We start from the raw sequence: 66,933 nt of genomic DNA, 5'->3' as shown, positions 1-66,933 counted from the left end.
TTGAGTTGAAGTTATACGTCGTGTAGTGTTTTCACGGGTTCTCTTCGTCACACATACAGGGGACAACATGACATGCGAGTAGTTGCAACCACCCGCTTTAATCTGACAAACGTAATACATGTCACGTGATGCGCCATAGAGCAAGCACGGAGATACTATTAGCTGTACAACTCATTATTACTAAAAATCCTCCCACAATTAGCACTGAAAATCCCAATAAGTTTTTAAATATTGAACTTGAAAATGTTAAAATCTACCACCAGTCAAATATTCAAACATGTAATAAATACTATGATTAAAACAAATAAATATACCATCAAACATATCCAACTTTCATGATTACACAAGTCACCATAAATGATAAATAATCATGATGACTTAACATAGAATGTTTAAATGTTCATTTCGTCACATAATCTTTCAGATAAATGTTAATTTCTTTACATAGTCTTTCAGATATGTGTACTTATAGAAATACTGACACTGATCACCAACTTTGCGTTGGCCACTCGTTGCAAGCCGAGGGGGTATATAAAAATAGATCTATCTATCGGACAGTGACAGCAATGTAGAGGACACGAAGACGTACGGTGACAGCGATGTAGAGGACATGAAGACGTGCCGTGACATCAGTAACATCTCCAGGTAAGAACTAGTGATAACGCTGAAATCAATGCAGAAGACATCCATTTGAAATCTAAAAGCAGAGTCGATCGTACAATTGTGATTATATCATGACTTGAAACAAATTCTGAGCTCTGAAGACGATCGGTGACATCAATAACATCTTCGGGTAAGAACTAGTGATAACGCTGATATCAATGCAGAAGACACAAAGACGTACGGTGACATCAATTACATCTTCGGGTATGTACTAGTGATAACGCTGATATCAATGCAGAAGACACAAAGACGTACGGTGACATCAATTACATCTCCGGGTAAAAACTAGTGATAACGCTGATATCAATGCAGAAGACACAAAGACGTACGGTGACAATTGTGATTAATTCATGATTTGAAACAAATTCTGATATTGTATATTCGTTTCCATATCACAATATTTGATCTCCTAGTCTCGTATTGCTGCAGAATTGCTCACACGAAAATAGACTCACTCACTCATTCACTCTTCTGGTAAAGCTCGTTTCATGGATACATTGCATGCGAATATTGTTTACAACATTTGATTTTCTATCCACGAATAGCTGCGAAATTGCTGATGTTGAGCAACTGTTACTTTCTCACTTACTCTTCGGGTAAGGCTCGTTTTCCTGGATAGATATAACCAGTTATGCATTTGAATTCGAAAGTTGTTCCTTTCGAAAAAAAACCCTTCAGGTCGTGGCACATGAAAGCAGAAAATGCAGTTGGATATCCAGGGTTTTCAGGCGTGACAAGCAAACGGTTAATTCAACTGGGCCTAGATTTTCGAAGCTCTCCTAGCGCTAAGATAGTCGTAAGTGAATGTTAATATATGGCACTTACGACTATCTTAGGGATGAGAGAGCTTCGAAAATCTAGGCCCAGGCTACCCTACCGCCCCGTTTGTCGCAAGATAGGTAAACATACGTAAGATACGTACTTGCCAAGTGCCGCAAGCAGCACTCCTACCATCGTACCAGAACGTCCGAAACTAATTTACCTTTGATCTTTACAGGGATATTATCGTCAAGATAATGGGCAGTCAAGAGAAGATAAATGCCCTTCGCCTTTCATGCAAAGTATTTTATGCCCTTGAAGAAGTATATTTACCCAAATGTGTTTTTGTAAAGGGTAATCCTGTTATGCTACTCACGAATGAGTCATCAGCAGAGGCAGGAAACACATTGATGGGTTCTGTAGTCAAGGCATAAGGTGGTCAGGACGTTCCTGTAGTAATGAAGAGTCTCAACGATGAAGAGGAATGCTGCCATGCTTTGAAGAAAGAAAACGGGTCGACTTCATCACTTCAGAACATGACTGCTGACAACGAACCTGCAACCGTTCCAAGAAAGGGAAGAAAAAGCAGCATCACATGGTCCTTTTCGACTAATGGAACATCTAGGGCACAGTCGTTTAGGCTAGATGATGGTGAAGGTTGAAAGGAGAAAAGCCATTCTAATTTCACAGACAAAACTAGAAGACGGAGGTGAAGTTTACCCGAAACTTTTAACACCCAAATATTCGAGAACACAGGGCGATCAACATATCTGAATCCTGACAGAAAACGGACAGACAACTGGAGTCACTGTAAGATGCCTAGTAAGGCGTGGCTTCTTAATCTGCTTTATACTCAAAATGAACTGACAGAGAAGACAGGACATAAGGTGCAATGACTTTAAAGTCAGTGAATATTGTTGTATTCAGCTTAAGTAATCACATGCAACGGCGGGGGACAACAGACATGGACTTCACACATTGTACCTGTAAATGACAGAAAGTCACTTATGGCCTCATGCTTGTCGTAAGAGACGACTAACGAAATCGGGTGGTCGGGCTCGTTGGCTGTGTGGACACATGGCATCGTATCCCAATCGTGGAGCTAGATACTCATGATGTTGATCACTGGATTGCCTGGTCCAGACTCAATTATTTACAGACCATTGTAATGTTGCTATAAAATTACACAGTTTAAACACAACAAATCACACGCCACAGCGTATTCGTAATTATTCAATTGTTTTCTCTCACAAAAATGTCAGGTTTTGCAATGTAAAAATATGGGTAATTAGTTTTCTCGCAGGATTGATGGTCCTGTTACGCTAACATTGTTGTAAATGACAGACAGTCACTTTTCTTTATTTAGCGGTATGCGGTTGAATAGCTTAGTTTTGAACAGGGGTGGTAACTGCGGGTGGAGAGCATAAGGCAAGAAAAGCACGCTGTATGGTGTGAGATGAAAGTGTGCACCGCTGTGGGGGAGAAAATGATGTACGGCTACTTCTGATGCATTTATTCTGCCACGAAATTTGTGAGTAATATGTTCGTATATGCATGTATGGTATATGTATTAATGAAAGTATAATTCATAAAAGTTCACTTAATAGCCCAAATCATTTGATAGTTACCACCATGGTGTTGTGACGCGTGCGTGTCATTACCGTGTCTTGAATGATAAGGAATATTAAGGTAATAAGTAAGTGAGTATTGTATAAAGCGTTATTTTGGACATCAGGGTATTTAAATAAGTTTATATTTTGTATGGTTTCAGTTTGAACCTGCTTCATGTGATAATATACTTATTGAATTGTACTACGCAACACTACGAATGTGTTTCACCAAAACTGCCACGGAAGAAAGCAGTGTGTAAGAATTTGGCAGAATCGGATATTGTTGACTTTTGAAACTGACAGTACCCATATGCATGTGGGGAATCGAACTCGCTTCTTCTACGTGACGAGCGAACGCTTCTATCAAAGCGTTTCAAAGTTCTAATCCGGATGTACAAGGGTCAATCATTATGCCACTGAACATAGTTTGGAATCAAATCAGCAAGATGATCAAGAACTTGGGGTCCGATTTGAAATCAGGATAACACCAGTGAAAGAATCACATTTCTAGACGGCCTCCGTGGTGTAGTGGTTAGAGCGTCCGCCCGGAGAACGGAAGGTCGCGGGTTCGATCCCCGACCGCGTCATACCAAAAAGACGTTAAAATATGGTACTTGTTGGGTCCCTACCTTAATGGGTACAACAAGGACTGGTCGGCTCGGAGTCAGTATAATGTGTCTGAGTGGGGTATTCATGCTTTACTGAGGCATGGTATCTTAATGGGCTAGCACTATAAAACCAGCTTAAGTCTGGGCTAGTACAAGCAGCCGCACATACACATACACATGCATGCACGTCGTCATATGAGCGAAATATTCTCAAGCACGACGTAAAACCCAATTTCACCTCACCTCACCTCACATTTCCAGATATTTCGAAAAGGCATCACTTGGAAAGACTGCAATCGTAACATCGACAAAAGGGATGACATTAAAACATTTTGTCCTGCATCAAGCAGCAGATCCTGCCGCAAAGCAGGAGGGTATTTGTACAGCTGTAAAATATATGAATGTGTCTCAGATTCCTGCAACAACACAACGTCTCACATAACGCAAACATGCCTATTCACGGAAACATGTAAATAAGCGTTTATATATTATAGAAAGAATAAATAAATTAAAGATTCGTAATTAACAACTAGAGTGCCTGCTTTTCTCTTGTTTATTTGATGTCTAACATTCGAGAAATAAAGTTCTGTCGTTGAAACACATGTTTTGAGTAACAACAGCAAGCGACGGAGAGAACGGATAATGGTTATGACTTTAATTGAGAGGAGAGAAACATACATACATACATAGACACGCTCACGCACACATACATAAATAACTAGAGTTTTATCGTGCGATCAAGTACTGTGTTGACATACGTACCTACGCACCCACCCATGCATTCATTGTCAAATGTTCATTTTTTTACTTCGGATATCTTTCACATAACTTAATTTTTCTATTGATGTCAGTTTCTAACTCTGGCTGAAAAATTTAGACGAATGAAGAGCCTCTGTGTTAAAAACGATTTAAAAGAAGATGATTGCTGCCACGCCTCTGTGTTATTATAACCACGCATTATTCGCATTCAACTCAACCAGTAACGATGATTGCTGCCACGGGCCCATTCTCCCGCCTGCTCTTCATGATATTGTCCAACCATGGTAACTCTGGCGCTTTAGAGCAAGGGAAATATAATTTCATGTTTAAACCAAACAACACTGTAACCAGTAACGTCAGACTGATCTAATCGTTTGGCGGGCATTCTAGTTCACAATTTACCTACAACAGTAATACAACATACGAATTTATATATAGCAACTTCTTGTTTACAGCATAGGCGACGTTTTAGTTTAGGTTCTCACACCGTTTTCTTGAAAGATTCTTAAAAGAACAGTTAGCCCAAGCATTGAAAACATCCAGCCAATACTTGGATGCTGTTGGTCATCATTTGAAACTTGACAAGTGACTTATTAAGAAAAGTATAATATTGATTATCCTCTGACTTAATAATAAAAAAATAATAAAATAAAATGTATATTAATGTTCTTGGGGTTATACCATTAAAATGACAAAGGTACCAGGAAGGGCATTAGGTGTGCACTCAACTGTGGACTTTGTTGTTATAAGCTGCAGGTGTTTTGGCATGTAGGCGTGTTGGGAGGACACCACCTTTTGTACCCATCTGACATTTGTAAAATGGCATGGCTCCCAAGGCTGAACCTTTGAAAACGAGTAAGTGAGTGAGTTTAGTTTTACGCCGCATTCGACAATATTCCACCTCTATGGCGGCGGTCTGTAAATAATCGAGTCTGGATCAGACAATCCATTGATCAACAAGCATGAGCATCGATCTGCGCAATCGGGAATTGATGACATGCATCAAGCAAATCAGGGAGTCTGACCACCCGATCCCGTTAGTCGCCTCCTACGTCAAGCATGGGTTACTGAAGATTAATATTCTAACCCGGACCTGCATGGGTTGCCTTAAAGACAGTGGTCAATTGTAATATAAAGTACAGATTCTACTTCTTTTAGGGTGTTGGGTCCCATCCGGGATTCGAACCTACACCTTTTCGACAGCTCTGAACTTTGTTCCACCATGAACAGACAATAACGTTGTTTCTTACGTAAATATTTATTACATTTTACCGCAACTAAAATTATTACAATTTACGTCAATTTTATTACAATTTACTCTTTTGTTACAATTTACGTCAAGGGTTATTACAATTTGCTGCAAGTATTACAATTTATGTTTTATTACAATTTACGTTGTAACACGCCCACTTTGGAATGCTTTTTTCTCCCTTAATTAATGGGTGGAAACAGATACAACTTTATTCTTGTAACGGAACAGTATATACATCATTTGTACCAAGAAGCACAGGGTACGTTTTGTCGTCGTTTTAGAGATTCATTGCTAGCTGGAGTGAGTGAGTCAGGGTTTACGCCATGTTTAGCAATATTCCAGCAATATGACGGCAGGGACACCAGGCATAGGTTCCCCATAGTGTATTCATGTGAGAAATTGAAACCTGGCCTCAGACGAGCGAATACTTTAACCACTAGGGGAAACCACCGCATCTGTAATTCTGCCCCTACATCTGCGTCCCATAAATATGTGTAAGTCACAATATGAAATGAAAAGTTGACTTTTATGATCCCTTTTACAATCTCTAATCCAAGCAGCTGATATCATGTTCGCACTAGTATTCAAATTAGGAATAACCGTACCAGATATGAGGGAATGATGTTGGCAATGAATTCCAGGGACAACAACTATCAAGGAGTCAGAGGTAAGATATGATCAATGTTTAATATCTTTGAGAATTATTATGAACTGTTGACAATATAACTTGTTCAGTCTCTGTGTAACTGTACTACATCCTGTCTCTGTATGACTGGCGAAACCTGAGGGTCAGTCAAGATTAAACATACATTACACAACAGTCTTATTTCCTGCTGACTGGGTTCAGTCCTATTGCGCAACTTAGTACAATAACCAGTCCAGAATTTTGAGACTAACTCATTCAACTGGATATATAAATATTAATCAGTATTATTTGATACAGCTAATCACTTGTATATTACAACACTACGCTCCTTCTAATCCTTGCAAACATGTCGTACAGCGTGCTCTGGCGAACGTTATTCTGGAAATCGTGGAAATCTCAAAACGAGGCTCGGCCGCTAGAAAAGTATGGCGGTCTTGTACGGAGTTGATATTAATCAATCACATTGTACGTTGCAAAAATACACTGAATAAGTGTAAAGAACACATAACAGGTGTCAGCCAGATGAATTGCGAATCTTTTTACGACCTCATCAAACAGGGGCAGTCTGTGACGTCTTAGTTAAGGTGATGCTGTATAAACCTCGCCAAAAATATAGAAATAAGACTTTTTTTAAAAGTTTAAAATTCATTTGTAAATACCATTTTCTATAAAACAAGGAATTGGAATTTGGCCTCACCATAGTTGTTTATAGTGTTTCTTTTCACTTTCACACGAGAAAATTCGGAGACTCATGTTTTGGTTTGTGTCACAACCGGAAGTGTATATGACGTGTCTATAACGGTAACTGGGGCATTATCAGTTTTAATATTGTCTTGCATCTATTTCCCAATCGGGAAGTAACGTCAATAAATCACTTCACATCTTTAAGCAGGTATTTTCCTCCAGGCCACTGATTGTGTTCCAGAAGACACATGTCCGAGGGACGCTTTGATTAATAGAAGGACCTTCTTTCAACAATAGTTTATACTGAAAGGACAGAATTGTTCCATGCAGACCCAACAGTGTTGTGTGATAAAACAAAATCATAAGTCAAGCATTTTGCGGTATCAAGGCTATCAACTTTGAAGTTTCACCAGTAGGTTTCACCATCGTCAAACGCAAAAAGTTTGACTCATGGATTACATAGACGAACTTGAAGCTCATACTACTTATACACAAATAACAATTACTATAGAGAATATTCCTAATCCTATATTTCATCATAGTTTCTTTTCTTTCTATATATTTTGTTAATTCCAATTTTATGATTTTGCGACCGTCATTGAAATGCATGACGCCTCCATTTTCACTCAGAGCCATACCGTGCACTTTATCTGATTTCGTTATTAGCTGCTGTCCCTGCCCATTATAGCTGAAGGAGTAGATATATGTAAGGTCAGCGACATACAATATATCTCGCCTTGTATCAAGACAAAGAACAATAGGTCTAATCTGACAGGTAATGTTCTTTAAATATCTCCCATCAGGTGTCATTCTAGTCAAACATGCAAACGGCCGTAGCGTAGCTAGAAACACCAGCTGTTGGACATCATCCACTGCAATTGATAGGACGTGCATTCCTCTCATCATAGAAACACTGACGTTAATTTGTAATGAGGACGCTTGAATGTTCATCGGTTTTACAGTAGCCATCAGCACTTGTCGGAGTGTTTGTACATATGCCATGGCAGTGACATATTGTAGTTTGATATGGTGGTAAGTTGTGATAGAGCTGTTTACAAGGTGGAACGATTGCAATGGCGTCTTCAATTTACTCCAAATGGGTGCAATCAAGACCCGTGTCTGTTCTGATGTGCTCACTGCAAGAAAATAGCATTTCATATATGGACAGACACCTCAGATATATTCATATATTTCAGCAAATCAAACTATAACAGACAACCAAGTATATAATCTTCGCATGATGTAAATTGGGAAATATTCCTTCAGTTATCAAGCCTTCCCCTGTCCAAGGATGTTGGCGAAGTTGATTGTGCCACCGTCATGGGGTCAAGAACAATACCTTCTCGATTACCCGATAACAACTCCTTCTTTTTTCAGCGGAAGCAATCACCATTTTACAAGGTCTTAAATATGTCAATAAACACTCCAAATGTAAAGAAACACTCCAAATGTGAAGAATACATATCATTTTCCGACCCATTTACGTACTTTCAGACCATTAAAAATACTGTCACGTAAATATCCACTTTTAGTCGAAATACTTGAATTATATTATGTCTTGCTACTGGCCAATTCGACATCGCGTTTTGTTGGTTACCCAGCCATGTTGGCCGTTGTTGTAACATAATGGCTGACTCTGCTGCTAACGTAGCACTCAACAAATCTGTGACGCCATTTCCGATAAATGTGAAATAATATAGTGAAAGAATATTTGGCAGTAAACTATCATTATTTATGTGATATATGTTTATGCACTTTATATCAAATATAGTATTCCCAGAAATTATTGACAAAGTTGTTTCGGCAAATATCTAATGCATGTATATAAACTATAGAAGTTTTACTTAAATGAATATGTTGAGATATGATTCTCTTAAAGTCTAAGTGTCTTTTCAGTGCTTTGTGAGACGTCCTTGCCCTGCATTACACGACTGAATGTGCCTTGGTACACTACTGATCAAGGTTTGTCGGAAATCGTGTGACGGCATATCGACTACTTCTTTCATCATATCTTCAATATTTGTAAGTCCTTTTTGGTTTATTTTGTCTTTCATTAGTGCCCACACATTTTCAAAAAAGTAAAGATCTGGGCTGTAGCTGGGCCAGTCTTAAACGTGAACATTTTCGTCCGACATCCACTGTTTTGTGCAGCCCGCAGTTTTGTTATCATGCTGGAAAATCCAATTATCGTCATACAATGTTAAGACCGTTGGTATGAGGTGATCATTTAAGATGCCAACGTATCGTTCCTTCACATTTCCAGTGAAAATACACAAGGGCGTCACTCCACGTGATGATATTCCACAACACATGTGAAATGTTCTGGGCGTTGGTAAATATGTTTCATCGTATCTTTTGCCCACATTTTCGCACAGTTCGGAAAAAGCCAGACAGAACTTTCATCAGAAAAGAAAACATTATCCCAATCTTGCTTTTCGTGAGCCTTACACCAGTTTAAACGTCTTTCTTTTTGTGCATCTTTCATCTATGGTGAGGGAATTCTGCGCTTTTTCGCCCAGTTTTAAAAGTCTTTGTAATTCTTGTCTAAGGGTTCCATTCCATACCTGAGGACTTCCTCTATTAATCATCTCATTTCTGATAGTCTCACCTTTTCAATTTTCCCCTACTCCCCTACTCTCACTCTCAAAGTCGCCGGCGATCCTTAGTACTGAACCTTCTTGGCCACCCTGGCCCTGTCTCGTGCTCCCAACTCCCGACTCTCTATACTGTAGACAGAGGAATGTCATGTCTACTAACTAACTCTTTTGCATTAGTCACACCTCTTTCAAAATCATCTAGAACCAGCTTTCTTTTCTCTTCTGCTGTCAAATTTGCCATGACAACAAAGGAAGCCATCTGTGACACGAGGGAGAGATAACTCTTGGTGTTGTAAGGTTCATTTTTAAGCCTACAAGAGTTGCTTCCCATATTGGGTACCTTACCACATATATGTAAAATCTATTTCAAAATTATATACGATCTGTATTAAGAAACGAAAATTTTTTCAATAATTTCTGGGAATAATGTATGTACAAGAGCAGATTATGGGCACTTACTCCGAATACATCGATAGCCATTGGATCTGGTAAGAACACTCACAGATTGTCTCTCTGCACATAGTTCCTTTCTCTGTAAAATTGACCCGGGTGTTTCCTAGGACAGAAACATCATTATATGTATTCAGAAGAATTTCTTACTAAATTATGAAGGAACCACACTATTACCGTGACCGTTCTCAAAAAGCGATTGGATGTCCAAAATATTGGTCAGTACCGTATACAGCACAAACATACTCGTGGGTCTATCATGTAGCAAGCTCAGGTACTGTAATGTCCCATGTTCCAGGTGAGGTGGCCTGGCTTTCGTAGTTTCTGGCCTGTGGTCCGTGTTTTTAACCTTGACGTATCTTTGCCCATGTTATATGCCAGAATATAGGTAGGAGCTGCATTTAGCACAGCAGGTAATATCTTCATTTATGTATATGATAAGTAATACTGGCCAACAGCTGCAGTAATAACAGTGATGAATATAAATTTATGATGCATATGAGTGAGTGAGTGAGTGAGTGAGTTTGGAGTTGGGAAATTGTGGTACAATGAGTGAATGAGTGAGTTAATATTTTAAGTAACATCGCCAATATTTCAGCCATATCGTGACTAAATCAAGTCAAAGATTTATAATAAATATATTGTAAACACCTGTCAACGAATGACAGTAAAACAATAAGACTATCGAAGATATTATTTTAATTTAGTCATTAACTCTAAAACAGTTTAACTACAGATTCAAAATAAGAACTGGCTTAAGATTGTCAACAGCCGATGGTAGATCACCATACTAGGTGCCATGGGGATTTAGAAAGTTTTGACAATCAAGCCATAACTTAAAATGACATATATACTGCAGAAAAAATGTAGTTGAAAAGTTTGAATTTACATTAAAATATTGAGACTTACGTACCCTCTCATGAAGACAATAATTTTACAATACTTCTACTCCCTTCGAGGATACAGCCACCAACAATCTCAGCTGTTAATTCAGACTACTAATCATAACATATTTTTGTCAATTTACGCAATGTTAATACAAAAATATTATCTAATAACTCTATTTCTTTTCAAAATCCAATAATTAAATGATAACTTACACAATTGAACCATACATTAAAAAAATACATATATACTACCATTATAATCACGGACAATGAAAAATACTGTGAATGAAATGGGACTTACATACCCTCTCCGGGGGACAATAATATTACGCTACTTCAACCCCCTTTGAAGGTACAGCCACTAACAATCAAAGTTATTTATTCATTCTCACAAATTAACATTCATATGCTAATTAAAATCAAAATTTATCAAGTATTTCAAAATCTTTTAAAAACTCAATGATTAAATGAACATGTACATTATTAGAAAGATCCTTCATCATTTTTACTTTGAAATACCTATCCCTTGTGACGGAAAAATCAACACAGTTACGCAGGACATGCATCGCATTTTTGATCACAAGAAATGATCCATCTTCATCCGTTTTCAGTAGATAGTCACAGGTAAATGCTAAGAATTTTTGATAAGTTGTTTCCACTTTTCATTCACGCCTTCATACCTGTTTGGAATATGTATGTTAATATGTATATCGGCCTGTGGCCTTCATACGTAATAATGGTAAAAAAGAGCTACACATTGGGCATCCGTTTGCAGCAGATAGTCATGAGTAAACTGACTGTGGTCACTACGACATCATGATGTCTTGACAGAATACCCATAGTCCAGTAAAATTAATGGAAAAAATGACTGAACCTCCCACAAATTGGTACAGAAATAGTTTTGTGTTTATATCATTTACAATAGCTATGTAAACAATACATAAAAAGTCCTCCCTTTGATGTTGATGCTAAGTGGCTTTGGGGGGCAAAAACCATGGTAATTTTCAATTATTTTTTAAAAACTGAAAACTGTACAACTGAAGTGTACAAAACAGTAGATAATGGAAATTAAAACTGAAAAGAAATTATGACATGAGGTTTGAACTTGGATTTTGGACACTCCAGCACACTGGAAACAAGTATATGAGAGTTATCTCCCCTTTGTTTACAAAAGATTGATGTAGCAGAGAATGGAAAGGAAAGGTTATATCTTTTATAAAACTCTAACTAGATGAGGTTATAGTTAGCCAAATAGATAAAGGATCAAAAAGACAGCTTAAAGCTACAATTAAAAGAGTTGAGGAGGAGGACTGAGGTGATTCTGTTCCCCTAATTAGCCACAGAACTATATGCACTGCGGTCGTGTAAGACTACGCACCTTGGTGATAAGTGGGACATTCTGTATCAAGATTTAACAGACCTTGAAGAAACATATCATGCCAGAATGATAGATTAGGAAAATATGATACCATTTATATTTTCTATGCTATTGATTTTAAAACAATTTCAAAAGGTGATTGAAGGGTAAGTTCTCTTTTAACTTTTACTGGCAACTACATATTATTATGTGAGCAGAGTGAGTGAGTATGCTTTTACGCCGCTTTTAGCAATATTCCAGCAATATCACGGCGGGGGACAATAGAAATGGGCTTCACACCTTGTACCCATGTGGGAAATAGAACCAGGGTCTTTGACATGATGAGCGAACGCATTAACCACTAGGCTACCCCACCGCCCCCCTTAAGTGAGCAGAATTGAGTGAACCCTTGCAAATATGTATAGTATAACTAGTATTTTTTTATCTGATTTGAAATCATTTAAAAAACGGACTGAAATCGTCCTGAAAAAACTTGAAACTGATTCACATAAATTAGATATATAACACATATTTTTACTGATAAACATCTTAAAATTGGAAGAATCATTAACTTAGGCTCCTTGTAGCGAGTGAGTTTAGTTTTACGCCGCACTCAGCAATATTCCAGCTATGGCGGCGGTCTGTAAATAATCAAGTCTGGACCAGACAATCCAGTGATCAACAGCATGAGCATCGATCTACGCAAATGGGATACGATGACACGTGTCAACCAAGTCAGCGAGCCTGACCACCCGATCCCGTTGGTCGCCTCTTACGACAACGAATGGGTTACTGAAGATCGATTCTAAACTGGTTCTTCACGGGTGCTGGGCTACTGGTTCAAGGCTGTAGAAAGGTTTTGAAAGCACAACCAGTATTGTCCTTTCTACTGCTAGTAAAAAATTAATAATATTGATATTTTTGAAACTGAAATATTAATGGACAAATACTTTAAGTATTTCAAGTTTTTGAAATAGTTTTGCTGTTTAATATAGGTCAAATATCGTGAAGACAGCTTTGGCCTCAGCAGTGAAAACGGAACTATTGTCGGTAATTCTGGAGGAGACACTCTTGGATCTAATGACTGTGGCACTGGCAACATTGCCATCATCCCTGGATCTGTCTATATAAAAACGGATCGATGGGTGTTATACCCAGAACGCAACTGGTTGTATTCCTTTTAAACTTCAAAGGATTTGTTTCTGACTTTTTGAGTTTGGTGAGGGTAAGATCAACCTGTGGCTTCACCATCTGACAAGCTGGGGAAGACAGAAGCCGGCAATATCACAGCGGTATACACCACAAATGGGCTTCACACATTGTGCCCATGTGGGGAATCGAACCCGGGTCTTCTGCGTGACGAGCCAACGCTTTAACCATTAGGCTACCCCACCGCCCCGAAAGTAATACGAAAGCACAAAGATGATTTTAATTCTCATTTTTCAAACGTTAAGGGTATTAAAATAGACCCCGCCCGTCCTTTTAAGATTTAGTTGCCAGAGTAGCGATTGAAAATCGTACACAATTTTGTCACCAAAGGTCTTGTGGTGAACTGTTGCCTTTCAATAGTTTGGGATTGCTTCAAACCTAATTGATCAAGTGAGGTTCCGTAGCAACGACATTGACTTGGTGGACAATGCGTACAGCGAAGATCTTGAAATCAGTACAGCATCTCTTCACCTTGCTTGACATATAGTGCTGTGACCTGGTGTTTTGTAAACAAAATGGGGTTATATGTCATTTTCAAACGCGTAGCAGCAACTTGCAATTAAAGCATTCGTCATACAGACGTCACTGTAAGACCCTGGTTCGATTCCTCGCATGGACACAACATGTGAAGCCAATTGAAATTTCACCCTTGATGATCCGGGTTAGAGTTGGTCTTCAGCAACCCATGCTTGTCGTAGTATCGGGTGATAAGGCTCACTGACTTTGACTTGACTGACACACATCGTCGTATCCCAATTGCGGAGATCGATGCTTCATCCTGTTGATCACTGGATTGTCTGGTCCAGACTCCATTATTTACAGACCCCCCACCATATAGCTGGAATATTGCTGAGTGCATCGTTAAACAAACAACTCACAAACTATATACAATATTTACAAATCGTCAACACCGTTCGAAGTTATAGCCACTAAGATTCTCAGTTAATATATTGATCCATTCAGGAAGACATACAAACTTGTTTTCAGTTGATGTATACACTCCAGTAGCATATGTTGTAAGAATAATCACAAGGGTTATTTCAATTGCTGCTGCTATCTCCCTAGACTGAAGACCCATACCATGGGACGGGGGCTGTACTTAGTGTGCACTAAACGTCACAAGATCTGTTTTATGTAAATTTATTGATCCGGGAATGCAAATGATCCTGTGGTCTCAGTCATCAGAATTTATGTTCCAGATTTTCGTCGCCTAAACGTGACAGAAACGTTTGATGTCGATTTCGAATCCAAGATTCGCCCACAATATGTTCTTTGGTATGTCAGACCCCTACACATGATTGCGGATTTTGTTTTGTTACCACGCCAATACAAGACGATCCTTATTTCCGGCTTTTCTAACCATATCAGTTTAACACACCATGCTAAACCAGACATGTTAAATTATATATATGCACAAGTTTGATTGAAAAAAGCAATAATATCAAAAAATGGTAACAGAATGAGTGAGTGAGTTAATATGTAACGTCACATAAGATAAGATAAGATATAACTTTACCCAAAATGAATGTATACAAAATTCACCAAAATATGCCCAATGATTACATTAACAAAATGAATGCTGATGATTCCATACAATTAACAACATAGGTAAAGAGGCTGAGTTAGTAGTTATCGCATGTATGATGACTATTCAAATACATTTGTTGCATTAACAACATAAATACTGGATGGTATGAAGGACTGTCGATCTCTGTTTGTTTTAAGCGAAGGTAAAAGAAAGCGGCGTCCAGATGGAAGTAGTTGAAAATGATGAGATAAAATATGTGAACTATCAATTCTAATTTTAGTTGCCTTTTTTGACAACAAGTAACAGTCATTGGTATACAAAATGAAGAGTGAGTGTGAAAGAACACATCCCTGTGGAGCTCCAGTAGAGGTTGAAAGAAAAGACGATTGATAGTCATTGACACTGACATACTGAGTTATTTGTACCATTAACTCTTTAACCCTTTTGATACTGTTGCTATTAACGCATAGATTAAACAGATTACTTATCAAAAGGTGTGGTTGGATGGTATTGAAAGTGGAAGAAAAATTAATAAAGAGGATTCTTACATAGTTGTTACAAGTCTCCAGATGAGAGTAATTATTTTGCAGTAGGGTTAATGTTGCGTCCTCCGTCCCACGGAGAAATTATGGTTGGTTCTTGGGCCCGAAGCTCACTGAAAATCACTCGGACCACTGTTTCTGAGGGTCCTTATTACTGGAGGCTTTTTCATCCCCAATATCTAAGAGTATTATTTCCATATTAAAATATAGGGTCTACACATTCTGATCAGGACCCACAACTTTTTATGGTTCTGGGTCCTTAGGGCCTGTGCAGCTGTTCAGGGTTAAGGGCAAACACTGCCCTTCCCAACCTATTTGCCAGCACCAGGTATTGCCACCATTTGATAGTGATAATAAACGCATGATCATAATACATACATATCCGGAATACAGCCAATATTTTCTGAAGATTAACCCCGATAATCAAACGAGAACCTATCTGATGAAAAACATCCTTTAAGGCAAAAACCTTGAAGATCCTTTTTGATAAAAAATTGAACACAGAACACGACATGCTTCATCGTTGTTTTATCAAACGGGATGCAGAACGAAGAATCCTCATCTTCAACAGTCATTCATGGTTATATCGTCTAAAATGAGCCCTTCAAATCCGGATTGACAACACAAGAAGGTGTTACCAAATGGTGGTTTTATTGTATCTAATATAGTGATACTAATTTGGGCGTTCCACTTATTAGATATGACATTTGTAGCATTGTTACATTAGCATGCCAGTTGTAAGAGGCGACTAACGGGATTGGGTGGTCAGACTAAACCCTACGCCAAGTAAAAAAATGTTTTTTCAGATTACACCTCTTTGACAATTTAGGGTAGGTAGGATTTGTTTGGTACATTTTTTAGAAGTAAAGTACGAACAAATAACACATTTATCAATGTGTAATTTATTCAATCTAGCTTGCGGCCATCATGTCGACTTTCTCTATCAGAATGACCGATGTCCATCAGTGCCGGGAAACAACAATGGTATCTGAAAGCTTATAATATTCATACCGCTTAAAAAATAGTGTCAGCTCCAGAATTCAAGGGTCGGTCGGGCATTTTTTAGGCCCTATGAGCAGGTAAACTTGAGATGGCAAGACGTAGACTGTCAGAAAATACATGAGCCTAGATTTTCGAAGCTCTCTTAGCGCTATGATAGTCGTAAGTTAACGTTAATATATGGTCATCGTGTTCAAGAGGTTATATTAACGGTTTCAGTTTTTTTTTTATAACGCTTGCATGAATGTGTAATATCGACAAAAATAGTAGTTTCTCAATGAACATACAAAATGGCGAATTGCGATACAATGAAGGAGGAACGTCAATATCCCAAAATACCTATGATTTGTAAAAGGTAGCCATGGCGACCTGCATGAAGGACTAACTGTCCCTATCTTGCTAAATCAATATGTGTAATTTCTCGACTTAGAGAGAAGTACGGTGACGCAATTGGACGGGCGCATGGCAGGGTTAGACGTGATACTCTCATTACCTTAACTGCACTTCGCAAAAGTGATAGCCCTACTTGCAATATGAACAGAAAACCGTACGAAAACACGAAGGCGAATTTCAACATCTGCCGCTAAAACAGGTACTAAGCAGCTTACAGCTGTGAAAAAGTGATAGCCGTACTTGCAATATGAAGAGAAAACCGTACGAAAACACGAAGGCGAATTTCAACATCTGCCGTTAAAACAGGTACTAAGCAGCCCATCTGACATCAAAGCATCCTATGAAGGTTGTGACTGTTACGGCTATATCATGTGTGGTAAAGAAATTTAGGCCCTGGACTCAAGGTATTGGCATGCATGACGCTGGTATGTCCTGTCGCAAGATCGATGTTAACTTGAAGATTAACCACATTAACCATAAAGTCGACTTTATACCACCATCGGTGTTCATTGTAGTTAATTTGTTTGCTTGTTTGTCGTTTAACACAGCAATATTCCAGCTGTATGACCGCGGTCTGTAAATAATCGAGTCTGACCCAGACAATCTAGTGATCAACAGCATAGCATCCATCTACGCAATTGCGATACGATGACATGTGTCATATAAGTCAGCGACCCTGATCTACGACCCGCAAGGTTTGCTGAAGACCAATTCTAACCCCGATTTCCACGGGTATCCAAGCATAACAATTGGTTTTAATAGTCTGGTGTGGTTGACAACAGTCTGCTTTGATCTCTGAAGCGTGCCATAAATACAGGATTGTACTCACGGGAAGTGTATTTAAGTCTAAACCGATCAACAACAGCTGTTACATAACCATAATATATGGACATAGTCTTCGAAAATACAGCAATAAAACCGATATAACATTTGTAATTGTAATACTAGTGTATTCGTGTTCAGGGTGAGGTGCAATGGGGTGTAACGTCGCACTTAAGAATATTTCGCTCATATGACGACGTGCATGCGTGTGTATGTGTGGCTGCTCGTGTGAGAATATGATCATGTTTGGTCACTGGCGGATATGGCAGATGCATATATAATATAATATAATTATTTATTCTATCGGACGTTGTTCACTTTGTCAACGGTCTAGGGGAAGTAACTCTGGGACAGTCACATTTATAGAAATTCACTTGTCCATGGTCTAAGGGAAACAACTCTGAGACAACTGCATCGATGGAAATCCAGGCCACTGATTGGCTGGAGAGTGTACCCGCCATGTTCGCTTTTGGAGGAATAAACTAGTGATCACTTGTCTTGACATTTTCTTCCAGGTAATTATGACATTATTGCATCCACCGTAATGTATAGTTTCATGCCACACGTTGATGAACACAGATGTATATAAGTTATGTAACCTGAAAATGTGTGTACTGTAAATTTAGCGACTTTGCTATAACGCTATCTCACTTTGGTTATTCCTGCCAGTGGCAAAATGGGCTGTTTCAGTACATATTTGGTGTTAAAGTGTGTATATCATCAGTATATCACTGTAAATGTATTTTAAGGATGTATTATTACTTTTTCTGAATGTCTAAATCATTTATTAATGTTATGGACATGATTTTGACAATTTGGCGTAACCTGAATAAGCTAGGCAATGAAGCATTCGTAAAACCTCTTTACCATACATTTCATGTATCAAAGGGAGATAATCGGTGTATGAATGAATATGGTTACGGTATTGCTCAGAAGGCTCAAAACTCGTTTCTGACAGTAGAATAACAATTGTTTTGAGTCTAATTACGAAAACATGCCACCATTCAGTAAAGAATTCAGGGTTCATTATTATATTTTGATTGTCTTTTGTACAAATCAACACTTATTCCAAATCATTGATAAACTGAATGTAAAACTGAATTTCTCTTGTAGAAATATTTATGCTGTAAATATTTCCTTCATTATACTACAAGTAGAGATTTATTCCAGTGGTGTTGGATTATTAAGATCATTATTGTAGAAGAAGGCCACGTTGTCACTGCTAAGTAATTCCAAGCCCTGAACCAGGTTTACATATGTGCGCACGTGTCCAAGGACATGCACATGTATGCAGTTTTGCATTATGTTGTCGCGTGATAAACGTTGAATCAACGTTTATGAAAGGTTGATCAACCAAACAACCAACAGTCAGCGTTGATTAAACGTTGACTCAACGTTGTGTGCCCGCTGGGGAAGGTCGCGGGTTCGATCCCCGACCGCGTCATACCAGAAGACGTTAAAATATGGTACTTGTTGGTCCCTGTCTGGCGCTCGGCATTAATGGGTACAACAAGGACTGGTCGGCTCGGAGTCAGTATAATGTGTCTGAGTGGGGTATTCATGCTTCACTGAGGCATGGTATCTCAGTAGGCTAGCACTATGAAACCAGCTTCAGTCTGGGCTAGTACAAGCAGCCGCACATACACATACACACGCATGCACGTCGTCATATGAGCGAAATGTTCTCAAGCACGACGTTAAACCCAATATCATCTCACCTATTACATGACATTATTATGAACATTTGTTAGTTTGAATGGATCTATCAGTAAATTGTACACAGAGCACGCTCTGAACCCTGTCAGCATATGTATATTATTTGGGGGGAGAGGGGATGGAGAATGGCGAAAGCGAATCTTTCTCAGATCATGCAACGGAAATTCACATCAAAATGTCTTGTGCAAGTCTTTGTGAAGGGTGAAATTGTATATAATTTATTTGAACTTTTACTTATTTACAAAAAGTGTAACTTCACTAATGATGCTTTGATGGGACAATTAACAAAACTGCACCCATAGACTTTCATTCTTACACTGGTTTGGAAGGGGTGTGATGATTTATATCTCTTAATGGTTAAAATGTTACATATAAAAGAAGTAATTTAGTAAGGAACATTTAATTATGAAAAATAAGAATTATTTGTAATGGAATTTGCAAAAACTCATCTTCGAAGATTGGGTGGAATCACATGAAAGGAGCAATGCTAAGGTAACAATTTTTAACATTTCACTTGTTTGCCAGTATGTCCATCACAAAGTTTAAGAGAAAGATGAAAATGCTCTTTCATTACCACCCACTTTGTTTTCATCATTTAATTAAAAATGGTTTTTGCTACAATTTATGATTCCTGTTAGCAAAATTGCTACATCAGTACAACTCCTATTTAATTTGAAATAATCATTTCCGTGAATCTCTAAAAAAAAACTAAATCTGACAGAATAACAACAAACTTCCATTGTTTTCCAGGACAATGTCAAACAATTTGATGTCAAGAATGAAAGTTGATGGACAAAACGGCAAGTTTTCTTTTAAGAATACAAGGTTGTATTCAATCATCTCTGGTAAGTTAATTACCAAATGCTCTTTGTCAGCATTTTCATCATGACCATAGCAAATAATATATGGCAGTAAAGCATCGTGTAATTCATCATAATTCATAGTCTAATTGAATAATCAACTTGCAATTGAGGAGTTTCTTTGAAAATGTTTAAGAAAACTAAACTTCCATTCCTTTAGTTAAAAATATAAGTTGTTTACACTATAAAAGTACTTTTCCCCCATTTTTGTATGGATGCTGTTCATATGCATGTTACATATGTTCACTTGCCAAGTTACAGCAGTGAAATGAACCTTTCAAATAATTGATTAAACAAATACTTGAATCATTTAAGACAATTTATCTTCCATATGAAATTATACATGTATTGAAATATAAATATTTCAGAATGTGTCCTATCTGATGGGAATGAGATGGGAATGCATCTGAAGCAAATTTAAAGAAAGAGTTAGTAACGTTTCTGAAGTATCCACCTGACCGCCAGGCTGGGAGTGGCAGAAAGAAGAGGGGCTTATGATTGTGTTTTTGAAGTTGTAATTGTGTTGAAAGGTCTGAACTGTGGTATTGAATTGGTGGCTTAAATGTCAGTTTAATGCTATATGCAAATGATATTTTGTTATTAGCACAACAGAGATCACCTACGGACTATGTCATGTGTGATGTTTTACATGTTGCTTAAACCACATTTCTCTCTGTTTGTAATAATAAAGATTTCATGAAAAGTTTTATGTGCTGTCTTCAAGTATAGAACATGGTCATCTTGGATCCCTTTCATGGTGAAAGTAATTGCATTGTGTTTATTCAGGGGTCTATCTAATAGCTGAAATTCAGACAAAATGTCTTCTCGGGACAATTTTCACCTTTTCAAGATAACAATACAACAGTAAATAGTTTTTCTTATTTTGGAATACTCTTTCCTTGTTACTGGAATCATACGTCCAACTGACATAAAATTTAAATAAACATGATATTGAATGTGGAATTTTAACCAAGTATTTTATCAGGTACATATTTTTTGCTGTAATTTTCTTTTTGAACACTGTTTATTGCAGGTAGCTTTTTGGGGTATTTTAATTGGATGCAGGAGTTTGGTGCTAATTTGGTGTAGTTTAGATTGAAGTGCGAGTCTATTTACAGGAAAGCGGAATACTAATATTGAAACCTTGGTTGAATTGTCATGTCTTAACGTTAGAGTTCTAAAAAAAACTCCATTACACAACCACGGAACAACCCATTTTCAACGTTAATAATATTTCAAGCTTCAACGTTGATTCCACGTCGGATATCTACGTCTAACAAACTTTCATATACAACCTTTTTTCAACGTTGATAATAGGTCAGACTTCAACACTGATTCCACGTCGGATATCTACGTCTAAAAACTTTCAATAACCACCTTTTTGCAACGTCGATAATAGGTCTGACTTCAACGTTGATTCCACGTCGGATATCTATGTCTAAAAAACTTTCATATACAACCTTTTTTCAACGTCGATAATAGGTTAAACTTCAACGTTGGTTCCACGTCGGATATCTTCGTCTAAAAAACTTTCATATACAACCTTTTTACAATCTAATTTTAACGTTGAGGACCAACCTATGCTCAACGTTGAAACAACGTTGATATGCCAGCTGGGTCCGCTCTCCGGGCGGACACTTTTACCACTACACCACGGAGGCGGTCGCAATATGAAGCCTTTCAACATCTGCCGTTAAAACAGGTACTAAGCAGCCCATCTGACATCAAGGAATCCTATGAATGTTGTGTCTGTTACGTCTATCATGTGTGGTAAAGAACTGGTTTGTCTAGTTTTTGTCTGTTGTTTGAGGCCGCAATATTCCAGTTATTTGTAAATAATCGAGCCTGACTACCTGATCCCATTAGTCGCCTCTTACGACTCTTGTTTGATGAATTAAGACTCGATTATTTAGACCGACGTCATATAGCTGGAATTTCGCTGAGTGCGGCGTAAAACAACAACCAACCAAACAAACCAGCAAAACGATATTTTGCAGTTATCCAAAACAGCTGATGACAAAGCTTGAGATTCTCCAACGGATGGGACAGATGCCAGTGCAATTTGGTTTCCACAGCTGTCACCGCAATAAATAAGAGTTTCATTGCCGATATACGGTATATTATTAGTGACTAGATATCACCACTCTTTTTCTACTGACAGTAATGTGTACCACCACTCTTTTTCTACTGAGATTTAATGTGTACCACCACTCTATTTTATACTGAGATTTAATGTGCACCACCACTCTTTTTTGTACTGAGATTAATGTGTACCACCACTTAATTTTCTACTGAGATTTAATGTGTACCACCACTCTTTTTCTACTGACATTGAATGTGTACCACCGCCCTATTTTGTATTGCCATTGAATGTGTACTACCACTCTTTTTTGTAAAGCCATTTAATGTGTAATACCACTCCTTTTTGTACTGCCATTGATGTGTACTACCGTTTCGTTTCGTGCTACCATTGAATGTGTACCACCTCTCTATTTTTTACTGCCATTGAATGTGTACTACCACCTTATTTGTACTGCTTTCGAATGTGTACTACTATTCTATTTTGTACTGACATTAAATGTGAACTACCCTCTTTTTTGTACCGCCATTCAGTGTGTACTACCACTCTGTTTTGTACTGACATTAAATGTGTACTACCATTCTTTTTTGTTCTGACATTAAATGTGTACCACCACTCTATTTGTACTGACATTGAATGTGCACTACCAGTCTATTTTGTACTGACATTGAATGTGTACCACCGCTCTAATTTCAACTGACATTGAATGTGTACCACCACTCTATTTTGAACTGAGATTTAATGTGCACCACCACTCTTTTTTGTACTGAGATTAATGTGTACCACCACTTAATTTTCTACTCAGATTTAATGTGTACCACCACTCTTTTTCTACTGACAGTAATGTGTACCACCACTCTTTTTCTACTGAGATTTAATGTGTACCACCACTCTATTTTGTACTGAGATTATTGTGTACCACCACTTAATTTTCTACTGAGATTTAATGTGTACCACCACTCTTTTTCTACTGACAGTAATGTGTACCACCACTCTTTTTCTACTGAGATTTAATGTGTACCACCACTCTATTTTGTACTGAGATTTAATTTTCCCCTCCACTCTTTTTTGTACTGAGATTAATGTGTACCACCACTTAATTTTCTACTCAGATTTAATGTGTACCACCACTCTATTTTGTACTGAGATTATTGTGTACCACCACTTAATTTTCTACTGAGATTTAATGTGTACCACCACTCTTTTTCTACTGACATTGAATGTGTACCACCGCCCTATTTTGTATTGCCATTGAATGTGTACTACCACTCTTTTTTGTAAAGCCATTTAATGTGTAATACCACTCCTTTTTGTACTGCCATTGATGTGTACTACCGTTTCGTTTCGTGCTACCATTGAATGTGTACCACCTCTCTATTTTTTACTGCCATTGAATGTGTACTACCACCTTATTTGTACTGCTTTCGAATGTGTACTACTATTCTATTTTGTACTGACATTAAATGTGAACTACCCTCTTTTTTGTACCGCCATTCAGTGTGTACTACCACTCTGTTTTGTACTGACATTAAATGTGTACTACCATTCTTTTTTGTTCTGACATTAAATGTGTACCACCACTCTATTTGTACTGACATTGAATGTGCACTACCAGTCTATTTTGTACTGACATTGAATGTGTACCACCGCTCTAATTTCAACTGACATTGAATGTGTACCACCACTCTATTTTGTACTGACATTGAATGAGTACCACCACTCTATTTTGTACTGACATTGAATGTGTACCACCACTCTATTTGTACTGACATTGAATGTGTACTACCACTCTATTTTGTACTGACATCCAATGTGTACTACCACTCTATTTTGTACTGGCATTGAATGTGTACTACCACTCTATTTTGTACTGACATTCAATGTGTACTACCGCTCTATTTTGTACTGACATTGAATGTGTACCACCACTCTATTTTGTACTGACACTGAATGTGTACTACCACTCTCTTTTGTACTGACATTGAATGTTTACTACCACTCTATTTTGTACTGACATTGACATTTTCAGAGAAAAAACATAAACTTGCTTATAATTTCAACTGTGAATTGTGTATCAGGAAGATTTTATCATTCTGCAAGTTTATCATTTCCATGAACTACTCCATGCAATCGCAAACAGTTTACATCATTCAACAATAAATAGAGCTTAAACTGAGGTACAAACATGCACCTGTCTTTGTTCTTGTAAGTGTCTAGAAGTCGCCTCATGTGGACTTGAAACAGACATCCTTGCCCTAATCAGTTGATTGAGTTTGCACTCGTTCACTTTATGGTCAAAGACAAACTGGCCACTTAGGTATGCAATTCACAGAGAGTGATCAATGTTTTAAATGACCAAAATATATTTACGTTGAATGCGACGCTAGGAATACTTTATTTACAAAACTGAAGAGAAACAGTAGCACAACATGTTGACAACAAAGTACAAACCCTCTTCAGGCAAACTAGGCTCAACATTGTGCAGAATCGCAAGCCTGACACTGAGAAGAACGAACATAGTTTAAAGCTTACTACAATAGGGGGTTGATGCGCTACATCCCGATATCAAATTTTCAAGATTAGACTCATAGTGACGAAAAACATTATTTAACAAAGCCTGTTCGTTCCCCTTCGCCGCCATCTTTGACGATTTGTATGCCGTTTCGGGATGCTATGACTGCCGTTTTCGGATGCTATGACTGCCGTTTTATAAGCTCGGCAACCTTTCTCGGGCGCTTTTGTACCTGATACGCGAGTTTTGTTTCCATGTTAACCGATTATTTTTCCATTACAGGAGCGTTTGGTTCAGTTTAGGAATCTTGTTGCAGTTTCGGAAGTTTATTTTCCTACTTTGGCGATTTTTGTTCTGTTTTGGTGTATATGAGTTCAGTTTGGAGGATTTGTTCACCGTGTGTATGGTAGGCCTGTGTCTACATGACTGATACAATGACAATGCAACGTTACAGGTATTCACTATTGTGATGTCATGACATTGTCATTTTAGACTACCAAAATCTTTGTTAAATGTATAACATGTCTTTGTTGTTTGGTATTTTAACGCTGAATACTTTTTCAGACCTATTAACGTTTTGTGTAACTTGGAAATCAACTCTAAACAATATGTATACATTTGTTCTAAAATAGTCAGTATGACTGAAATAATGACGGGGCAACTTTACAGGTATTCACAATTGTGATACCGTGACGCAGCATCGTCCTGTAATCATTCCTGTTATCAGATTATGTATTTAGAAAAATAAGTATATTGAATTTTGTTTATGCAGAAAGTATTCGAATATCAATGTTCTTGCAACTTTTTGGGAATATTCTACCAGACATATTATCAATTCATGATTACACATCTATTATCCACGGCTTCTCGTTGCTTTTTACCCATACATGGCACATAGTGCAGGCAAAATAACAAATTGCAACAGAAGATATTTCACAACAATGCATTTACACAAGGTCACAAGAACATAGCGAACCTCCTAAGCTGCTTAATCCAGTAAAACCAATATTTCTTTTTAGCAATATTTCATTTTAAGGTAAGATAAGGTTCAATATATTAATGAAAAAAGCATGTGTCTTATTGCAAACTAGCCATGCTGTGTTTCTATAGAAATATTAACGATAGTTACTGTACATGTTTAACTATTTATCTAAAAACAATACACGATAGGCCCAATTTCAAGATGGCCGCCACGTTTCCTGAGTGTGTTTAGACTGTGTAGTCCTGATGAACACTTTTAGATACGGTATCCTGTCACATGGAATATCAATACATTGTTGGTCTCTGATGAGGAAGCGAGTGATTTGATAAGTTAACATCACAAATCAAATCCATACAGTGACGAGAAGCGTTATGTTAAATACAAACGGAAATTGTTAGCATCACAGAAAGTTAGCCTGAAATATTCAAACCATTTTGTGACGAGAAGATTTATGCAAAATTAAAAAACAAAATTGTCGCAAAAGAAAAAAACCATCAGCAAATGATCACAACTGGAGTCTAAAAACTAACCATTCCAAATATTAATATATATCTATTCAACACAAATATCAACATTACTTTGAATACCATTAAACTAGGAGCTATATTAATTCGGCTTCCTGCATGAACCCACTCACTGTTGTAGATAAGGCTAGCCATAATTAAGACATGTCCAAATATGAAAGTATAACATTCCGGTTTTCTGCAATGTACTCGGATACTATTTGGAATAACATGCCACTATCAGAGGACAATCTGTTTACAATACAGCCCAATTTAATAGCGCTGCCGAATATGTTTTGTAATCAATTACATCAACCTTAATTAAAACACTCTTACATATCATAGAATTAAAAAGGAATTTACTTTGGTAAAAAGATCCTTCATAATTTAAACTTTGTAATAAGGTTCCCTTGTGAGAGAAATCTCTTCACACTAAAGCAAAAGGTGCTTGATTGTGACTCTATCATCACAACGGATAGACAATGGGAGATTCTCTCTTTTCAACAATTATTCATAAGTAAAACGCGAATGGCCTTTGACATCCTAAGTAGGTATAACCTAAAGTTTGTTTAATTTCACGAAGTTTGATTATATCTCATTTGACGTTTCACTTTGTTTGCCTTTTCTGTCAGATTCACTCTCACATATAAGGTTTAAAATGAGAGGGTTGGGGTGAGTTACGAATCGGCAATATATCAGCTATATCGTGACTATATCAAGTTATAGATTCATGATAATTGAAAGTAATTTATATAAAGCTGTCACCGAAGTACAACTAGTTTATCAGATATGAATTTAAAACTTATTGATTAACCATTTTAATTATAGATGACAAGTGTCACGCGACTCGCATGTGTGTTAATCAACATGGCCGTAAGTGCCTGCGCATTTGTTAATTCAGCTCATCTAGTTGAGCCGTGCGTCCCCTTTTTCTAATTTTAACTCTAACTAACATCTTTTAACACCTGTGTATGTACCCTCTTGTAGAGGAGTTTACTATCTTTGTGTATATGTGACTCCCGTCACTGTATCTGTTTTTATATGAGAGGTATAAGAGTTTATGCCGCTCCAACCTATATGTATACCCTATATTATATCAGGGTTTTTGCTGACTACAAACTTGTACAAACTATGGTCTCAATCTCCAACTATAGTATGACCAGAAATTATTGAGAATTTTAGGAATATGTTTAATTGGAATTCTAGTATAAACAAACTTGACCAGCTATCATGTGCTTGGTTTCATTCAAGAGAGACAACTCCGTTAATCCTTTTTCATTAGTTTGTGAAGAGTTATCCCCCTTTGTTTACTTGCTAGCAGACGATATTTTCAGTGATCCTCAGTATGGATGATTTAGAGAAGAGGAAGTTGATTTTAGAGTATTATAACAAGGACATCACATCAGCTAAAGTGATTTCAAGTGGAACAGGCATCCCTTTGTCCACTGTTTATCGTGTTTTGAAAAATATTGCAAATGGATATGGCATTGAGCACCAGGGAGCCGCAGGTGGGCCCATAAAAAATTGACTGTCGGTGACAGGAGGCGGCTTGGTATTCTTCTTTCTAAAAACAAACGAAGGAGTTTAGAAAACTTAAGGCTGGATATGATTGATAGAGGAACTGTGGCTGTCTGCAAGGAGACAATTAGAACTGAGCTGCATGCAATGGGTTGGCATAAAAGTCGAGGAATTCCATCACCGATCATGAAACCTGAACAAAAGGAGCGAAGGTTGAACTGGTGCTTACAGCATAGTAATATTAACTGGGACAATGTGATTTTCTCAGATGAAAGTTCTGTGTGGCTGTTTCCTTATACACTGAAATTCTGGACCAAACAAACTGAAAAACCTTTGTATCAGCGCACAAAGTACAGTCCGAAATTTAACGTGTTGGGTGGCATATCTGTGTTAGGGGCAACGCCCCTCTCTGTATTTGAAGGGAATATGAACATTGAGCGGTACACAGATATTCTCGAGGGACATTTACTTCCATCTGCTCACGTGGTCTATGGAAATTTTCGGATTTTCAAGCAGGACAACAACCCAAAACATCGTTCAAAGCATTCACAGGCCTGGTTTCGGACCCAAAATATGACATTATTAGATTGGCCAAGCTATAGCCCCGACCTAAATCCAACACAAAATGTTTCGGAAAGTGTCAATAAGAAAAATCTGACAAATATTGCTGAAATGAAAGAAGAGGTGGTCCGATATTGGGACAGCATGGATCACGACTTTCTAACTTCTTTGATCAGTAGTATGCCCCGCCGCATTGAAGCCTGCATTGCTGCCCATGGTGACTTGACAAAATACTAACTGTTCACCTGTCTTTGAATCTGGAGTTATGTTCTGCTAATATTCACATTTAATACGTGAGTAATGGGTGAAAAGTTTTGTAAAAATTACAATCTTTAAATTCTCAATAATTTCTGGGTGTATATCTATTTGTAGTAGAGCTCACGCTATTCTTATACAGGTATTCCCCTTCACTGTACATACGCTTACAAGTTAGTGATAGTCGTTTATGTAATCAAGTATTAGCACACTTCTGTGCTGGTGAGAAGCTGGATGCAAACTTTCACCTCGCGTCGTGTATTGTCCTCTGCGACGTCCGCCGGTTTACGTTATAGCTGCACGTGGCCAGTTGTCCAGACACAGTACTAGACTGCTGTGTGCATGTCGGCCTGCTACCAGTCGACCAATCGTCGCATCGTGGGACGACCTGAGGACCGAACTTGGGAGCTTTTTTGTGATGGTATATCTTGTTCTGTTCTGTTTGTCCTGTTGATCACTTGGGGTGTTAAATGTTTATTGGTACGTTACTCTCCCTGTAAGTGGCAGTAGTTGGAAAAAATAAGTACCGATAGAATTTTTTACTTTAAATTTGGACCCGAGATCCGAGTAAGCACTGATCTTCAGCAACCCATTCAATAAAGGCGACTTAAGGGATCGGATTGGCATGCTCGCTGACTTGGTTCATACTCATGTCATTGATCTTAAATTGCCCATGATGTCAATCACTGGACTGTTTGGCAAAGAAGCGATTATTTATTATGATCTGCTTGAAACTGGAATATTGCGGAGAGTGTCATGAACAATCAACAAACGAACAAAACAACGTTGACTGTATATCGATTGCAGTTTGATATGCCATATTGATACATATTTTACAAGTTTGGTTATCAGATTTGAGTGAGTATAGTTGACCATCGACTAACTGGAATAGGACTAAGTACATGAGAAGGTTTCGAGGCAGAACTTTCCTCTCCAGTTATGTGAAATGAATCATATAATATTTAAAAAGCCCGTTATTGTAACAGCTTGGGCCGACGGCCGACTTATATATGAGCTACGTCACTGACGTAAGCAGATTACACATTTGGTCTTGCAATTCAATGCAACACGTCTGACTTCTAAGGAGCGCTGACAGTGTTACACGCGTTGGAAACATGTACTTTGAGAAGACAGTAGATACGAAACCGTCTGCCGCTTCTCGCTGAATAATTTGTAAGTATGATCTAATGAGCGAATGCGTGGACTTTAATCAGTTGCCTTCCTATTGCCAAACATTTGACAATGTTTGATACAATACTGGTTTCTCGTAGGACGTTATGTAGTACTTAAACATTTTGAGGTCTACTTGGTTATTTAAAATTAATACAGAATTTATGTAATGGCACAATCGAGCGTGCTCTTTTTATCAGGATTTCAAAAAGCGTCATACCACTCTTGCTCAGAACTTGTTGGATCAAGGTTACAATAATCAAGGCCTCAGTAAAGCTTTCAAGAAGTTTTATGGTAGACATGTGGAGGGAATTTTCAAATTTAATGCATCAGAAATGATGTCCGATGTAACTTTCTATTTTGACTTATACCATATGTTCCCGAACGATTTCAGGTGAAAAAATGACTAGACTTAGCATGTGTTTATGACGGGTGCCACCTGTGGGGCAGGATACGCTTCTACATTAGATATTACCACAGTTTATAGATGTAATTGTATATCATATATTACCACAGTATATATGTAATTGTATATCATATATTACCACAGTATATATGTAATTGTATATCATATATTACCACAGTTTATAGATGTAATTGTATATCATATATTACCACAGTATCTATGTAATTGTATATCATATATTACCACAGTATATATGTAATTGTATATCATATATTACCACAGTTTATAGATGTAATTGTATATCATATATTACCACAGTATATATGTAATTGGATATCATATATTACCACAGTATATATGTAATTGTATATCATATATTACCACAGTATATATGTAATTGTATATCAGATATTACTACAGTATATATGTAATTGTATATCATATATTACTACAGTATATATGTAATTGTATATCATATATTACCACAGTATATATGTAATTGTATATCATATATTACTACATTATATATGTAATTGTATATCATATATTACCACAGTTTATATATGTAATTGTATATCATATATTACTACAGTATATATGTAATTGTATATCATATATTACCACAGTATATATGTAAGTGTATATCATATATTACCACAGTTTATATATGTAATTGTATATCATATATTACTGCAGTATATATGTAATTGTATATCATATATTACCACAGTATATATGTAATTGTATATCATATATTACCACGGTATATATGTAATTGTATATCATATATTACCACAGTTTATAGAGGTAATTGTATATTATATATTACCACAGTATATATGTAATTGGATATCATATATTACCACAGTATATATGTAATTGTATATCATATATTACCACAGTATATATGTAATTGTATATCAGATATTACTACAGTATATATGTAATTGTATATCATATATTACCACAGTATATATGTAATTGTATATCATATATTACCACAGTATATATGTAATTGTATATCATATATTACTACAGTATATATGTAATTGTATATCATATATTACCACAGTTTATATATGTAATTGTATATCATATATTACTACAGTATATATGTAATTGTATATCGTATATTACCACAGTATATATGTGATTGTATATCATATATTACCACAGTTTATATATGTAATTGTATATCATATATTACTACAGTATATATGTAATTGTATATCATATATTACCACAGTATATATGTAATTGTATATCATATATTACCACGGTATATATGTAATTGTATATCATATATTACTACAGTATATGTAATGGTATATCTACTATTACTACAGTATATATGTTATGTTATATCAGATATTACTACAGTATATATATGTCAAGGCTTATCAGATATTACTACAGTATATGTAATGGTATATCAGATATTACTACAGTATATATGTAAAGGCATATCAAAATTTACTACAGTATATATGCCGATGCATATATAGAGGATATTATATGAGTGCCCATGTCATACTATCTTTACGACACGAGTGCCCAAATGTTGGTATTTCCCGAGCGAGAGCGAGGGATATACCGATATTTAGGCACGAGTGTCGTAAACATAGTACGATATGGGCACAAATATAATATTCTGTTTATTACCGAAGTCGTCAAATTGAGGAAAATAACCCAAATCTAATTTCAAACAGAGGCTGTCTACCCGTCGTCGCTGCATGTAGAACGCAACGTCACAGAAGAAACGTGACGTCATAGCATTGTTCATGACGTCACGTCACCATGACAAAATATCACTTTCTGAAAAAGCACAGTGTATTCAGACCTACGATGTTTTCAAATTTGGGGACGCTAACTCAATTCCAGTATTGCTTTAGCCACTTTCAGTTACATGAATGTACAGGCATCACATGACGCGATAAACCCAGTGTGTAGATTGAATACCCGTAAATTTAATTCGAAACAAATTTCTTTTCTGACACAATTTCAAAACGCGAACACATCGGTTGTTGTGGAATGAGTAAATGAGTGAGTTTAGATATTGCCGCACTCATCAATATTCCAGCTATATGGCGGCAGTTCGAATTGGTCTCCAGCAACCCATGCTTGTCGCAAGGGGCGACAAATATTACGCTTGTCATCGTATCCCAACTGCGTTGATCGATACTTTTGATGCTGATCACTGGATTGTCTTGTCGATTGTCTTGTCTTGTTGCCTGACTTATCAGAAGGCAGAAAGCAGTATTAAATACCCATTTTGTAAATTTACCTACAGACAATGTTGACTGTCTCTGCCAAACACATTCTTTGTATCGATAAACCATAGCAGATGTCTCTTGCAATTTTCTGTTATTACCTGTTAGTAAGGACTATACATATGAGCCACAGTGTGGTACTTTTCCATTTCCAACACATTAACGCCTGCAGCTGTCTCTGACGTAATGTTTTTCACTTCCATTTATTGGAGAGTTAAGAGTCAGGTGAGTCTCACTGGCGATTTGTGTCATATTTTCATAAACCTAATGTTCAATATCATAAACTGTCATTTATAACATTTTCAAACATTTCAGACAGCGACGCTCTCATAATGCAATGCGACCCATGAAGACTCGGTTTAGAATTGGTCTTCTTGCTTGTCGTAAGAGGCGACAAATGGGATCGGGTGGTCAGGCTCGCTGATTTGGTCAACACATGTCGTCGTAGACACATGTCGCCAATTGTGTAGGTCGATGTTCTCATGTTGATTATTTGCAAATCATCTCCATATAACAGGATTGTTGTCGAGTTCTGTGTTAAACAACACAAAAAAACAACACATGCTTTGAGAATAACGTCAGTTTAGGTATCATATAGTGATTTAGTGATTCATTTATTCATTAACATTCACGAAGCTGCATTGTTGCGACAGAAAACTAATCAATTCAGTAGTGAAAATAAACTTTAACCGTGATTACAATGGACAGCTGGACCCGACAATGCTTGGCGTGGAATGACTGGAAGAAATTGCCATAGAAAATCTAGTTGAGGTTGGTTAGGTGCTGTAAGTTCGGCCTTTGGATGGGTGTAAAAACAAACTGGTCGGTTTGGAGGGGTGTGTCGTTTAGGTCGACTTGTTCCAGACAATGAGCAGTCAATGTTTTTACAACGGCACAGTTAATGCTAAAATGTTCACAGGAAAATAACTGAATAAGGATCACGCTGTAAAATGTCATTTATATTTGTGCATTCATTGGGGCATGATAAATAACACATATAAATAAAGTTGATAGTTGTCTTTGAATAAAATAACATAAAAGACGCTTTTATTTTGATACACACACACACATTATACGTTAAACTATTCATTGTATTTATATGCATTAAAGTAATCTTTATATTATATGATATACAGTCGAAAGATTTATCTGGACTTCGTTTTGTACTCTTGTTCACAATGTTCATATAACCAGTTACACATAGGTATCTTCCAACACGAGACGTGGGAAGAAACTTGTAGTCTAATTGTGCATTTGCCATAACTGAAGTTGTGGAAATATTGATGAAAACTGTCATTTCCAACATTCTTATAGCATGCAATTTTATGTAAGAAATTGAATAACTAACTAGTAATCAACATATTCAAAGTCATTCAGTAGGATTCCATATTTCGTTTCCTGGGTGAACACATTTCACATTTTGTAGAATGCCAGTGTTTTAATTCCTTAAAACAACACTGTTGTCAAAACATCAAACATCAAAGGATTTTCATCTCGACCGAAAAGTCGAACTTACGGACTACCCCTTGAGGTTGAGGTCCAAATGAGGTTATGGGTGGTTATTGATATTCAATGAATGGATGAAAAAAAAATCTTGTTGAAAGTAAACATTTTTTTTAGAAGTGTCATATTATGTTTAGCACGGACAGTTAGGAGGAACATCCCACCAGTTACACCGCTCGAAGAATTTCAAGTTTTAAGGGTCCGCTTATTACAGACTTGAGGGTGATGGGGTAGTCTAATGGTTAAAGTGTGCGTCGTCATGCTGAAGACTCTGGTTCGATTCCCCACATGGATACAAAGTGTGGAGCCCATTTATGGTGTCCCCAGCCTTGATATTGCGTGAATATTTCTATTCATGTTATAAAAGTAATGCACTTAGCTCCGTTCCCATGTGTATTGTAACAAGGTATAGGTTTGCTCTGAACTAACATAAATTCAAAGTCTTCTGACGTTAGCTGCACAAAATATATTCATCAGTTACTTTTCCTTTCTTAAAGATCACATATACTCTACGGGGTACAAATGCATAAATCATTTAATGGCATCGTTATAAATCAAACCCCTTCATTAAAACTACTCATTTCGACCCTTAATTAACATAAATCGACCTTTTCGACAACACTGCACAATTCTCTCCCGCGAACGAAATTTCAAACAATCAAAGGGGCGCGTCTCCGTGACATAATACGAGGTATTGATATGAGGGGCATTTTAGAATTCAGGTACATTTCAGGGGGTGAAGTATTTTGTTTACAGGTTTGTCTAAACCTGAAGTCGTGACAATTGTTGTGAAAAATTAAAGCTTTATGTTTTCACAATCTACTGTCATTTAATCTTGTCACCTGCTTTGCCTAGCTTCCTAGTTACAATTTGTTTTCATAGACGATTCTGCCAAACATCGCTTGTCATAATGGTTACCTGTTGGCTAGGTTTGTTCCCCAACTTACTCGGGTGTTAAATCATTTATGTCAAGTGATTTCAGTATCGTTAATTCAGTGGGTTGGCATTTCGACACAAAGCAGACTCTAACATGTCCGGAAGTAATTCAGACAGCGACAATCTTTCCATTCAATCTTCAATGAAGAAACAATCGCTGGGCCTTATTTGTTCGAGCCAGACGCTAGTGATAATGAAAACGATGCCCAGCCTCGCTCATCACGATCGACTAGTGTCGACTAGTATCTACATAGTGGTGAGTGGATGTTAACCACGTGAATGTAGCAAAACATTTATCGCAATATTGTCACTTCGACCCCCACGGCGCTTCCGTGGAAGAAATCGTTATGTTACACACCTACATCGTCGACACCAAGGGACACCGCCGCTACTCCTGTCGCATCCAAGGACACCAACGCAAACCCCCGGAGAGACGTCGAGGTCACGTGACTCCCCTACCACCGAAACAATGGATGACGAATAGGGAGGAGGCCGGGTCCGAAAATTCAATACAGACTCACCAGGTGCTAATGTTTCCTTACATGCTCAAGACCTATCTATTCTGACATGGAATGTTGATGGTCTAATGTCCAAAATTAATGACAGTGAATTCATTCAATGTCTGCAACAATGTGATATTGTATGTCTAGTAGAAACATTCCTGGATAAAATCATACATATACCACAACTTTCTGCTTATGATGTTTATGTTGCTAATGCTCATAGACTAGCTACTATTGGTAGATTATCGGGCGGTGTGTACATGTTCATTCATAAATCAATTCCTAAACACTGCCAACATTTGAATTTGAATATTGCTAATGATGTTGGCATTAGATTTGATAAGTCCGTGACTAGAGAGGATAAAGATCTATTTCTGATGGGAATTTATGTACCCACTGGCTGCTCGTTCTATCTGTCCACAGATAGGGTGACGACAATAGAAGAGGTCCTGTCCTGTGTGGGGACTTAAACGCACGCGTCGGTTGTGGTAACAACTCCCCAGAGACAGTCGACCGACCAAGGGTTGACAGAGCAGCGTTCCCCGAGGAGGAAAGTACTCCTTTGGACCAGAGAAACTCTTGTGATATAACTGTAAATACGTTTGGAAGAAAGTTACTTTTTTTGCTTTACTCATCACTTGTACATATGTAATGGTAGATGTCCAGGGGACAGAGAGGGCAGCTATAATACTTATATATCAGAAGCGGGTTGTAGTGTTAATGATTACGTTATTGCATCTGTAAATACCCATTCATATTGTAAATACTTATCAGTGCACTTTCGAGTTGAATCGAAGCACATGCCTGTTAGTTTACTGTTAACCTTTGACTCTGCTGAATTTACAAGCGTAGATAATCCCAGTAATGAAGAACATTTATATCGTTATATATGGAATGAGAACCACAAGGAAACATTTTTAGATTTGCTACATAAACAGCAACCAACATTTAACGTATTAACTGACTTAGTAAATGCTGATATCAACCAAGCACTGGATTTATTTATCAGAAATGTTTTGAACGCAGCTGAATTATTCAAGAAAACACCAAGAAAGGCAAACCATCGTGGGTTTTATACTAGAAGTTTGGTGTTCCGCTAAAGACTAACCGCAAGTTTTTCATGTGTAATGGTTAAAAGTGTACAAAAAAGTGTATTCGTTCTTTAAACTAATAATGCATCCGTGTTTGTTGAGTATGTATTGTCTAGCCTAGATATGCATGTTTAGTCTCTGTTTTAATTTCTATCAGTTTTTAGAAACTGCGACGTAACTGTTCTTGTTGAATGCGTTTGTCCTAGATTCTTTACCGTTGACAGAATGCCAGTTCAAATTTATTCAGATCACATTTTTTAAGATGCAGTTCAGTAAAATGTTTTAAACATAATAGCACTCGGACTCATTGTCATTATGGTTCAGTTAGTGTCGTTTCTCCGCCATTAGTAGAATGCACACACTGAAAGGAGACCGAATTGCAATATGCCCATCCTGTCAAAGCCAGCTGTCATCTAAAGTCTGGCTGCGTTACATGAACTCTTTGTTCTTGTTCAACCGATACGGCCTCAATTTACATAACAAGTATATTTTGTTCAACATCATTAAGTTATTTTTTAATATGAAATTACTAGGTGAGTTAGTGTGAGTGAGTTAAAATTTAAAGTCACGTCAGCTGTATTTCAGCCATAACGCTAGGTGTATGTAATATGGCAAATAAAGGCATAAGCAAGGCCTGTATGTCAACCTCCTGTTTTGAACTGGATTCCAAAGGACCATAAAGATCCGTACAAAGAGAGAGAATGGGTCCAGCAAATGTGCCTCCAAATCCATGTTTCAATGATTAACCAGAATCCCCAATAAGATCAAGGATGGGCTTTCCTTATAGACATTGAATAATATTAGGGCACTGTCACACTTAAGCGTAACCTGATTCCTTATGATTTGCGTATTGACATTTCTTTCATACGCAGTCGTATGAACAATGCATATGCAGCTCAATCGTTTTGTGTAAGTTCTATGTACGCCGGCATGCGCACAGTACGGCCCACTACGCGTGTGATAGTTTTGGCAGGCACAAAACACTATGCTTCGTTCGTCTCGTTTCCTGTTGACTGGGTTCCGTCCTATTGTATACTACGCTCCTTATAATCCTTGCAAACATGTCGTGCAGCGTACTCTGTCGTACAGCGAGCACTGACAAACAGAAACCTGAAAATCGTGGAAATCTCAAAACGAGGCTCTGCCGCTTGAAATGTTTGGTGGGCTGGTACGGACTTGATATTATAGCAATCACATTGTGCTTTACAGAACTACATTCCATAAGCGCAAAAAACACATAACAGCTGTAACCAGTGAGCCAGATGCATTGTGAATCATTTTACGACCTTATCAAACTGGGGCAGTCTGTGACGTCTTAGTTAAGGTCATGCTGGCTACACCTCGCCATAAAATATAGAAATACGATGTTATTAAAGTGTAAAATTAAAACTCATATGTAATTAACATTTTCTTATGACAAAAGGAATTGAAATTCAGTGTAACCATAGTTGTTTGTAGTGTCTCTTTTCACGTTCACACGAGAAAATTCGGATCAGCTGAAAAGTAGGTAATTGTCTGAATTGGTTAATGAGACTCATGTTTCGTTCGTTGTGCGTACGCTGTTAGACAGGTGATAAGTTATTAATACGTAGTGTATCTGTCCCGCATCGGTCGAACGCAGTAAGCATAAGCGACAATACGCTGTTCTCACGGCACGAGCTATTAGCAGCGTATACATAGCGTACTTGCTGCGCAGATACAACGCACGCTGAGCGAACTTCTAGCGAATGCCGACGTATTGCACGAATCGGTACCGTTTGTCCTGCGATCAGGTAGTGTATTGTACTTATTTGTGACTTATGACAAATGGCGTACTTGTCAAACATCCAGGGTACATTCGTAGACCGATGCTCATGCTGTTGATCACTGGATTGTCTGGTCCAGGCTCGATGATTCACAGACCCCCTGAGTGCGGCGTGAAACTCACTCACTCACTCATACATTTCATGTTGACCAAATCTGAAGTTGGTGTTTGAACATCTTGAAACATTTGATTGACAATCACCTTATCCACTCTGTTGAACGTGAGTATCACTGGTTACGCGGCCATTGTGTGGTTTATTGTAGTGTTCATCATATCGTTTTAAAGTATCGAACTAGCCTACAATTTGAAGAGATTTCGTGCTATGGAACTCTCTTTAATCTAGCCTAAAGACCGACCAGTTCATTAATCTGTTGAGGTGTATGAACTCCGAGCACGTCGGGCGTACAGTTCAAGGAGCCTTTGTTCAATGCGATCTAAGCGCTAAGGTGACCGGAACTCCCATACCATACCTTAACACAGACTTAAGGTAGTCTTAGCGCTAAGGTTGTTTTGTACAAAGGCACCCAGAGACATATAAGTTACCTTGAATTATGCATCATACATACAAATGGCGTACTTGCCAAACATCAAGGGTACATTCATAGATCGATGCTCATGCTGTTGATCACTGGATTGCCTGGTCTCGGTTATTTACAAATCACCGCCAAATATTATTTTACCGAGTACTGTACCAAATAAGAAGCAAACAAATGACTGGCGAGGTCAGTTAAGGTGCCATGTAGTGCAATTCATTAATTCATTATTCATTCATATACATGTATTCAGGGGCGGTGGGGTAGCCTAGTGGTTAAAGCATTGGCTCGTCACGCCGAAGACCCGGGTTCGAAAATCTCCTAGCGGTGTAATTGATGGGCTGATCCTCCTAACTGTCAGTTTGATTTTAAACATAAAATAACAACTCTAAAATGGTTGTTTACGTTTCACAAGATGGCATCTTGTCATCCATTCGTTGATTGGCCATCCGTCGAGCTACTGATTTTAAAAATGGCCAAAGTTTAATTTTGCTGGTTATTTTGAGTTGTGGATTTTTCTGTCCCAACAATGCAGCATTGTTTCCATCGTGAATGTTTATGAATACATGTCTGAGTTGACTGAGTTTTGGTTTTATGCCGCTTTTAGCAATATTCCAGCATTATCACGGCGGGGGACACCAGAAATGGGCTTCACACATTGTACCCATGTGGGGAATCGAACCCGGGTTTTCAGCGGCTCACAAGGAAAACATTTCACCATTCCACATCATCATGGTAACGAATCTGTGACAACAAAATATGAACGAAGGAATCAATTTTCGCTTTAGTTTGGTAAGAGGATTGTGGGGTACAATTCAGTCTGTTTGGACAGAATTGAACTCATCTTTTTTCTGAGTTCGTTAAAAGGCATGCTAATCATAGTAGTCATAGTAGTATATCCACTTGTCTCTATTGCTTATAAAGAAAGCCTATCCGTGATCTTATTAAGGACACTGGTTAATCCTTGGAACATGGATTTGGTGGCACATTTGCTGGACCCATTCTCCCTATGTACGGATCTTTATGGACCTTTGAAATCAAGTTCAAAACAGGAGGTTGACATACTGGCCTTGGTTGTGCCTTTATTTGCCATATTACATACACCTAGCGATATGGCTGAAATACAGCCGATGTGACTTTAAATTTGAACTCACTCACACTAACTCACCTAGTAATTTCATTACAAATTAACTTAATGATGTTGAACAAAATATAATGGTTATGTAAATTGAGGCCGTATCATTTGAACAAGAACAATGAGTTCATGTCGCGCAGCCAGACTTTAGATGACAGCTGGCTTTGACAGGATGGGCATATTGCAATTCGGTCTCCTTTCAGTGTGTGCATTCTACTTATGGCGAAAACCGACACTGACTGAATCCACTCAGACAGACATTGAATGTGTTTCAATAATCGAATTAATTACTACCCTGTGGAGAATGCCTCTAAGTGATCTTATATCTGATGTTTTTGATGAACTGCATCTTTAAATGTGATCCAAATATATTAAAACTTTTTTGTTAATGGTAAAGAAAAAAGGGATGGTGGTGTAGTTCAGTGGTTAAAGCGTTCGCTCGTCACGCCGAAGACCCGGGTTCGAATACTCACATGGGTGCGATGTGTGAAGCCCATTTCTGTTGTCCCCCGCCGTGATATTGCTGGAATATTGCTAATTATCTTACCTTGATGTGAAATACTTTAATTTCATTGGTCAATGACGTTTAAACAAGCTTCCGTGTTACCCCTCCCAAGAGGGTGACAACTGGAAAAATATTACCCGCTGCCACGGTAACCGCCAACCTCTCCGCCGAGAAGCTGTATCGCTAACAATCGTATGACGTCATAATATGACGCATGACGTGCCCGGAGTTCGAAAACCGTTCGATCAGCTGTTTTTGTGTTCACTTTGTACAGAATTATTTTACCGACAATCACTGCTTTATTTAAACAATTTTATACATTGAATCGAGAAACAGACGCCATTTTGTTTACATGCCATATGGTCGGTAGCGATCTTTAAATAAAAAAACAACATATTTTGTACATTTAACATGGCGGTAAGATAAATACGTTGTATGCTTCTCCCTCGGATAATACGGTCCGATGTACGCCTGTTTGTAGCAGTGTCACCCGAGCCGGTAGGCAACCAAATAAATAAATTCCACAACCTTATGTTTAAGGCTCAAAGACCGCAAGACTTCAACTGTAAAGAGCCTAAGAAGATGTTAAGTTGCATCCCGATTTCCAAGTGTCCATGAAGGTTCTTAGTAAGAACCTCAAATTTTACAGTGTCTCCGAAGATGCCAAGTATGTGCCCTCAACTTCCAAATAGTTGCTAAGCAATCTCAAAGTATTCTAGACATGCTGAGCATGCATGCACATCAACCACAAATTATCCCAGTAGAGGTACGGGACCAGTCGAAATCTCCAACTTTAGGGTATACGATAACAAAGTGGAAGAAGGTTCACACTACATTTGCAAAACCATTCCACCTTCAACTCGTTCTGCTAAATACAGATCTAAACGACAACAGGAACATACCGGCCCGATGACACTGCTACAAACAGGCGTATATCAGACCGTATTACCCTCAAGAGAAGCATACACTCCAGCATCTGTTGATTCCACTCGGGACGCCCTGTTGTCACACCTGCAAGTCCGACGTCTATGTGCCATTGCGATACACTTTCATTGTATGAATATGTGAACACGTGGTGATGTAACGTATGTATGAAGCTGGTACAGTTTGAATGGCTGTATCACTTACAGAATAGATTGCTTCTTATCATCTTCATTTCATTTAGCAATACCCAAATACGCCGTTTGACAAATAGTAATACCAATGTGATATATACGTAGAGAAACAAATAAAGGAACACAGGAAAATTCAAGTGTTCCTTTGATATTTTCTATTTTCATCATCAGCTTTGAATAGCGCTGTGGTGATGAAAACTGGAAAATAATAAAGGTACGCGTAAAATTTCCTGTGCTCCTTTATTTGTTTCTCTACGTATATATCAGAAGGAACAATTCGCGTGTGCATAAGTAGGTTGACTTAATGCATCGTACTGAATTATGCTCTGCATTAACGTTGGAATATGCAACATTACATTGTCCCAAGCAACCTTTTCTTGCGTGAAGTAGCAGTCGTCTCGTAAAGCTCTGGGTTAGAATTGATCTTCTTGATTCAGCAACATGAACCTCACGAAACAGATCTTCGGGATAGGTTGAATCATGCCATTACATCACAAGTTTGCAGATCGCCAATCATGCCAACAACCACAGCATGAGTCGATGGTTTGTTTGATTCAGCAATAACCATTGCTTGAATGTCAACTTACTGAATCGCGTTGAATTAACAATATAATGATCAATAGTCACAAAAGATACTATTTTCTGTGATCATATCGAGAGGCTCAGATTTTTAGTCTGTACTTGCTAAGGACAAATATAACAAATCAAGGAGATAAAATGGTAATCCTTTATTATTAGCAAAAACATCACATTTTATTCCCCTTACTAAAATTTAACGCAATGTAAATCACCTTTACTTGATTGTCTGGTCCAGACTCGATTATTTACAGACCGCCGCCATATAGCTGGGATATTGCTGAGTGCGGCCTTAAACAACAACCAAACCAAAATATCGATTTGGACCTCCAATGTCCTCAATCGCACTATGACAGTGTGAGAAAAAGCATAACACGAGAGCACAGCTCTTTTCTTGATGATTTAAAAAAAATGTTCATCCTCTTCAACATGCACGTTTCTGAATCGTAGTATGTTTTCTTGTTTCAGCAGATGTTTGAGATTGATTATGCTCTGGCTTGAGTTGCAACAGCAGATGTGCGAAAATGCTGAACGAGATTCACTGAACTAGTTCTAATTACGTAGACACGCCAGTTATTACATTAGTTTCGACTATGAATTGTAAATATCTTCTAGTTAACGTTCAGTATTTAGAAGTGATAACAGTAATGACATACGCACATCGTGCAAATGTATGAATACGAAATTTGGCCACAAGCTCTTCTCCGTTACGTTGTCGTGTACGCTAAACGCCCGCATATCAGAACAGGCGTGTTTCAACAACCACACGAGTGTTGCTGGTGCTATAACTCTAATGATAAGAGGAGACACATATTAAGAGACACGGATCTACTGGGCGCGGCGTGGTATGTTCCTGTTGTTGTTTAGATCTGTAGTTAGCAGAACGAGTTGAAGGTGGAATGGTTTTAGCAAATGTAGTGTGAATCTTCTTCCACTTTGTTATCGTATACCCTAAAGTTGGAGATTTCGACTGGTCCCGTACCTCTACTGGGATAATTTGTGGTTGATGTGCATGCATGCTCAGCATTTCTAGAATACTTTGAGATTGCTTAGCAACTATTTGGAAGTTGAGGGCACATACTTGGCATCTTCGGACACACTGTAAAATTTGAGGTTCTTACAAAGAACCTTCATGGACACTTCGAAATCGGGATGCAACTTGACATCTTCTTGGACTCTTTACAGTTGAAGTCTTTGGGTAGCTTCTCCAAGGACACTTTCCTTGAGCCTTAAACATAAGGTTGTGGAATTAATTTATTCAGTTGCCGTATAACTATATGCTTCAGGTCATAAAATGTCCTCTAAGTGATAAATGTGGAAAATTTGTTTTATTTTTATCGAATCAAAAACCGTTTTGTTCCATGGAATCTTTGTAGTTTTTGCTTTTGTGGCTTGTCAGTATTCCAGCAACTGCATAGCGAATCCAGCCTGACGCGTGAGGGATCACTGGACTGTTTCTCGAATATCGATATCATACTGAATATTTTATAGGCAAAAGAAGTATAGATACTGAAATTGCAAAGATCATAATGACTTGAAATACCCTGGTAGCCATAAAATAAATAATTCTTGGCTTGCTAAGATATCTTTTGACAATTGGGCCTAGATTGTTCGAAGCTCTCTTATCGCTAAAATAGCCGTAAGTGCCATACATTTACATTAACTTACGACTATCTTAGCGCTAAGAGAGTTTCGAAAATCTAGGCCCTGGTACCTTGAGGGCAAAGACCAAACTGACGAAAAATATTATGGTAACATTTTCGCAATACTATCACTGCGTTCCAGGGTCGCGATCCACAAAGCGTTCGTAACTTCACGACCTATAGTAACTCTGTACTACATAATTGGGTTATGAATTACAGTCACATTTCCATTTGACAAGGTTTCAAAAACCAAAGGCCCAGAAAAAAACGTTCAAAACGTTTCATGGTAGAAATGTTGCTTTTAACTCCACGCCCGGCTTGCTCGAAGCACTTACAACTAAAAGGATTAAGGAACAGGTCGGTCTTTAGGCCTGATTTAAAGAAAGTCCCATAACACCAAATCTCTTCACATTGTAGGGAAGTTCGATACTTTAGAACCACATAATGAACCATACCCACAGCCATCAGTGTGGATAAGGTGACTGTCAATCAAACGTTTCAAGATGTTCAAAACACCAAATTCAGATTTGCCCCCATGGGCATTGGCCAAATGAAATGCGTGAGTGAGTTTAGTTTTACGCCGCGCTAGGCAATATTCCAGCGGTCTGTAAATAATCGAGTCTGGACCAGACAATCCAGTGATCAACAGCATGATCATAGACCTACGCAACTGGGATACGATGACATGTGTCAACCAAGTCAGAGAGCATGACCACCTGATTCCGTTAGTCGCCTCTGACGACAAGCATGGGTTACTGAAGAGAAATTCTAACCTGGATCTTCACGGGTTCCGCATGAGAGGAGGCATATTTAAGACCGCAGCAATAGTATTGACGTAACAACATATCCGTGTTGAGTTCTTATTGTGCATATAAGCTGCATATAAGCATATAAGCTGTATCCATAAAACAAGGCATCTATATTCACAGATGGTTTCCCGTGGAAATGATACTCTGAATAATAAGACCTTAATAAGCTGTAGGTTTATAGTGTAGAATACACGCAACTGCTTGCGTTTAAACCGTCTTTGATCACAGTGCACCAGACAATAATTATTCATAGTTACTCCTATATCTATTCATGCTTGTTTGAAATTGATGTAGGCTCAAAAGAAAGAGTGCGTCGTAAAACTAAACTCACTAAAAAACTCACTGATAGTGTCCTATTTTATTGTTGAGCCCGAAGCACATACAGATATCATTGGAGAAGGGCTCAACATGGAGAATCTCTTCTGAGCATGACCATGATACATTTTACAGGCGAATGCAAGTTTGTCCATCCTGCGCTGTGAAACTGCTGACCTTGAGGCTACTATTTCACCATGACAAAGGAAGGAAAACAGGGCGTTGATGAAACAAGTAAGTCGTGTCTCACAATGTTTGAGACGACTGCTCAACGATGGGGATCCGGCGTTAGAAACTCAACATCAAGGATATATAGCCCTTTCCATCATCAAACGAAAAAAGATGCATAATGCGTCCACAAACATGCACACACACACTCTCTCTGTGTCTGTCTGTCTGTCTCTCTCTCTCTCTCTCTCTCTCTCTCTCTCTCTCGCACACAGACACACACACGCGCGCGCGCGCACTCAGATACGCAGAGCAACACTCACACCCACACCCACACACCCACACCCACACCAACACCTACACACTGATACAAGTACATGCACGTCGCATTTTACATGAAATAATCTTCCACGTCACGTTAAAAATCAGCTCGCCTATCTTCATATTGCTCTGGCTTTACCATTTGATACATTACTTGCAATATCATCTAACGCGAGTTAAGAAATTGATTATACAACTGGTTGAATATATCCAGAAACAAGAGAAACATGGGGACATCGAGTGGATGGCATCGTTACCCTGTTGGGCTACAGTGTTGGGGAGGGAACGCTTCTCAAGTTTCCCTACCTGTGCGCAAGAAACGGTGGAGGTACGTACACAGATTATGTACTGAAACGGGTTGCAAATGATATGTGTGAAGTGTTCATTCCCAAGTTGAAACAATAGGCCAACTGGAAATCGGCCTGTAAACTAAATACTGTGAACCAATGAAGATTAAAACTTTACAAATTTCACAAATTGATATAAAACAATAATCACGAAATTGCAATGGCGTTACAAATTAGAGTGTCAATAAACTATTAAAGCAGTGATAATAGCAATAAAGACAGTAATGTAATATGCATCAACAGTCGTCAAGCTTCCAAACTAGGCCCAGACTAAGTGTCTAGGGTGAAAATTGATCTTTACACGACTGTTGGTCTTCTTGTAATATAGGATGTAATGAGAGACGTGATATATTAAGAATTACATTCTAAAATTAACTAAGTTTACAAATTAATGGACATTACACACTGTAACGGAATTACAATGACATTACAAAATAGAGTGGCAATATAAAATTAAAGCAGTTATTGTGTCAATAAAGACAGTGAGGGTAATATTGAAGTCACTGCAACCATGGCCGAGCTTCAAAAATAGGCCAAGGCGGAGTATCCAGGGTGAACAGTGATCTCCACACAACTGCTGGTCTTCTTGCAATGTCAGATGACTGAAGTAAGACTGACACCACTTTGTATTGTTAAATACTTTCTCTAAGAATACACTTGGGTATTCAGGAATAGGCCGAGGCATGGAACAGTGCCGTCTAATGAACCATGAAATATAATTCAACACGGTTAAACGTTCGCTGCCACATAGCATAATGCAATCTAAATATTCCACTCTGATCACATGATGACACTTATTAAAACATGGTAAAAACTAATAATCTCTGTTTATATAAGGCCTGTTCATCCAAATAACGCAAATATGGAACATAAACATCACCGTGTATGTGATCTTAAGACAGGTTCAGATAGGTCCAAGGTTTATCGTATTAGTCACTGCCTCTCTTACGATAATATAAAACATCAGTGCAAAAGAACATCCAGTCTAAAATGAATGCCTGCTACACGAGAACATGCAATATGTTCTCTTTACATATCTTCCTATAGTTACCAGTGTATTAGTTATACCTGCTGCAAGAAAAAACAAAATGCTTGTCACAAACTTTTACTTCACAATTTATATTTTGAAATTACCCTTCATTGCACATTACTTTTAAAAAAAGAAATATCCGAAATGTGATGGCGCATAGTAACACAGTAGCAAAACCCATTTGTCTCAGAAATCTTCTTTCATCTCTTTTTTTTATTACTGTTTTCAGGAGCATTCCTGATCCCCTACCTGGTGTTTGTTGGCCTCTGTGCTGTACCGCTGTACTTCCTGGAAGTGGTCATTGGCCAATACTACCAGAAGGGCCCTGTAGAGGTGTGGAAGTTTTGTCCTGCCATGAAAGGTACAATGTATGTCAATATATGTCAAGTGTTTATGAAGAATTCAAAACCTGATAACCTTGTATGACAAATTGAAAACAAGTTTTAAATGCTTAATTATATTTAAAAAAGAAATCATATTTCAGACAATTAAATAAATGCTTATTATTGTTCATGTTTTGTTAGTGCAAGTAGCATCTGCAAACACATATATCTCTAATGTTTAGGATTAGTGATGGATCGATATCATTAAAAGTTTAATAGGCTTTCGGGCAACTAAGCTCATTTATACCTTGCCGATCATAAAGGATTGCTTAGATTCTAAAAAAATCATAATGTAGCAAAGCTGCCACATATGAACGCTTAAATGTATGCAAGAATTACATTCTGAACTTCATGGCGAGTAATATTCCTTGAACGTAATAGTTCAGCCAATGGGATGTCAATATTGACAGCTGTAAGAGATTTACCCATTGCTTTACGTTGTTTAACATATTTTTGGCAATGCAGTAGACAATGCGCCGCATTATCAAGCTGATTACACACTGTACAAAGCGCAGACATATTTTTCTTGATAATATTGAGATAAGCACCAAGGCCACAATGCCCAAGACGAAGTCTGGTTAACAGAACCTCTTCTCTCCGATTGTTTCGAGATAATTGGAATTTAGCAACAAGAGACCCAATGCAGAGATGGGACGTCTCACCAACATTTGCTGCAAACTTCAGGCATTTCAGCAGGCGTACTTAAAGGCATTTTCAGCTTGATTTTGCAGACTTTGTCCCAACATCTGTACTGAAAACATAAGATCACTAATCTACTTTAAGCTAATGACTGAAACACATTTTTGAAATGGCAAGGTGTAACTGAATGTAGCCAGAGTAAAATAGTTCGTGGATGCAATACACTTGTATTTAATTCCTTTTAACTAAATACCCTTAAATGAAATACACGCACGATACGTTTGTCTACTGTGACCAGGTCTTGGACTAAGTACGGCGTTGGTGTCGTGGGTATACGCCATGTACACCTCCATGTACTTCTCCTGGTACCTCTACTACTTCTTCAACTCCTTCTTCAACCCCCTGCCATGGTCCACGTGTGGCAACTCCTGGAACACGCCCAGCTGTGTGGAGTCGACACTTTATGGGCATGCTGGTATAAACACCACACTGAAAGGCACTGATCCACTGCAAGGCTTCATCAACGCTACACATTGGGATCACTTGAATGTGTCCACTGTGGACGTTGCTAGTGCTTCAGAAGAATTCTGGAGGCAAGTAATAACACTATGACCTTCAGAATATCTGAAGTATGTATAAGTACAAATTAAGATCATATTTTGGAGATAAACGACTGTGAACATTAGATTAATGTTAGATAGAATTGATAGTCGCTGTATTTCATTCAAAACGCGTAGCTATAATAAATGATTAATTATTAATATTTCCATCACGTTGTGTTCATATCAGCCATGCTGGTGGTCAAGCGGAAGCGGCAGTGTGGTATATACGTGCGCAGTGAAGCAGTCATAAAATTTTATGTAGAATAGTACAATGACGATGCCTCAGGTTAATGGTCCTAAGGAGTATCCAGTTTTACCTGAAATTATTGGAACAAAAGATTTTGAACTGAAATGATACCAATTTGTGCACTCTTTGATCTCACCAAGAATTTCTTTCAGATATAATACACTGGACATCTCGAATGGCCTGGATGATACTGGATCCATTCGGTGGCCATTGTTTGGGTGTCTGACCTTCACCTATGTCACTATGTACGTCATGCTGTTTAAAGGCATAAGAGTCACGGGCAAGGTAATGGCGAATTTAGGCATAAGTCAGAGAATATAAGCAGACTTGAATATCTGACGAAACGGGTTATTTTGGGCATAGAAGGCAAATTAGCTGAGGGAATTATTTGTTTGCATAAATAGTTATGAGTCATGACTCCAAGTGTTCAGAAACAACCACAGATGAAATGAACTTAAAGATGGGTATATTCTGAACACAAAAAGTGGTGTTCATTAGGCTAGGAGCATTCTTTGATATAACCAGATAGGTTGAGAGCAAGGCATATCCATGGACATTGTTGAACGACCGATTCACAGTAAAAAAGCCAATATGAAAAAAACGAAAAAAATATGATGAAACTTGTTCACAAATATAGTAATGTCCAATCACTGTGAGTCTGTTTGGAGCAGGTTTGGACAATATTGCACATAGGTCACACCGTGCCAGCTTTTTGAGAATGGAAAATCTGGGTTAGAATTGGGTTCAGTAACCCATGCTTGTCCTAAGAGGCGACTAACGAGATCGGGTGGTCAGACCCGCTGACTTGGTTGACACATGTCACAGTATGCCAGTTGCGCAGATCGATGTTCATGCTGTTGATCACTGGATTGTCTGGTTCAGACTCGATTATTTACAGACCGCCTACATATAGCTGGAATATTGCTGAGTGGGGCATAAAACTAAACTCGCCCGAAAATCGGAATTGGTACTGAAAGTAAATATCTAACAATAAAGGAGAAAACCTTTATCTATATTTTAATGTTTCTGTGATAGCAGGTTAATCACTGGATTGTCTGGTCCAAATTCGAGTAATTACAGACCTCCGTCATATGCGCGTAGCTGGATTACGGCCGTGTGCAACAACAAACAAATGAAACATTCAGGACCAGTTTCCAGTCAGCGTATCCCGTGGGAATACTGGTTTTACTAACAAACGATATGACACCATTTCCAGATCGTGTATGTCACCTTCATGTGCCCGGTGCTGGTGTGTGCGATCTTCCTCATACGGGGCTCCTTGTTGCCAGGGGCGACAGATGGACTGTTTTATCTGATAAGACCAGACTTTGAGAAGTTGAAAAGCCCCAACGTGAGTGTCAAATCAGGTCGACAAATCAGCTGCTAAATCATAAATGGTTCATTATTATATTAGTGAATCGATCAGCACATGACTCATCCACGTTACTGAGCGTGACCGTCCTATTAGTCATTGGTACCATGGGGTAGCCTAGAGAATAAAGCGTTCGCGTATCATGCCGAACACCCGAGTTCGATTCTCCGTATGGGTACAATGTGTGAAGCTCATTTCTGGTGTCCCCAGCCGTGAACGAGCTTGTATGAACAAAAGAGCTATTCTTGAGTATATGTTATAAGGTCTTATCTTCATCTAAGTTAGGTTCACCCGGGTTCGATTCCCCACATGGGTACAATATGTGAAGCCCATTTCTAGCGTCGCCCGCCGTGATATTGCTGGAATATTGCTGAAACTAAAATTCACTCATTCACTTGAGGTCGCTTTGAGGTTTTTTGACGTATGTGCTGAGCATTTCTAAATTGACAAGCTGGCTTAGCAGATATTTCTCTGTTGAGGGCACATACTTGGCATCTTCGGGTGCACTGTAAGGTCGAGCTCCTTGCTTAGAACCTTCAAGGACACTCACTTTGTGTCTAAGCATAAGGTTGTAGATTTAATGTATTTAGTTGCCATATAAGTAGATGCTTCCAGACATAAAGTGTCCTTCAAATGATAAATGTGGAAAATTTGGTCAATCGGAGTAAAACCTCACTCACTCATTTGGTTGAGAATTTGTCGTCAGCATCACCATAATTGTTGCTAGAGGCATCTGGTGGGATGGGCTGGTTAGGTTCCCGTAGCTGATGCATGTCATCTAGTTTGACTATTGCTGAGTGTTGCGTTAAACAACGACTAAAGTAACAAAACTGTTACCTTGGTGTGCTATAGATATGGATCGAAGCGTGTGGCTACGCCCTTCACTCCATGGGCACCAGCACTGGCATTGCCAACACCATTTCCAGTCACAATCAGCGAAACAGTAACTGCTACAGGTATAGGGAACAGGTTTTTTAACATTACAATTTTGTCTCGGTATTTACACATCGAACAGTAATTTTTCGCTCAACAGTGTCGATTTCCTTAATACGTTTTTGAAAACATTTCAGGCATTACTGATTTTCTTCCGAAGTAAACATGGAATTTTGTACCACTCAGCTTCATCGTTTGATGAATAGCTACAAATGATCAAGAAATTCTCAAGTATCGAAGGAAGCACTCTTAGACTCTTAAGGTATTTCCTTGAAACAAGGACGACACCAGACAGAGAAGCATAATAACAAGAAAAATTGTATTTCGTTAATTTTGGTTACTCTCTAAAAAAGACTCACACGGGTGGCTTTCTTGTTTTAACAATTGCTACAAATGATCGGTAAAATTCACAAAAATATCAAAGGAAGCGCTCTTAAATCCATAACATGTGTCTATGGAAGGAAGATGATAAAGACAGAGAAAACACAATCATAAAGAAATTCTTTCACGGTTTTGTTACTCTAAACGGTCACTGCTCCATGCTCTAGATTGGTGTTCCTCTCATAATTCATAAAGATTTCGTAGGCCTTCATTGAATATTGTTTTCCCAATTCCCAGAGTGGCGATGGTTTTGTGTATCGTGGACCCCCTGATCACCATCTTCTGTGGGCTGTCCATGTTCACGGTGTTGGGGCACATGGCGCACGTGACCGGGTCCAACATGGATGACTTTCAGTCTTCAGGTATAATTACGGGGTAACTGTAACAGTAATCTGAGGCACAGTATCACAGTACACTAGCGCTGATAATGAGTGAGTGAGTTGAGTTTTACGTCGCACTCAGGATTATTCCAGCTATATGGCGGCGGTCTGTAAATAATCGAGTCTGGACCAGACAATTCAGTGATCAACAGCATGAGCATCGATCTGCGCAATTGGGAACCGATGACATGTGTCAACCAAGTCAGCGGGCCTGACCACCCGATCCCGGCGCTAATAATGAACGTAGCCACAATCTGGACGTTTCTGATTTATCTTATTTCCCAATTTGCCAATAATTTAAGTCATGATGCGTTCTAATTCCCACAGGGACTACCGATGTTAGTTCGTTGTAATCGTAGTTCTATATATGAATTTTGAGTTAAATATGCAATATGTGGACGGGGCCAAACAGTTCGTTATTACCATGGTTGTTACAGTTTTATCACTATATCTGATTTTGGTTTATTTGTTAATGATGCACCACTTCAGCTTACAAAGAATCTCACCCGAGAAATATATGATATATATGAAAAGTTTATGCTTGTTTTTACACTTTTATGGACGAGTTTTGACATATAAAAGACACTTTTTGAGATTGTATTCATCATCTAACATTAGACTTGTTTGTCAGTTTGTAAAAAAAAGGAACAGGCAGTGATCTCACCCAAACGAAATTAAGATTGAGGCCAGTTTATGCCTGTTTATGTATCACGTATAGTTTCGGTGTTACACACACATATATGTTCTGATGATCCCACTCATTTTCCACTCCAGGTCTTAATCTGGCGTTCTCAGTGTTACCGGAAGCAGTGACTTATCTCCCCTTGTCCCAGTTATGGTCCGTGCTGGTTTTCCTCATGATGATGACGTTGGGCCTTGATACGACGGTATATATAGTTGTTTGTAGCAAATCATGCACAAGACGAAATGGATGCCCAGCGACCTGTGCTTGTCGTACGAGGCGACCAAATGAATCACGTGATCAGACTCAGCGACTTTGTTCAGTGCATCGATCAATACTCAAACTATCAATGACGTTTTGTTGCAATCTTTCCGGTGTGTGGTGGAACGCTGTCGACCACTTGCATATCACTGTTTCAAACGTCTGGTATCTTGTATCCCTTGCTCAACTGTCATCAAAGACGTTTGCAGTGTGGAGTTGAACCAGTTTCAGGAATGCCAATGCATCTGTCAAATTTTGGGGTTGTTAAAGAAAGTTTTGAATGAACGTTAATTTTAATTGAACCCACTATTTTCCTTCTTGATCGGGTACACTGCAACCAACATCACAACCAGGCAGTATATATCTACAAGCATCAAAGTTACTGGGTATTCTCTGTTTACTAAAATGAACAATGTGGCTATCGTTTTATTGGTTTATTTGCAATATTTCAATTCCAATACTTATTTGAAAAGGGGCGGTTGGGTAACCCCTGGATACAGCGTACGCTCATCATCCGGGTGATGCCCATTTGTGGTGTCCCCCACCGTAATATGGATGGAATATTGCTACAAAACACAAGCACTAACGTATTTGTGCCAACCAGCAACCCTCCTTTCGTTGCAGGTACCGAGTTTAGAGATCACTCAAGAGACACTAGCTGATCAGTTCCCGTCACTGGCCAAGCGTCGGTGGCTTCTTCTCCTCATCGTGTTCCTTCCTTGCTTCCTCCTGGCTCTTCCTTACACTACACAGGTAAGATGAAATTGCGTTCACTGATGGAGAAGAAGCCGTGTTTTGCTAAAGAACGAGAGTTACGTTGTCGTTTCAAGCGTTTGGCAGTTCTTAAACTGATTGTTAGTCATTTCACTGAGGCCCGTTTCACAAGGCGATCTGGCTCTACAACTGTCGTAAGTCTATGTTAAAGTATGGGAGTAACGATCACCTCAGCGCTACGACTGCAGAAAGTCTATGTTAAAGTATGGGAATTACGATCACCTCAGCTACGACTGCAGTAAGTCTATGTTAAAGTATGGGAGTTACGATCACCTCAGCTACGACTGCAGTAAGTCTATGTTAAAGTATGGGAGTTACGATCACCTCAGCGCTACGACTGCAGTAAGTCTATGTTAAAGTATGGGAATTACGATCACCTCAGCGTTACGACTGCAGTAAGTCTATGTTAAAGTATGGGAGTTGCGATCACCTCAGCGCTACGACTGCAGTAAGTCTGTGTTAAAGTATGGAAATTACGATCACCTTAGCGCCACGACTACCGCAGGTCTATATTAAATGTCACATGCAACACAAAAAAACAAACATAATTAAGACACAATTATCACTTATTCACGACATATAATATACATTGCCGATTGTGAAAAACAAATAAACAAAATTATAAGAATACAATCGCGAATCAAGAGTGCAATATTTTGTACCTGGGTTTACTTCCCTCGAAACGAAGCACCCGGGAGACCAAACCCAGTCAGAGCGGGTGGGTGTGCACTCAAGTGTAACGAAGTCTCTCATTTGCTGGTTTATTTGCCGATACCCTGAGGGCTCATTGTGTGTGTATATAGAGATGATCTGTTTGAATGGCATTTTAGAAGTATGGTGAGTAAAAGGAAAGTAAGATTCTTTATGGATAACATCTTCTTTTATTGTATATGATGCGACGTTTCGAACGGTATGGATTCCTATACCGTTGTCAAGCAAGAGTGACAACGGTATAAGAATCCATACCGAAACGTCGCATCATAAACAATAAAAGAAATTGTTATCCATAAAGAATGTGTATAGAGATGTTGGGTTTTGTAAATACATGCTCTCTGCATTTGCGTTCGATCCAATCAACAAATACTGAGATGTGAACTACTGCGTGGCTGTAAACTGTCGTTGGTCCAAATACAAAGCAGGACTTGAAACTGACAATCTGAGTTTGCACCGGTTTCCGTCCGATCCAGTCATCCGAGAAAAATGGATGCAGTTTGTTTGCAACCAACAGACATAATAACATGTCATGTGTACAAGTATCACACCTGCCTGTCTGTGTAATTACATAATGTGACAGAGACAGAACTCAGGTGCACGAGCCATAAATCAATGTGTTTTGTTTATGGTGTATAGTCTGATAGGTGTTAAGTTCAAATTGCATGTGATCAATGATTGAAGTATTGCATACAGGCAGGCAGACACATAGGTGTCAATAAAACAGACATTGAGTTTTGTCTGTGACAGAGACTGCTTATCACAATCAACATGCTTTTCTATGTTTCCATAGACATGTATTAAAACATTTTCAGTTTTCAAGCTGAGAAATTTTTAACAATGAAATTAGTATTTCAAATGCTACACTTTCTTTAAAACTTGGTAAAGGGGCATGAGGGAATATAAGTGGAATAAATACGAGTGAATGATTTTTCTCTATACCCACATAGTCTGATTCGGTGACAAATGAATTGATGGTCGACAAAAATGTGTGAGCAATAATCTTCGCAACCGATATACGATGGCGATGTGATAATCATGTCAGCGAGTCTGACCAAGATCTCGTTAGTCGCCTCTTGCGACAAGCACGGGTTGTTGACGACCAATTCTAACCCAGATATTCTTAGTTTGGTTTATAACCTCGTCAAACATTATTGCAGTTAATGTGTCAGCTGAACGTTGGTGGTCAAGCGGAAGTTGTGCGGCAGTGTTGTGTTCGTGCGCAGTGAAGCGGTCATAAAATCATTTTCAGTCCAAATTCAATGTGACTAATTTAATAATTGACCAATCAAATTCGAGTATTTCACGGACTCAAGGTAAAATGCAAACTAATTTATTTCTTTAAAATGAGAATATTCGTGTTAAGAAAAAACTCTTCCAATCAAGATAGTATGCCTTCAAGTTTAGAAATAGTGAGTGAGTGAGTAAGTTACTTGGTCACTCACCTGACAAAAGGGCAAGGAAAAGCCCAGAAACGTTGTGTATAGAAGAAGTTGACATCCATAATATTCTGTCTTATACTTGAGTTTTAAGTCCTATCGGCATTATTTCAGCCCTATAGTTTAAAACTAAGTATTGTATTTGATGTTTTTATGTATATTGTCATTCTATTCTTCATTTAATGTGAGTGTCGCGTCTTCGTGTTTACTCAGGGTCACGTGTGGCTCAGTTGTCCGAGGCGCCACTAGTTGGTTGGTTGGTTTTATAGCTTGAGGGCTACATGGGTCAATAAGAGGCCTATTTGCGCCCAACACATTGACTTGAGTTAATAAAACATCATAGGTAATTTCATCGCCAATAGGAATCGTTTAGTTAACATAAAAGAACCGACAACACTATTAATATTCATTTAGATAGAGGTATACATATATCGAATAACCTCTGCTTCGTGTTACGGATTAAAAACCTTAAGTAATCACTTCCATTTCTGAAACATGAAATACTTATTCATTAAAAAAGCAGTAGGTTAAGGTGACAGAGGGCTAAAAAGATTTAAAATCACAGAACTATATATGTCTAAGCCACTTGAGAGCCTGTCTAGATTACTTCATATTTTCCAGATGACGAGACAAAATCTAAAACTGCCCGTTGCACGGACCCGTACATGATATTGGGGCCCTGAAGAAAATATATCATCAACCTCAAGTACAGCACTTCTGAGATTATGTCTTATGTTATTATGCCCAGGGCATGTAATGAGCCACTATACGCTGTACACAGTTACCTCCCTTGGACTCTCCAGAATCCAGGCCTCGATTGTGGTTTTAGTTTTGTCACAACATACCCGTAGGTTTCACCCGAGTTGTAAACACTTGGGACCTGCGTCACCTCACACTTTTCTCCACCATGGAGCTGGCACGCCGTAGTATAACTGCAATAATGTTTAATGAGGTGTTAAACCAAAGATCCGGGTTAGAATTGGTCGTCAGCAACCCCGTGCGACTAACGGGATCGGGTGGTCAGACTCGCTAACATGGTTAGCACATCGTCATCGTATATCGGCTGCTTTGACGCTGTTCACGCTGTTGATCACTGCGCTGTCTGGTCCAGACTGAATTATTTACAGACCGACGTCACATAGCTGGAATATTTCTGAGTGTGACATTAAAGAACTGAACAGTTAAATCAAATTCCCAAATATTTATTTGGGTTAAACATCACGCCTCATGTTCGCTGTTCTTCCACTAGGCTGGTATCTACGTCCTGACCCTCGTGGACTGGTATGCGTCGGTGCCCCCTGTGATGCTGTTTGGGGTGGTAGAGTGTCTGGTCCTGGCCTGGGTGTTTGGTAAATATATGCTTCCCTGCGTAGATCGATGCTCATGCTGTTGATCACTGGATTGTCTAGTCCAGACTTAATTATTTACAGATATAGCTGGAATAAGCGACCAACTTATTCCCAGTAAGAATCAGTGTTACATACAGGAAATTAGGATTACGGGGGATATCCCCCTTAACTGTTACAAAAGAGGGGGACCTGACACCAAGCAGGGAGGGGGGGCATCACATATTGACTAAAGATAGGTATTTACTGTAATGTTCATGCCGTCACAACAATGCTTAACTATTCACATGAGTTTTCTTACGTGGCCCTTAGCTCAACACTTGTGAAATACACGTCTCTCTTTCTTAGCATTCCATGCTGCAACAGCAGCAGCATCAAAAGGAAATTCCTTAGATCTGGGTCCCTCAATTTGGATTGTAGAATGGGGCCGTTGACGACAAACAGAACAACCAGAAAACGATTGATGTCCTGTGAATACATACGTGTATAACGAGACAAATACGTTGCAGGTGTATGGAGACTGGATAAGTGTACGGTGGAGATGTACGGACAGACCATTCCAAGATGGCTGACCTTCCTCATGAAGTACATCACACCTGGACTTCTCATGGTAATACCATTATCGCCATTCTTAGTGTGAGTGAGTGAGCTGGGTTTAGCGTCATTTTAAGTTTGTCAGTTTGATAATACAGTGTTGTGATGGGAAAGGCCGAAATGATTAGGTCTGATGTATTCTCAGAGGCAAACGTTATTGTGACATGGAAGTTTGTCTTTAGTAAGCTTGTGAAAGATTTTATGGATTTGAACCCGAGAAAGAGTGTGCTCAAATGGTCGAAGAAACGCATCCAATCAGTTGTTCGAATTTTGCAAGACGCAAGACATATTCAAGATAAATGGCCATCAATGGTTACTTGAAATGACCTAACAACCAGACACGTATCACTTCTGCTCAATGCTGTCTTAAGAAGTGCAGAAATCAGACAAACATATCAATATTTTGTCAGTCTGACGTTGCTCGTCGGTGCAACTTCCACAAAAAAAACATTTGGCTCTCATCACTTTAAGAGCGGATGTAGAGTCCGAACCTTTCATCGTAGTCCGAATCTTACACAGAACATCCGTATAGTCTGTTCTAATTAGATTCGTGAAGATCCGGGTTCGAATTGGTCCTCAGTAACCCATGCTTCGGTATTTGACTAACGGGATCGGGTGGTCAGGCTCGCTGACTTGGTTGACCCATGTCATCGTATCCCAATTGCGTAGATCGATGCTAATGTTGTTGATCACTGGATCGTTTGGTCCAATCTCGGTTATTTACAGACGGCCGCCATATAGCTGTTATATTGCTGAGTGCATCGTTAAACAACAACCAATCAATCAAATTGTTCTAATTAATAAATCTGGCCCAAAATTGTAGCAAAGGGTACCTAGTGGTTAAAATGTTCTCTCATCACGCACATTCCCCACATGGGTACAATGTGTGACAGTTATTTCTGGTCTTCCCACCGTGATACTGCTGGAACATTGCTAAAGGCGGCGTAAAACTCATCGTTATGTTCCAAACAGGGAATCTGTTTGAAAAACACTTCTGCATGGTGGCAAATCAAAATCAAAATCCGGTATAGTCAGCACCACACATATAAGTTATCCATTACATAGTTCTGTATGTATCCTTGCCGATTGAAAAGTACGATACAAATCTTCACAGGGTACAACTGTACGTATGCATGCTATACATTACTTCCAGGTTATATTTGTGTACGCCTTCTACGAATACCGGCCTCCAAAATATGGCACTTACTTCTATCCTGAGTGGGCAACCGCTATTGGTTGGCTTATATCGGCGTTCATGATTGTGCCGACGCCTTGTTGGATGGTGTACTGTGTATGGAAGTCCAGAGGGGACACATTCAAACAGGTAACTCAAACTGTGATCCTTATGACCGACTTAGTTAGTCAGTCAGTGAGTGTGTTTTAGTTTGATATGTGTGCAAGTATGTGTGCATGTGCGTGTGCGTGTGCAATTGCGTGTGTAATGTTTGGGTGGAATTGAAGGAATGATTGTGTGTTGAGTGCATCGAGAGTGAGTGAGCCATTCAGTGAGAATTCTAGAATCGGATTGTAGATTTGTCCACCACATAAGGCAATCTGCTGACAACGACACAAACCATAGCCCTGCAAGCCAACATCGAAAGAAACGTTGTCATATGAAACACCTAAAGTCATAGCTTCCGTTCAATAACCCATTCGTATAGAATATAGAATTTATTTTGCGTGTATTGTTCAATCTTTCTTTCCAGAAACTGGTGAACGCATTCATTCCGCAAGATATATCGTCGGATGTATCACTAGAAGACAGAGGTGAAGAACAAGAAGCCCTGAACGTTGTTATGTAATCTCCTGTTCCGTGTCACCAATTTCTATTACCCAGCGTGATACATTTTCATTCTACTGTGATCGATACACTGGACTCATTTGTGGACATATTCTCGTTCACAAAGTGCAGTACGGGGGATGTCTCAAAAGTTTCCGGCCTGCCTAATACGTATTTTTCAACATAATCCCCTTCACTTAAATGGACTTGTTCCACCTTTTCTCCAGCATATTTAACCCGTCTGAAAACCATTGTTTGTCTCGAGACCCTAAATACTCCCACTATTGTCCCGGAGGAGCCAGATACCTCAGCCCTTTTCTCTCGCAACCTACGGAATTCATCAGCGTAATATGCACCATTTATTGTGGAACCCTTCTTTAGATAGTCTATCATGATTACGCCCTCAGAGTCCCAGAAAACGGAGGCAATGACTTTGCCACTGGAAAACGTTCCTTTAAACTTTTTGGGCATTGGTGACGTCACGTGTTTCCACTGCATACTTCGATTTTTTGTCTCTGAGTCAAAGTGATGAACCCAGATTTCATCCTGAGTAACAATATGGCCCATGAAAGCACGTGGATCTCCCCGATAGTCCTCGAGAAGCTGACGCCAAACCATGACTCTCTGACGTTTGTGTTCTTCAGATAACATTCTGGGCGACCACACCGTGGTTCGTATTCAGTGCTGCTCCTGCCCCTCGTACATTCAGCACACCACTGTTTGACCATACTACATGGAGCATTGTCACCTAATTTTTGTGTCATGTGTCGTAAACCTTTTTAAATGTAGATACTCAATAACAGTCCTGCATTCGATTCTCTCCATTTTGAGAGCAAATAATAGTGTCATGCTGTTTGACAATTATATATGGCAAATCATAGCACATGGACGACATGTTTTACACGTCGAGCACCTGCTGAGATACTGTTCTAGAAACACGGCGAGTTTGTTGAGTTTGTGCGATCCGTTCATGGTGAGGCCGGAAACGTTTGGGACACCCCTCGTAACCGTATCTCTCATCAGCAACCTTGCTCAGGATGTCGTTCGCTCATTGTTACAATGTCATTGACAGTTATTTTTTAGCATCGTCTATTAATCAGAAAATTAGAAGCCAGTTGGCGAAAGGGTTTAGAGTTTTCATCGTAACAGATCTTTAGTATATTTTGGGGGGTCAAATTCCGTTGAAGGGTCACCTAAGTTTATCGTAGTGTCACACACGAGTGAGTGAGATTTAGCGGGTATGGTTTTACGCCCCCTTTTAGCAATATTACAGCAAAATCACGACTGGTGAAACACAAACAAATGCCACCTTGTTGTTGATATTGTCAACAAGTATGGCTATATATTATTTTTATTTATCATATCAATCCTCCACACATACGCTAAAGCACGTTACAATACGAAGGAGCTATATTTGAAATGCATATTTGATTCTTGTACACAGAAGAAATTTAAGCATCCTCAAATAAATATTATGGACAACCTATACTGCTCTGGTCAGTTTTCACGAGGAAATCAAATGTTTTTTTCTCAGTGCAATCCAAATGTTTTTCTTCATGTGTTTTCACAGTACATATGGACTAAATTTATTGGGGAAATATTTAATTGGTTTTTAAAATGTCAATCCAATCTTATGAAAACCGTTTTTAATACCTCTGTGAGTGAAGTTCTCATTTTAGGTTTCTAAGGTATCGGTTCTATTCAGACAACATGCCTATTAATATGTTTAACACTAATATAATATATGATATCAAAATGCAGAAACATATTAAGCCATGTAGTGGTTTTGATACACCCTGGAGAATCAGAGCGCCATGGCAACAACGCTGAGATTTCTGTCCTGGTTTGCTTTAACAGTGCTTCCGGTGCTCTTTTGTTATCCCGTCCGGTAGCAAAGGAAAATACGGATGAAATCTGAAACGTGATCTTCCCACAGTAGGAGATCCAAGTCTTTGTAGGACTCGTGTGTTCGATCAGCCAATCTGTCTGTGATTTGCACAAGTGTGACATTCACAGAATCTGTCTGATCCCTTTGTTCATCGGTTAGCAAGACCAGCAAGCCAATGTTGTCCGATGTTGTGCATACCCGCTTTGCAGATCCTATTTATAGGGGTGTCTTCCATATTAACATGGGTCCGGATGTCGGTGTGACTAGATGCAAGTCGCCCTCCTCGCCCCAGGCGAAATATGGCTGGATCCAACGTCCCCTCAACTACTCGTCAGATGACGAAGACCTGTCTTCATGAAAACTAACCTTGGTCTTTGCCCATACTACCAGCGCCATTTTTTTTGAGTGCTCAACAACATTAGAGTTCCAGCCGATGGTTTCATTGCTGCATGTTTTTAATTTATGGTACAATTGTCAAAGGCTGGCACCGCCAAGACAGTGCATAATGGCACCGGAACTGGGAAACCGGTACATGCTGACGAATGTAAGTTGTTTTCTGTCATTTTGTCTTCAGCTGGTAAGAACGTCACCTCGCACATGGAAGGTCATACGGGACAAGTCGAATAGCGACCCGTGCCCCTGGAAGGATTTCATATTGGCGTATGAACATCAGAACTACTTTAAGCAAAGAACGATAACTCTATTGATGTTTGATTACTCAATATCAAGGTAGCACGCGTATATTGCATTTACTGTTTTCGTTTTGGTTTTATTTATTTATTTTAAAGATTTAAACCTCTTTTACTCAACTGAAGAAGAATAACTTTTGTCAACCACATATTCTAATGTAATTATTTCCAGCTGTTCACCATATAGTTCCAAATATATATTTCTATATAGGGTTTAAAGAATCACAAACGGAATTTGTTTTGTTGAATATGCAAAATAAATAAAACAAAATCAGCTACAATAAATCCCAAAAGCCGATAATCAAAAGTGAACATTCGTGAAATCTTGCTGCCATACCTCCTGGCGGAATTTTAGAATGAATACACTGAAAAAATATGAATGATCCCAAAATGTCAGTGTGATACATCCTTAATATTTTTTGCATTTTGATGTCACGAAGGGAGTCTCTATGGAATGAAACTGCTGGTTTCATGATTTCTTACAGCGAAGCTACGTGACACCATGACACGGGACAGAAAGGTGACAGATGTGGCCCTGACTTATAGATTTGTGTAATGTTTCCATTTGAAAATTGTATTATGTGTATTCTGAAATTGATTTCATCATGTTCGATGGAGAGCTCTTGTGACTAAGTGCCTGTGTTGTTGTTATATGAGTGGTGTCGGAGCATCCGTTAGTAGTTTCTCGATCTTTGAATGGGAGCCGTTTTCTACAGATGGACATATCATCTTCTCTGTAGCAATAATCCAAATTACGCTTCTGGTTGACATTCCTCGCCCATGGGCGAGCAGTGTAAATTTTCTGAGTTTTCCATGCAAACTTACATGTTTTCATTTTGTCCATCCCTTAGCATATATGTTCATGACAACTGCAGGGTTTAGAATTTGGTCAAAATCCCTTGTTAGAAAGTGGCCACAGTGCGGAGAGTTTCTGGACTTTTGGAGTTGTCTATAATTAAACTGTGATGTGTTTATATTATTCCCTCAGTACAGTGTCACGTACCCTTTACTCTTTCCGTACGGAAGTACAAGGCTTACTGAACCCTGACGCAGGAAGAAGCTCATGCTTGGTCAAACAACAACAAACCTCAAAAGTCAAGGAATATCTAGCCCCGGATGAAATAGTTGGATCAGAGATCTCGGCATCTACGTTGAAAGTGTTTTGGAGAAGAATGCGGAAGTGAAACATGAATCTTGTTCATTGACATCCTGGGCTGTTATCCACACTGCCAAACCAAAGGGTCTATCATGGCTTCTTCAAACTGGATAGAAGCATGTATATATGCATCACCACTTTGCATCTACTAGTTGTAGCGATCCGTAAAGTTCAGGTTAGAATTGGTCTTCAGCAGCCCATGCTTGTCGTAAGGGCGAGTAACGCGGCATCAGGTGGTCGAGGCTCGCTGTGGCGGCTGACACATGTCAGCGTACCCCTATGCTTATAATGCTGGTCACACATTATCTGGTACAGACTCCATTACATGTAGTACTGACCAACGCCATATGTCTGGTATATGCTGGAGTGCGGCGTTGAAGCAACAAACCAACCACCAACCAACATGTTGTACAGACATGGAGTTTTCATCATACTAATGTGTAAAACGTAATCATCTACTGCACAAGCTCAAAGTAAAGAGATTGCATTCAGAAGTTGCAGCAATAAGGAAGGAAAACAATATATGGATGAAGAACTTCTATATTGCTGTGAGGCAGCAGTTTCAGTGAAGATGTTTTAACGCCACCAATTTGCTTGACCAACGGTGACAGAGACCTACACCGAAACATTAATCTCGCTTTTGAATCAAGACGTCGTTCATCCATATGCTGTTATCCTTCCTCAAAGATAAAGAATCAACTTGGAATTGTTGTTGGATACTTTTATTAGAATGTGGCAGATTTGTATCCTAGATGGATTCAAAATCTTCCGTGGCATAGGAATCATTGCTGCAGTAACTCCTAGGACAAAGGATAAACCCCTTTTTCAGGGTTCAACTACCTCAGGAGATGTCTGGGTTGAAAATATTGCTATTCATGTTTTCTATCAAACCTTGAGGCAGCAGTGTGCCTGCCTTTGTTTATGATGTAGTCAAAGGATGATGTTGACAAAAGATCCATCATGGATTTCTTTAGATGCTCTGCGGAAAGAGTATCATGGCCATTGCAAACAGCAAAGGATTGGATGATCCAAACATGATTGGCCAGGCATGTCAAACATAGCATAGCTTTATCATGCCGGAATATTCAAATTTCATCCGTGTCCAGAGTAGACCAGCTTTATGATCTCAAGCCAGTATTAAGGCCTGACGTACATGATACTTTATCAGTATCAGCACACAATGTAAAAGCTTCCATTTCAACAGTTCGTTCTCTTGAAGTTCGTTATTGTTTCTGTTCTGAACCAGAATCCAATACTTTCATCTTCCTTTCCAAAATCCACCCAAGCCCTTTCCAAAATCCACACAAAAGCCTTTCCAAACTCCACACAATCAGGTCAATATTAACCAAAGAAATATTTTCTAAACGTGAGGTCATTAAACAATTCAGACAATAGCAGAAAAAATCTTAACGAAACTATGAAATACTGATGGTCAAGTAACGGGGAAAGCTTCGCGCTTCCTGTCCACTGAGAGCACTGCACAAGACATGCAAGGGGGCAAGTCAAGTGTCCATCGGAACACAATCTCCCTCCACATATCGACCATATTAGATTGTGAAATATTATTTACTGAGGCTTTACATGTTTGCAGGGTTCAAAAACGTCCGTAAAGAGTCGTAAGACATGTTTGTTTAGCATCTGCATTGTCTTTATAGCATGAGTAGGCTTTTCTTGCTCTGCGGCGTCCATTTGTACCTCTTCATAGTTCTCTTGTGGGATGAATGCTCTAGTCAGTTTCTGGAAACAAGTTCAAAATTAATAGCCTATAATTATTGACTCACGCCAAAGAAGTAGATTGCAAGTATATACTCTTTCATTCAACTTCACACTTCCTTTTGGAAGACATATTTCAAAGTCCATGCAATCAGCATTTAGCCACTACAAAAATTCCATCCACAAAATACAAACTACCACAAGAGCAACAAACGCACGAGAGTGCTTAGTCAATACTGTATCCCTAGATCTTCATGGGCTCCATTCCCTTCCAATATTACTGGTTGGCGTTCAGAATGAACGTGTCGTCAGTCAGTGAAGTACAAACATGAAAGAACACGTTGCATCTTTATCCATATCCCAACCAATTTTGTTGTTGTTTTCTGCCGTTATTGAAATATGTTTTGACACGATTACGTTAATATGTTACCTGGCTTTGAATGATGTTCCATCCGACTTAAAAAACCGAGTACACCATCCAACTTGGCGTCGGCAGAACTATGGCTACCGATATAAGCCAGCCAAGCACAGTTACCCATTCCGGATAGAAATAGTCGCCGTATTTTGGAGGGCGGTACACGTAAAATAGAGGCGTACACTGAGCATAGTCTGGAAACATTGATAAGATTGTTTTAATATTCACACAAGTACAATTCATAACTAAAGAACACACGGCAGCTTAAACATCGGAAAAGATAGGTTAGGTAGATAACAAGAAGATGAATTGAGAATTTTTTCGTGAAGGTGTTCCCCACCATCAGCAAGCCCTGGGTGATGTATTTTGTGAGGAGAACGTCAACCATCTGGGAATGGTTTGCGGCCATACATCTCCACAATGCACACGTTAACTCTGGTCAAACCTGTAACAAAAACTCAGTCGATAATGTGCTTTAGGTTTTGACAGGTGTCTGATGACGTCACAGGATTGTTGTATGAAATTACGTTCGTCTTCTGTTTCCAGAGCAAAAGCATCATACTGAACGTTGGAACCACAGATCTATTTCCCTAACCAGAAATTTCTCGTTATTTCAGTTGTTTGTATTGTTTACAACTTCGAGTTTTTTTTCTCGTTGCTTTGACTGCTGTACGAGCAATTAATCAAAAATAACTACCAACAACACTGAGAGAATTATGAGCAAATATTTGAAAAGAGGGAGAAATAACTCAAAGCAAGGTGAAAAGTTGGAAACTTCTCATTTTTGGGAAACTAAAAGTTATTACTAACGAGAAAATAATCGAAATGACGAATATATAAGTTACGAGAAAAGACACGAAATTTAAGATAAATTAATTCGCTAATATGAATGAGTCCAATTACGATTTTAAAACTATGCAACTGAATATGCCGTCAAATTCAAAGTGGCACTCACATGTTCTTATTCAAATTCCATTGCTGATAGGTCGTATTTTGGTTTTATGAACTTTTTATATTTTTCCAGCGTGTTTTGCTATTTGTGTTGAGTTAACACTGCTGAATGCATTTTCCATTGTTACCTTTTTAATGCTAAGTATTACATTAGGTATTCTTTCCAGTCGTTACCGTTTAACACCATTCTTTAAGCTTTTGAAATATAAATTGGCTTAGAATTATATAATTGATACGGAACTCATTTTATTTTTATATTTCTGGGTGAAATCATGTAGTGGTGGAGTGATATTATGAAGGCCCATACCAACGGGCCCAGGCCAGGACAGCACACTCCACCACCCCAAAGAGCATCACTGGGGCACACAGCGTGGAGTACCATCCAGTCAACGGGTCAGCATGTAGAGATGCGTACCCTGTTAAGAGAATATGTTAGAAGTTACAGGGGTCATGTGAAAACAAGATTCCTTTCAGTGGAATGTGAGGAATACGCTGCAAATATTCCACGCATATAAACGGCTATAAATGCCTCAATGGCCTCAACAGGTTCACATTTCTTTAGTTACAGGGTGATCATGTTATTTCCACACGACTTTAGGCCAACGTACGTCACAATGGCCAGGTTTACAACATTCAAACCTTGGAAACGTGGTAATTATCGACCC

General features: G+C 38.7%; 2 protein-coding genes across 3 annotated transcripts; both read left to right on the top strand.

Moving 5' to 3' along the window:
* The first annotated feature begins 29,842 nt into the window (after nt 1-29,842).
* Nucleotides 29,843-49,124, top strand: LOC124255184 (sodium- and chloride-dependent glycine transporter 2-like). The gene is made up of 6 exons (XM_046689025.1): nt 29,843-29,925; nt 45,202-45,300; nt 45,770-45,883; nt 47,162-47,293; nt 48,253-48,547; nt 48,956-49,124. The coding sequence occupies exons 2-6, from the start codon at nt 45,264-45,266 to the stop codon at nt 49,122-49,124; spliced, it is 747 nt and encodes a 248-aa protein (XP_046544981.1). The 5' UTR covers nt 29,843-29,925; nt 45,202-45,263.
* A 938-nt stretch (nt 49,125-50,062) lies between these two features.
* On the top strand, nt 50,063-59,729 carry LOC124255197 (sodium- and chloride-dependent neutral and basic amino acid transporter B(0+)-like). Of its 2 annotated transcripts, XM_046689035.1 has the most exons (8): nt 50,070-50,154; nt 51,727-51,851; nt 52,644-52,756; nt 53,437-53,565; nt 56,986-57,085; nt 57,592-57,692; nt 58,830-59,000; nt 59,383-59,729. In XM_046689035.1, exons 2-8 carry the CDS (start codon nt 51,734-51,736, stop codon nt 59,476-59,478), a joined length of 828 nt encoding a protein of 275 aa, XP_046544991.1. In that variant the 5' UTR covers nt 50,070-50,154; nt 51,727-51,733; the 3' UTR covers nt 59,479-59,729. The 2 variants fall into 2 exon arrangements, 1 of the variants encoding a protein (XP_046544991.1); XR_006892639.1 differs by lacking the exons at nt 51,727-51,851; nt 52,644-52,756; nt 53,437-53,565; ... (2 more) ...; nt 58,830-59,000; nt 59,383-59,729 and adding an exon at nt 51,028-51,068 and having other exon boundaries at nt 50,063-50,154.
* The last annotated feature ends 7,204 nt before the right edge of the window (nt 59,730-66,933 follow it).

Source organism: Haliotis rubra, unplaced genomic scaffold (assembly GCF_003918875.1).
Source record: "Haliotis rubra isolate DU_JTF1 unplaced genomic scaffold, ASM391887v1 Scf597, whole genome shotgun sequence".
Lineage (NCBI taxonomy): Eukaryota > Metazoa > Mollusca > Gastropoda > Lepetellida > Haliotidae > Haliotis > Haliotis rubra.
Note: the sequence above shows the minus strand (reverse complement) of the source record. Positions and strands in the feature narration are given on the sequence as shown.

Bases quoted from the DNA above. Each gene is read 5' to 3' on its own strand.
- LOC124255184 (XM_046689025.1), top strand. From the start codon at position 45,264: ATGACAAAGGAAGGAAAACAGGGCGTTGATGAAACAA. The intron at 45,301-45,769 runs GTAAGTCGTGTC...GAATATATCCAG, and splicing joins ACAGGGCGTTGATGAAACAA to AAACAAGAGAAACATGGGGA. The intron at 45,884-47,161 runs GTACGTACACAG...TACTGTTTTCAG, and splicing joins GTGCGCAAGAAACGGTGGAG to GAGCATTCCTGATCCCCTAC.
- LOC124255197 (XM_046689035.1), top strand. From the start codon at position 51,734: ATGGTTTTGTGTATCGTGGACCCCCTGATCACCATCTTCTGTGGGCTG. The intron at 53,566-56,985 runs GTAAGATGAAAT...TTCTTCCACTAG, and splicing joins CTCTTCCTTACACTACACAG to GCTGGTATCTACGTCCTGAC. The intron at 57,693-58,829 runs GTAATACCATTA...CATTACTTCCAG, and splicing joins TCACACCTGGACTTCTCATG to GTTATATTTGTGTACGCCTT.